This window comes from Populus nigra, chromosome 18, assembly GCF_951802175.1.
Source record: "Populus nigra chromosome 18, ddPopNigr1.1, whole genome shotgun sequence".
In the NCBI taxonomy this organism is placed as follows: Eukaryota; Viridiplantae; Streptophyta; class Magnoliopsida; order Malpighiales; family Salicaceae; genus Populus; species Populus nigra.
Genome location: NC_084869.1, coordinates 8,644,960 through 8,716,148, shown reverse-complemented (window position 1 = coordinate 8,716,148; position 71,189 = coordinate 8,644,960). Strand labels below are relative to the sequence as shown.

The 71,189-nt window shown below is 32.9% G+C and overlaps 6 protein-coding genes and 1 pseudogene across 8 annotated transcripts; 5 read left to right on the top strand and 2 right to left on the bottom strand.

The window, feature by feature from the left end:
* The first annotated feature begins 6,711 nt into the window (after positions 1-6,711).
* Positions 6,712-7,771, top strand: LOC133678471 (L10-interacting MYB domain-containing protein-like). Its single transcript, XM_062100768.1, has 2 exons — positions 6,712-7,032; positions 7,133-7,771. Exons 1-2 carry the CDS (start codon positions 6,712-6,714, stop codon positions 7,769-7,771), a joined length of 960 nt encoding a protein of 319 aa, XP_061956752.1.
* Positions 7,772-13,547: 5,776 nt separating this feature from the next.
* Positions 13,548-23,169, top strand: LOC133678644 (phosphatidylinositol 3-kinase, root isoform). Its single transcript, XM_062101046.1, has 17 exons — positions 13,548-13,824; positions 13,929-14,007; positions 14,105-14,201; positions 14,732-14,890; positions 14,971-15,180; positions 16,569-16,747; positions 17,155-17,302; positions 17,711-17,806; positions 18,165-18,300; positions 18,463-18,581; positions 19,567-19,761; positions 19,919-20,089; positions 20,296-20,433; positions 21,117-21,271; positions 21,967-22,110; positions 22,425-22,572; positions 22,673-23,169. Exons 1-17 carry the CDS (start codon positions 13,707-13,709, stop codon positions 22,808-22,810), a joined length of 2,430 nt encoding a protein of 809 aa, XP_061957030.1. The 5' UTR covers positions 13,548-13,706; the 3' UTR covers positions 22,811-23,169.
* Positions 23,170-28,797: 5,628 nt separating this feature from the next.
* Positions 28,798-32,102, top strand: LOC133678978 (anaphase-promoting complex subunit 8). 2 transcript variants are annotated; one of them, XM_062101519.1, is made up of 4 exons: positions 28,798-29,004; positions 29,141-29,447; positions 30,298-31,548; positions 31,667-32,102. In XM_062101519.1, exons 1-4 carry the CDS (start codon positions 28,919-28,921, stop codon positions 31,751-31,753), a joined length of 1,731 nt encoding a protein of 576 aa, XP_061957503.1. In that variant the 5' UTR covers positions 28,798-28,918; the 3' UTR covers positions 31,754-32,102. The 2 variants fall into 2 exon arrangements, with proteins under 2 accessions (XP_061957503.1, XP_061957504.1); XM_062101520.1 differs by having other exon boundaries at positions 28,866-29,004; positions 29,146-29,447.
* A 4,192-nt stretch (positions 32,103-36,294) lies between these two features.
* LOC133678908 (uncharacterized) lies at positions 36,295-37,800 on the bottom strand. Its single transcript, XM_062101422.1, has 3 exons — positions 37,556-37,800; positions 37,289-37,377; positions 36,295-36,665 (listed from the first exon to the last, which is right to left on the bottom strand). The coding sequence occupies exons 1-3, from the start codon at positions 37,583-37,585 to the stop codon at positions 36,512-36,514; spliced, it is 273 nt and encodes a 90-aa protein (XP_061957406.1). The 5' UTR covers positions 37,586-37,800; the 3' UTR covers positions 36,295-36,511.
* Positions 37,801-44,686: 6,886 nt separating this feature from the next.
* Positions 44,687-49,986, bottom strand: LOC133678516 (coatomer subunit alpha-1-like). 2 transcript variants are annotated; one of them, XM_062100830.1, is made up of 4 exons: positions 49,771-49,986; positions 49,255-49,490; positions 48,255-48,749; positions 44,687-48,021 (listed from the first exon to the last, which is right to left on the bottom strand). In XM_062100830.1, exons 2-4 carry the CDS (start codon positions 49,460-49,462, stop codon positions 45,062-45,064), a joined length of 3,663 nt encoding a protein of 1,220 aa, XP_061956814.1. In that variant the 5' UTR covers positions 49,463-49,490; positions 49,771-49,986; the 3' UTR covers positions 44,687-45,061. The 2 variants fall into 2 exon arrangements, with proteins under 2 accessions (XP_061956814.1, XP_061956815.1); XM_062100831.1 differs by having other exon boundaries at positions 49,255-49,487.
* A 9,036-nt stretch (positions 49,987-59,022) lies between these two features.
* LOC133678635 (protein EDS1L-like) lies at positions 59,023-61,826 on the top strand. The gene is made up of 3 exons (XM_062101026.1): positions 59,023-59,580; positions 59,947-60,726; positions 60,955-61,826. Exons 1-3 carry the CDS (start codon positions 59,251-59,253, stop codon positions 61,672-61,674), a joined length of 1,830 nt encoding a protein of 609 aa, XP_061957010.1. The 5' UTR covers positions 59,023-59,250; the 3' UTR covers positions 61,675-61,826.
* A 1,149-nt stretch (positions 61,827-62,975) lies between these two features.
* LOC133677862 (protein EDS1L-like) lies at positions 62,976-65,540 on the top strand (annotated as a pseudogene).
* Positions 65,541-71,189: the final 5,649 nt, after the last annotated feature.

The window sequence follows — 71,189 nt, the reverse complement described above, 5'->3', positions numbered from 1 at the left end:
ACACAATCTCGAAGATTTCATTACATTGTTGTCTACAGTTATACTATTTGTTGATTGCTGCAAATGTAATTACTTTTTATTTTAGTTTTTTATTTTAGCCTTTGTCAGCATTCAATATGTTATTTATATAGTTAATTATTTGTTTCATTGTTATTGCATTGTTAACCATTAAGCAATGGATGGGTCTGATACACATGATAAAACTTGTTGGACCAAGGAAATGTTACACATGTTTTGTGACATTTGCATTAAAGCTATTGAGAGAGGCATGAGACCAAACACCCATTTCGATAAAACTGGTTGGAAATTTGCCATACAGTCATTCAAAGAGCAAACATGACTTTCATTAATAAAAGCTCAGTTTTAAAACAAATAGGATGGGATTAAAAAGGACTGAAGGGTGTGGAAAAAATTAATAAATAAAATTGGAGTTGGTTAGAGTACTAAACTTGGGACCATCTCCACAACTGATGAATAGTGGAAAGAAAAAATTCAGGTTAGTTTTCCTTATCAATAGCCTCATAAAATTTTTAGTTGTCTTGTTGTATTATTTATTAATCTACTTGGTAGCATTGCTAACTACATCCAACTTTTATTACGCAGGAAATGAGAGGAGCAAAGAAGTTCAGACATGTTGGCATAGAGCCCTCATTGTGTGCCAAGTACGACATCATATTTAATAACATAGTGGCCACGAGATAATATGCTTAGACTCCCTCACAATGACTGCTATCAGATGAAGATAATGGGGCTGTTAGAATGAGAAATACAACTAATGAGGAAGCTAATATAGAAGAAGGACATGGCAACTTTGAAGAGGATGCAATCCTTGATTTCTTATATGATGTTAGTAATATGGTTGGTGGAAGCCATGTCGCTAACAATAGCAGCAACCACAGTAGTGCAAAAAGAAAGGGTGTACATCATACTACACCTCAATGAAAGAAGAAGAAGAGAGGAGCTGGAATAGGAGCATAATTATTTGCATGGCTGGATCAACTTGTTTAGTCTGTCTCCATGGCCAAAGAGAGCACAACAACTTGTAGAGATAAAAAAGGATGTAGCATTGAAGAGGCAATGGAAGAACTGCATTTAATTGATAGAGTTAACTTTGGTAGTGCATTGCATACCTTTGCCACATAATTTTTTTATGCGAGAAACAAGAAGGAGATGTGAGCTGCAATTGGTTTGATTGATAGAAAAATATCATAACTGAAAATAATATTTGAACAAGGAAGAAAACCTTAGATGAACAAGATAAGGTGTTAACTTATTAACATATTCATGTCATTTTATTTATGTTGAATACTATAATCCAATAGCATTTTCAATTGAACTTATCTTTTCCTTCTTTTTTTTTTTGCAAACTTCCTGTGCTATAATTGTTGCTAGAATTATGTGAAGTTAGCTACTAATTCATGTATTTCTGTTACCAAGTAGTTGGAACACCATTACCATGTATATTTTCACTTTATGTTTCACTGAATATTATTATGTTGGAATTTTATGAGCACTAAACTCGGGACTTTAAATGTTTGGTTACTTTTTAGAAAATTTTGGTTTCATACATGGAAACCAAAATTTTAGATAGTATTATTGAAATTTGAATGTATGGATACCTAAACTTTTAATGTTAGGTTCAGGTTATTAAAATCAAAGTTTTTAGTTGGTGTGAGACTTTGAATGTTTGGTTACTTACTTTTGAATGATTGGTTTCATACTTGAAAATCAAAATTTCAGTTGGTGTGAGACTGTTTTAGAATGTTAGTTACCTATTATTTTGAATGTTATATGCACTGGTGTTATTGGTATATAAAGAACCAAAATTTCACAAGGTAAACCCAAATTTCAGTTGGTGTTTCAACTGTTTGAAATTTTAGTTAAGATCATATTTTGAATGTTAGTTACATTCTTGTTATTGGTATATAAATAACCAAAATTTCAGAATGCAAACTTCATGTCATATTGTATCCTACTAAAAAAGAAATCAAAAGCTATAGCATTGATAACAGGTGTCCTGGTTTCTCAAACTGAAAGTTATGGCATTGATAATAAGTGTGCTGGTTTCTCATTGCTGGTATTTGTCATTGCTGGGATTTATAATATGTAAGTTTCATTTCATTTAGTATGATTGTAGCATATTACTTTCAATGTGATAAACTTTATTATAAACAAAATGCATTCTTTAGTATTGGCATAGTCTCTTTGGCATAATTAATTCCATTTGGATTGTTCCAGTTTGAGCTCCTGTTTATGCATTTGCATTCAAATTCTCACTTTCTTCATGTAATTCCAAACATTATACTACGCAAAGTATGATTAAGAAATCACTTTATTTTATACTTTTAACAAATAAGTGCTCAATAAGTTACTACTTGAACATAATTTTAGTACTGTAGTGTCATGAGATAAGTGAATTGGTACATGCATAAATTATTGTGTGTGAATCTCAAGAAAAAAATTTAAAAGAAATTGATATTAATGCTTTCTTTGATTAGTTTGTTTGAGGAAATGTTAGTTGGAGCAGTTGTTTCAGGGTTTTCATAGCTTCGTAAACGTCTGTTCATTTGCATAATTGTGAGTACAATGTTTTGTATTTGTAAGGAACAAGTTAATAACAGGTTTATATAACCAAAATTTTATATTAGTATATAAAAGTTGTTTCAATTTAAATACCTTTAAGATAATACAAATGCATGTTTCATAGAACATCTTTAATTTATGTAATGATTACTTTGAATGCATATTCCCATTAAATATAAAAAATTAAATGTCATAATACTTATGGATTCACAATGGTTTGAAACACTTTTTGAAGGGGGTATGATGATGTAATGAATAATGTAGCCTACTACGTTAATTTTGGTGATTCTGCTGATAACGATGGAAATTCTAGTGGCAATGACAGTTCTGATAATGATGACAACGACGATAATGATTCAAACAAAGAAGGTGGGTTGTTTTAGAAAAGGGTGTTTGATCGTCAGAAATTGGTTCTATGCATGGCAAGTGCTCTCGCATTATACTATAATACTTATATATACAAGGAATCTTGTATGGATTTGTACAACACTAGAATGCGATGGTTGACTGAAATATTACATGGACATTGAACATGTTGCGTAAACATGTTTAGGATAGATGCGGCAACATTTCAAAGTCTTTGCTTTCAACTTGAAAACCAATATGGGTTAAAAACATCTAGAAGAATATATGTTTTTAAAAAAGTTGGAATGTTTCTTTATACAATAGCATTGGGTGCTTCCAACAGGAAAGTTCAGGAGAGATTTCAACATTCAGGAGAAACTATTAGTCGGTACTTTAATGAAGTTCTTAAATCAATTTGTTCGCCCGCCACTGATTTAATACAACCTGCAGATCCCAAGTCTGTAAGCATACCGCGTGAAATTCTGAACAATCCAAGGTATATGCCTCATTTCAAGGTAATGAAATTATTGGTATTGACTGCTGATCCTTTGAATTAAATAAAATTGAAAAAAATTATTTTGTAGTCAACTAACATTGATACTAGTTGCTAGTTTCTCTTATGTTAGAATTGTATAGGAGTTATTGATGGTGCACATGTGTGCGCATGCATTTCTTTAGAAAATCAAATTTCATTTATCGGGAAAAAAGGTGTGTCGACTCAAAATGTTATGGCTGTATGTAGCCTTGATGTGCAATTCACATTTGTCTTGGCGGGCTGGAAAAGTAGTGCACACTATACATGAATTTTTCTCGAGGCAATTGACAATCCACATATAAAATTCCCTAAGCCACCAGAAGGTAGTAACGTGTGTGTGTGTGTGTGTGTGTTAATGTTAATTTTCTGTAAACACAATTTTAATTTTTATCCCATTGTATGTATTTACAAGGAAATATTACTTTGTTGATTCAGGATATCCTAATGAATATGGATTTTTAGATCCATATAGAGGTCAGAGATATCATTTGCAAGAATTTTGGAGGCGAGGAGAACCACAAACTCGTGAAGAAATTTTCAATTGTGTCCACTCTTCATTACGTTGTGTGATAGATCGTACATTTAGAGTTTGGAAAAAAAGATGATGAATCTTACAGAATATGTCATCGTTCAATTACAGGGCGCAAGTTCAAATTATTGTTGCGTTCATGACAATTCATAATTACATTAGAAGAACTTCACTCCAAGATGTGATATTTATGGAGTTTGATCATCATCCCGATTATGTTCCCGATAATTTTTTCACTAATATGGCTCCACATTCACAAGTTCAAAAAAACCACAGGCCTTCGCATATGAATTACGTACATGATAAGATTGCAGCTAGTTTAATGACACAATTATAAAATATCGTTCTTTACCATGTTTGATTGATTGTAAATTTAATTTTTATGTTATTGAAAATTAAAATTATGAATGAAATCCTCTTAAGTAACTATACCATAATATGAAATTGAACCATAAATTTTTACCAAACACTTTTAATATTTTTTCATAATTATAAAGATCAACCACACTTAAAACTAAACATATATTTTAACCTCATCAACAACAATAAAACATACTTTTTAAAAAATTATTTTTATTATGACGGTGTTTGGATATGCTGGTGCGGCTGTGGTTGAAAAAAAAGCAGTGTCATATATGTTTGGTTAACCACGAACCACAGGTTATTTGTATGTGGGTCCCAGTGAAAACTACGGTTCAATTGTAAAAAGTGAAAAGCAATTACACATTGCTTTTCATGCGTTTCTCCTCTCTCTCATCACCGATAATTTTACAATTACTTTCAAGAACAACCCCTTGCTTTCCCAACTATCCTCTGTCCCTCTTTCTCAATTTCCCAACGGTCACAAAAAAAAACCCAACAAATTGATGGTGGAAGGTTGTTGTAGATCAATAACGCCCAGTTTCAACATTTCCCTAAACTGGTCCTCCGTGCGTTTCACCTTTCTCTCACCACCGAAACTTTGCCCAGTAACCACTGTCAATTACGATCCTCACAACCTCACAAATTTTTTTCTTGTTTCGGTTGCAAATCTATGTAATTGATGAACTAAAACCCCAATTTCCTTCCCCAAACTGTTCTCCTCTCTTTTCTCTTACCACAGCCCCATTTCTATTTTGCCCTAAAAAACCACCAACACCGGAGCAAGCTTCTTCCCCTCTGTCCATTCTTTCCCAACGAAGATCGAAAACACAAACCTTCACCGATCTGTCCCTCCTTTGTTATAATTACAGAAAACCCCCAAGAGATTTGTGCTGGGAAAGTTCCACGAGTGAGATACCAGTAAGTACTGTGCGTTCTCTTTGTCAATTTTGTTTCACATATTGCTCAAAATCTAATTTCTGTAATGGGTCTCTATTGTTTTTGTTTTTGCAGAACAAAGCTGCAGCACCGTGGTGGTTTGCAGAACAAAGACAGAGACTGAGGTCAGTTCCTGCCTTATCTCCATCTTCATTTTCGTTTTTTGTATATGAAACATTGCATGTCTGTGATGCTGCATGCTCTATTACTATTAACACTGCAATTGTTGAATTGATCTACAAATTTCATTGTTGCTGCTGCTTGTGTTCTATTTACTGTTCCTTCATCAAATTTTTTTAATTTATAGCAAATTTCATTGCTTCTTCTGCTTGTCCTCTACTTTGCATGTGTTTTTAATTTTTTTCTACTTGAAAACCTGCATTTCTGTGATGCTTCTGTGTACTGTGTTACCCATGTTAATTTTATAGTAATTGTAGCTCAAAATCTATTTTATCTTCTGGGTCGCCATTGTATCTGTTTGCAGGACAAAGCTGCAGAACCGTGCTGGTTTGGACACCTAAAGAGATAGACTGAGGTAAGTTCCTGCCTTATCTCCATCTGCCTTTTCAAATTTTTAGATGAAAAATTGCATGTCTGTGTACCTGTATGATCAATTACTGTGTGTTCTGCAATTGACAAATTCCATAGCTGTTGCTGATTGTCTTCTGTTTACTGTGCCTTTGTCATTTGTTTTGAATTTAAAAGAGTTTAATTGCTTCCATATACTGCTTGTCTGCTGTTCTTTGTTCTGGTTTCGTTTTTTATGTCTACTTCCAGCTGACAGTGCTGCTGCTGGATTATTTGCTTACTGGAAACAATGTCATACTTTAAAATTTCATTTATGTGTTGTTCTGCATGGTTTGATATGTTTGCTATGCACATTGATAGTGTTTTTGTTTGAGCAACTGTTGATGCCTTTACTGTGCGTGTGTTTATTATAATCGTAATGAGTGCCCTGTTAGCATGTCGTGTAGGATTATGTTTATTTCTACTTGTGTAGTCAAAATCAGAATTTTGAGTTTCTTTTTTTGTGTTTGCATGCTGCGAAAGAAAGCTGGGTTTCTTTGAATGTAGAAATAGATTCTGTTCTGTTTGTTTTTTCCCCTCTGTTTTTAGCTTCCAAACAGTATGATGGCAATGAAGTGTTGCTTGATAATTGAAAAATTATCTCATGGCTGAAACTTAGTTTTCTGAACAGTTGAAATTAATGGGTTGCATTTAGTTTTCATTACAAATTAACATGAACATTCTCATTCAAATACATGCATGGTTAATGTTTGTTGCTAACCACACAGCTTTTGTAAATGCTGAACATTGAGTGTTTTATTAGTGTTTAAGTCCACGGTTTACTGTTGCTGTTTTTTTGTAATTCATATCAGTTATTGATTTCAAACTTTTGTTAAATGTGTTAAAAGATATCATGGAAGGTCTTGAATCTTTTGATAAGGCTGCTTGGACAAAGGAAATGTTGCATATATTTTGTGATATATGCATTAAGGCAATTGATATGGGAATGAGACCTAATACTCATTTCGATAAAACGGGGTGGAAATTTCTTATAACATCATTCAAAGAACAAACTGGTCATGCATTCACTAAAACACAGTTGAAAAACAAATGGGATGGATGCAAAAAGGATTGGAGGATATGGAATAAGCTGGTTTCTGAAACTGGTGTTGGCTGGAATAGTGAGTTAGGCACAATTGCAGCTAGCGATGAGTGGTGGAAACAACAAATTCAGGTACATTCCTTGTTATCCTAACAATTTCTTTTATTGTCAAATTCCAACCCCAAAATTTTAGTAGTTTGATCCTTCATTACTTGATTTAATTTATATGCAGGAAATTAGAGGAGCTAAAAAATTCAGACATGTCGGTATTGAGCCGTCTTTGAAGAATAAATTTGACCGAATGTATTCCAACATTGTCGCAACTGGAGCGTATGCATGGGCTCCTTCATCAGGTGTACCTGCTGATAGTGATGTCGATCCTGGTACAAGCAATGCCGACATTGCTCATGATGGTTTGGAAGAGGGTAGTGGTGATTCGGAGGAAGATGTGATTCCAGATTTCCAGACTGACATGACTCGAATGGTTGGAGGGATAAATATGTCTAACAGCAGCAACACAACAAGCGGTGGCAAAAGAAAAGAACGAGACCATTATGATGTGCGAGGTAGAAAGAAGAAAACAGCTGGAATTGGTGTTCAGCTGCTGTCAAGGTGCAATCATCTACTCGAGAGTATGTCGACTAAGAGTGATTCGACTTCTTTGAATATGGATCGCGAAGGTTGTAGTATTCGCGAGGTGATGGATGAGCTGCACTCAATTCCTGGAGTTTCAATTGAAGATGAGTTTCATGACTTCGCTACGGAGTATCTCAGTTTAAGAAGGAAAAGAGAAATGTGGGCCAGTATGGGTGATAAGCAACAGAAGTTGAGATGGTTGCAACGAATGTATGCACGAACTAAACGTGCTTAGCTGACATGGTATGATTTAAGTTTCTTAACTGTTAATCAATTAACTATGTTCAAGTGCTTTGGATCTTTATACATGTTTATTTTTTTGTTGCAGAGTAATGGGATGCCGGTTTTTAAAAGAGTAGTTTCCATTTGCCGAAGTTTGTCCGAGACATTATATTATTCCACATTTCATGTAACGACATATGAGCATATCCATTTGCGGTAATTTATGTACTGTTATATTTATTAAACTGCTTTTCGGGAGTTAACAGACTTGTATGAGAAATTGCTGGTTGTAATGTTGTATTTTATCTAGGAATTACAATGTTCAATGGTTAATGTTAAATGGTTGACCCTTTAATGGAATTGGTTGTTAATTTACCTTCACTGTTTTGTTCCCTGTATTTTTTTCTTTGCTGCCGTGAGGTTTGATGGGAATAATAATACATACTGCTGTTGTTTCTTTCTTTGGCTGCATTTTTTTCATTGGGTAGCTACTGTGAGCTTGTGATGTCTGAAAAGAAACCCCTTTTACAGTTTACTGTTGCTGTTTTTTTCTTTGCTGCCGTGAGGTCTGATGGGACTAAAGTGTTTCTTTCCTTAGCTGTAATTTGTTCCATTGGATTAGCTACTGTGAGATTGACATGCTGCTGGTGATTCTTTCCTTGGCTGTAATTTTTTCCATTGGATTAGCTACTGTGACATTGACATGCTGCTGGTGATTCTTTACTTGACAGTATTTTTTTCCATTGGGGTAGCTACTGTGAGCTTGTGATGTCTGAAAAGAAACCCCTTTTGCAGTTACTGTTGATGTTTTTTTCTTTGTTGCCGTGAGGTCTGATGGGACTAATGTTGTTGGTGTTTCTTCCTTTTCTGAAAGCTTGGTCTTGCTGCTGGTTTTTAACTTTTAACTCTGTTTTTATTCCTTTTAACTCTGGTGTGAAAGACTACATGTTAGGATGGTCTACATATATGAGCTGTAAAAGTAACATTATATGCTACTTTTACAGCATATACATGCATGTGAATGTACTTATGTTGAAAGCTAAAAAATTGTAAAATAGACGTAAAGAGCATTGAAATTTTTCTATATAAAGAGGAATGTTTGCATCATATTTTTCACTAAAGTAGCTTTCTTCATAACAAGCTTCTCAAACCTCTCAGCTGTATTTTATACAAGCAAGTAGAATACTCCTTTTTTGTTGGCTTTACAGGTATGGAAAAAACTTATGTCGCACCAACTCTTTAATAGTTTTTTTATTGAATGATATTTAATTATTGAAAGTTATTTATTAACAATATATAATTTTTTTTCTTGTTTACATGTAATTGAAGTTATGGATGATCCACAATTTAATGACATATTTAATGAAGATTTCGATGGTAATTATGATAATGTAATGAATCGCATTGTAGACCAAATTAATTATCCTAGTTGTGAAGGTAGTGGTGCTTCAGTTGATGGTGCCGGAGATGATAGTAATGGAAACGACTCCGACGACAGTAATGACAATGACGACGACGACGACGTTGATGATGACAGTGATGGTGACGAAGCATTTATTATAAGGAGGCATTTTGATAGGAAAAAATTAATTATATGCACAGCTGGAGCTATAAACACGTATTATATTAATTATATGTATAAAAAACCATGTATGGTTTCCTATAACACAGGGATGCGTTGGTTGTCGGAGGTTTTAAGAGGTCATTGGAAACGAAGTGTTAACATGTTTAGGATGGACGCAACCACTTTGTTGAGTTTGTGCACCGAATTAGAAACGCACCATGGCTTAAAACCGTCAAGAAGAATGAGCGTTATTGAAAAGGTGGCAATGTTTCTATTTACAATAGCAGTTGGGGCGTCAAATAGACAAGTGCAGGAAAGATTCCAGCATTCAGGTGAAACTATTAGTAGATGTTTTAAAGAAGTGCTTAAATCATTACGTTTGTTTGTTGTGGAAGTCATAAAACCAGTAGATCCACAATTTACGAGCACACCAAGAGAAATTGCTATGAATCCAAGATTTATGCCACATTTCAAGGTAAGATGAATTTTTTTTATAATTAACTAGTTTAATTAAGTTGTTCAGAGGAGTATGAAATATGTTATAAATGTTTATGAGTATTATAAATGTTTTTGTGGCATGTAGAATTGTGTCGGTGCAATTGATGGAACACATGTGCGTGCCTGCATACCATCTGCAAATCAAATTCCATTTATTGGACGAAAAGGTGTACCAACACAAAATGTCATGGCTGCTTGTAGTTTCGACATGCAATTCATGTTCGTGTGGGCAGGATGGGAAGGCAGTGCACATGATACGCGTATTTTTCTTGAGGCTATTGACAGTAGCAATATCAAATTTCCAAAACCTCCAGAAGGTTGTGATTTTGACTAAATAGAAGATTTGGTAATTGAAGGAATATAATTTTTTTCCAGTTTTGTTTAAAATTACATGTTATTTTTTACAGACAAATACTATTTGGTTGATGTTGGATATCCAAACGAGTATGGGTATTTGGGTCCCTATAAAGGCGAGAGGTATCACTTCCAAGAATTTAGGCGTCGTGGACAACCAAGTGGTCGGAAAGAAGTGTTTAATCGTGCACACTCGTCACTACGTAACGTGATCGAACGTTCTTTTGGGGTATGGAAACAGAGGTGGAAAATTTTACAAAACATGCCTGCTTATCCATACAAGACACAAGTTGAGATTGTAGTTACATCAATGGCACTACATAACTATATTAGAAGGAGTTCGCAAGATGATGCAGTTTTTTCCGAGTATGATCACAACCCCAATTTAATTCCAGATGACTTTTTACCTGATATTGTTCAGGCTTCGGCCGTTCAAGGCTCACAGAGGCCTTCACGTATGGATTTTGTACGCGATGGAATTGCAAATAGTTTAATGGAACAATAAAGGAGTACATTAATGTATGAGGATTTTTTATTTTGTTATGTAATCATAATTACAAAACACCTATGTTTTGGAATTATATATATGCTTTTATCTATGTCCTTTTAATTAATTCAAATCAAATATAAAATACAAAGCATATTAACAAAAAACAAGAACATATTTTTTTTAAACCACAGTTTTACCAAACACAAAATTGCTTTTTTTTCGACCACAATTTCAACCACAATATTTTAACCAAACACAAGAAACTGCTTTTTTTAAAATCACAACTTCAACCACAGTTTTAACCAAACACCAGGTTTTTTTTAAATCAACCTCACAAAAAGCACTTTTTATTAAACTGTTTTTTTTACACCACAACCACAAAAGCTACCGCAATACCAAACACGCTCTATACCTCAATCACAAAAATTACCACCCTAATATACTTAGGATGTTTATTAATTATATATATGTGCAATTTTCTTTCCTTTGAGTTTTTAATATAAATACTTTTACAGTAAAGGATGGGGAGTGCAGATAGAAGGGGACGGAGACAGGCGACAAGGAAAGTTGATGGCCGGCGAATGCAACCATGCTAATATTGCATTTCTTTCAAATTATCTCATAATGCCTACAATTAATATTAATTAACAAGTTATTGCGGCTGGTGTTGAAGAGTTGATGGCCGGAGAATGTTGATATTGAGAGAGAAAAGGGGAAATGGTCGTATATGATGGATAGGCTGGTTTCAGGAGCAAAGGAAAAGGTGGAAATAGAGGAGCAGCTCAGTCAGTGCTTGCTCTTGGATGTGAAGGGTAAGAGTTGGGGCAAGCGACTGTGTGGTGGCTGCTGGAAGGAGGTTCAGTGGTTGGTGACTAGGGGGTTGGCAGCCGTGGGCTGCTGAAGAAGATGAGAGATGAATAGTCCCGGGCTTGTATTGAAACAAAATAGGGAGGTGCTTTATTTCAAGTGGTGCTGACTGCTGAGTGAAAAGAAAGATGGCAAGTTGGTGTAGGCTATGGCCTAAGGTTGAAGATGATGGTGGCGTGTGGGTGTAGGCAGGTTAGGTGGGGAGGAAAGTAGCTGGCAAGCTAGTGGCTGAGTGGTTGACGAGCTGGTGGCTGGGTGGTTGTTGGAGGTGGGTTTCGGTGCTGGTATTTTTAGGTGGTTTCAGTATAGAAGATGGAGGGACATGAGTGAGGGTGGCTGGTGATGGGGGCTTCTGGGACAAAGGGCTGGTCTGGTTCACGGTGGGGTAGAAGGCTGTGGGTGTAGCCGGCGATGGTAAAGAAAAAAATGAGAGTGAGCAGCAGGTTTTTTTGGTCTCCCTCCATGGAGGCTAGTTTTTAGTTTTAAGTACTGGGCTAGGCTTTTATATATATATAGTGGGAGATGTAAAAAAAAGAGTGAGAATTTTTTTATATTGTTTCTAGTTCCCTTAAATCTTTTCCTCTGTTGTGTGTACCAATAAATAAATAAATAAATAAAATTTTAGGTTTGAAGATAAAATAAATGAATATTAATTATTGAATTGTTTACTATTTAGAGATAAAGTAAAGAAATAAATTATTAAATTAAAAAAATTGATTAATCATTAAATTTCAAAATAAATCACAACCTTTTATTTGCTATTTCAAAACAAAACAAAAAAAATAAACTTTTAGATTAAGAGAATTAATTATAAATCATTTAATTTTAGGATTTTTAATTTTCAAATTGGTCATCTCCTTTCTATAATTATAATTGGATCATTAAAAAATTAAATATATATTTTTTTCATTTTTATTTTAAATTATTTGGGAAAGACTGCAATCGATGCAAATATGTTAAAAATATATTTTTAAAATTTTTATTATTTTTAGTTTTTATTAAAAAATTTATCAAAAATTAGATAACAACAAACATTATCTCTTTATTATATTTTGAATTTATTTGGTCCCTCAACTTAAAAAAATCCATTAATATAGCTTTTTTATTTCATCACTATCTAGTTTATTGCTAACTTTTGCCAGATTGATAAATATGTTATCTAAATTTGAATATTGTATTTGTTTTTTTTGCAAAGTGCCCAACATTCAAAAATAAAAATAATTGAAAGTTTTCATATTAAAAACAAGTTATTTTAAAAATCTTAAATTCATTAAAATCTCTAGAAATCTAAAAATAAAAACTTGAAAACAACAAAAAGCAAAATAAAATGTATATTTTGAAAAACATTTGTTAGAAATTCGAAAATAAAAAAATAATATAAAACTTGAAAAATTAATAAAGTATTTTGAAAAAATACCCAAAAATTAGATATCCAGATTTCAAAAGATAATAAAAAATTTAAAATTCTGGAAAAAGGCCTAGAAATTTGTAAAAAAATTTTTCATGTTTAAATAACTTTCTTCTTCTTCTTTTTTTTTTCTTCCTTCAGAATTTAAATTATTTTTATATTCATAGTTAAACAAGTTAATTTTATCTAAGATGTCAATATGGGTGGTAGAGATTGAATAAAAAATTAATGAAAGGACCACATTGACAAATAGTTTTTTTTAATAAGAGGACAAAATTTGTGATTAATCCAAGAAGAAAGATAGTTCATCTAATAATTTTGTTTTACTGTCTTTAATATTTATTGAATTTATGACTTTATAAAACGACACCCTTTTTCAATTAGTGGAAAAAAGGAAATACTTGATCCTGTGCATTTAATTTAATTTCTTTAACATATGAATTATTTATAATTTGAGTTTTTATTTTTATTTTTTTTATTGCAGTTATTTTTATTTAACACGTGGCATCCGATCTAACGGAATCGGGATATATAAAAAAATTGCAAAACGTGCCATTGAAGGCATCATAGAAGAACTAATAATGTAAGCTTTCGACTGTGGTGGGCCTTTTCTTTCTGAACCCGGCTCTCTCTTCTTCTTGTAGACTTGGTTTTTAATTTCATCTCACTTGCCTTTGAAATATATCTTATGTATTCCTTGATATTTATATTTATATATTATGAATGAAATTAAAATCAGGAAGAAGAAGAAGAAATAAAATTAAGGGATGAGTGGAAAGGAATTTCGATTCTTCTTGTCCTGCGACATCAATCTCCCCGTCACTTTTCGTGTCGAGAGACTCCTCGGACCTTTGCCTTCTTCTCCTACGAAGTCACCCAATTCAGGTCAGTCAGTCGCGCGCGCGCGCGCCCTCCCTCCCTTTCTCTATTCAATTTACCTATCTATACTGAAATCTGATAATTGAAATGAATTCATTCCATAATCACAGAAGAGATAAATGCAGAGCTGTACGTTGAGTGTGCCTTGTACATTGATGGCGCTCCATTCGGCCTTCCCATCAGAACTAGGTTTTTTCCCCCCTTTTTCTTGAGAGCTTTTTTATTTTATTTTTAATCTTAGGTTTTATTTTATTATTTTATTTTTTTTGGGTGTTTTGGGTGCTAGATTGGAATCTGGTGGAGCATCATATTGCTGGAATGAGCTGATCACCATGAGCACTAAATATCGCGACTTAACTGCCCACTCACAGGTCGCTTTCACGGTAATTTTCTTTTTAGGAGAGTTGCTTCCAAAATCTTTTTTTTTAATTAATGTCCTCGAACAGTAACTGTTTCAGTAGGAGAGCATTGTACGCTATATTTTATTATATAGTTCAGTTATTTCAATTAAATTATTTGAAAATATCAATGGTTTGAGATTTCCATCCCAGTATCAATCAACCTTCCCTTTTCTGCATGGTTATTGCTGCGAGTAATCCTTCACATAAAGTATATTATGATCCATTTTCTTTGCAATACTCTAGTTTTTCTTGCACCGGATTATGTCATGCCTTGTTTCACTATTACTGTAATGTGTGTTAAAACTGCAGTCTTGCTGAAATTGAGCACGCTTTTGTTGATATGTTGACAAACTTCCTTTGACTCCTGTTGTTCTGCTCGCTTTTGTTGATTCAAAATAGGGAGCATATATAGAGAAAAGTCGTTTTGGGGTTAATGGTTAGGTGTTTGCCGCTTCTCTCTACTGTTTTAGGACCTCTTCTTTTGTTAATGCTCAACCTGCTTTCACATGTAGGTTTGGGATGTTTCGTGTGGGAAAGATGAGGGATTGATTGGAGGAGCAACCATTCTTCTTTTTAACAACAAGATGCAACTCAAAACAGGGAAGCAAAAGCTTAGGCTTTGGCCAGGGAAGGAAGCTGATGGATCATTTCCGACAAGTACTCCTGGAAAGGTTACTGATACCACTTGATTTGCAACTTGCATCTGATACATATCCAGCCACATTTTCTAATCAGTATTCTGTGGTTGTAGGTCCCCAAGCATGAGCGTGGGGAGGTGGAGCGTTTAGAGAAGCTTGTTAATAAATATGAGAGAGGACAAATTCAATGTGTTGATTGGCTTGACCGTCTCACTTTCAAAGCTATGGAGAAAATCAAGGAACGTGAAAACTGTAAAAATGGAAATTCTTCCTTATACTTGGTTGTTGATTTTTGCAGTCTTGAACATCGAGTTGTTTTTCAGGTATGATCCACATGCAATCATCTACTTTTGTTTGAAATTGAACTTGCTCTGGTACAATTACAGTAATAATGTTTATAAATTGTTTATTTCCTCTATTGATTTTCTATTTTTGTTTCTAACATCGAATATCAATATTTGGTTATTCACTAGTTAAAATTGGTTATGACAATCTTAGTTATTCATTCTCTTGCCTGATTTGGAAGATTTAAACCTAGGACCTATCTATAACACACCTAATTCCTGTAAGATAAGATAAGAAAATGAAAATTTGAAGGCTTGAATTAATTTAATTGATCAAGGCCTGTCATTTATATATAGCTTTATAGTGCTCTATACTTGGTAAACACAAATCATCAGCGACTTTAATATACAAAGCATGCCTTTAGGAAACAGTAGAGTGGACACCTTTTGTCATTGTGGCATTGATCCAACTCAGAAGGTCAATTCTTCTTAGTCCAGAGAACAAAATCTAGGTTGATCTTGGGTGTGGCTTCAAAGGTGGAGTCAGGGTGTTTGGGTGGGCAAGGATTTTAGTTATTGACAATACCCAAAAGATCATGGGTATGCAAGACAGGCAAGGACTATGACACTCACAGTAAATAGTTGTTGTGATCCAACTTGATTGGTATGAACTGGGTAATATTGGGGATGAGAAAGGACATGCTTTGGGAAGTAGTTGAATCAGGCATTTTGGATAGTGGTGTTAGCTGTGTTGGCCCTGAAACCATGTAAGACAAGAGAATGAAAATGCGAAGGCTTGAATTAATTTTCTCGATCAAGGTCTGTCATTTATGTATCTTTACAATGTTATATATTTGGTAAATTCAAATAATCAGCAGCATTAATATACAAAGCATGTATTCAGGAAACGAAAGATAGGATGACATTATATGATCCTTGATATATGTTGTGGTTGTCAATCCCTTGATTCTTGCTGATTGAGTGATGTATGAGATCAACCAGAGATGTGACTAGCAGATATATCATGATCGATATGGGATATGAGGCATGAGGTCAACCATGATCGACCAGGAGATAGATCATGATCGATCAAGGATATCATCCTTAACAATTCCTTCATCATTGACTCTATGACAATTTTGCAGAAGGTGCCTTTAATGGATGGGGCAATGGCTTGGTCATGGATGCCATAATGAGCATGGGAATTTGATAGCTTTTATACTCATACTATACTAAATATAGAAGTCCAATAAATACTGATTAAGTATGCTGGCCTTGGGCTCGTTGTAGACACCTGACTTTTCTAGGACGACTTCTTGAACCATATCAAATTACATTTCTGCTCATTCAAGCATGGGGCAAATGATGTGGATAATATTGTAGCCCAAATTCTATACATATTTTAAAACTTTTTGTCTGACGTGTAGGAGTCAGGAGCAAATTTCTTATTACCATCTCCTATAGCTTCAACGAATGAGCTTGTTACTGTGTGGGATCCAGAAATTGGAAAGATAAATCCCTCTGAGCACAAGCAACTAAAGCTGGCAAGAAGTCTGACACGAGGTATAATTGACAGGGATCTGAAGCCAAGCTCTAATGAACGGAAGTAAGCTCTAAACCCTTTACATGAGTGATTCAATTTCTTACAAAAATAAACTTCCCTTGGAAATTGTAAGTTCATATGTGTGCTCAGCTCAATTTTTTCTGTTGAGATATATTGAGAGATTCGCTTGTGAATTGACATGGCTAGTCTGTCAGAATTTGCAGCTTCAGTCTTGAATGTTGAATCTTGTTAAAACAAGCTGAACTTGTACAAAGTGTGAGCTTTGGTATAATAGTGCAGCTGGGTCTGATATTCATTAACACTGGGCAATCAATAACTGTCAAATGTTAATTTATCTCATCTCTGTCATGGATTGATTATGTCATTTCAGCACTATTTTTTAAACTTATTTATTGAGTGGTTTTATCTTGCATGTGTTGAGTTATATCATTTGCCTACTTGTTTTTAAGGTCAATTCAAAGGATTCTGAAGTATCCGCCAACAAGGATTTTGAATGGAGATGAAAGACAGCTTCTGTGGAAATTCCGTTTCTCATTGATGTCAGAGAAGAGGGCTCTTACAAAGTTCCTACGATGTGTTGAATGGAGTGATGTTCAGGTCAACATTTGATTATTTTCCCTTTGAAATTTTACTCTCTGTAATTTACTGCATGGGTAAAGTGACTGAAACATTGATTCACCTCTCTTCTTTCTCACGTTCCCTTTCTCCTTCCAATATCTCAAATTACTTTTTGGATCTTCACCTTGTGGAAATCATGGTGTTTTTATCATTTGGGGAAGGGAGGTGTAGACTTTATTTGCTAGCTATTGGTTGCATCACATGGTTGTGTTAATAAATATTGTTTGCTTGACTATTTCACCATTTTCTGATTTTAATTATTCAAATTCAGCATCTGTTTTTATTGCTTTTCTTCAAATGCTTTTACTACCTTTTTTTTATTTGCTTTATTATCACTAACCAAAATATAGATAATTTCTAAATGTTTTTATGCTGATGCATTTTCAGGAAGCAAAGCAGGCATTAGAATTGATGAATAGGTGGGAAATGATTGATGTATGTGATGCATTGGAGCTTCTATCTCCTGTATTTGAGAGGGAAGAGGTGGGTTTGCAAGAATGATCTGGTGTCTTGCTCTTACCATTCTTTGACTAATCAGAAGTCCTGCCTTTTTTATTTTTTTATGCCTTTTGTTTGGAAGAGCTGTCTTATGAGTTAATATTATTCCAAAGTCCAAACTATCCAAGTTTTCTTTTCGGAGATCTTAGGTGGGACGATGCTTGGGATAATGACCTATAAAGCATTCATAAGAATCCAATGAGTATTTTTGAAAGAAAGAACATATTATAGAGGCCTGAATGCTGATGCATAATATCCTCAACAAGAAAAATGCCTGTAAAATGGAGAATTTTACACATCTTTTCCAGAGTGAATGATGCCTGATTGTAATTCCTCTTAACAGGTTCGTGCATATGCTGTCAGTGTTCTTGAAAGAGCTGATGATGAAGAACTTCAGTGTTACTTACTTCAACTGGTTCAGGCTCTTAGATTTGAGCGCTCTGATAAATCTCGCCTTTCTCAATTCCTCGTAAAACGCTGTATGCTTTGTACTCTTAAGTGTTATAGAATGTCTGTATATGTGTGCATACAGGTTATTGGGTGTGTATGTTCTATCCATGCACGCATGTATACTATCCATCCATCCATGTTTATGCAGTTAGCTTCTTTATTGCATCTGAGACTATTGTTGTGTTTGGCAGCATTAAACAACATCGAGTTGGGTAGCTTTCTTCGTTGGTATGTTGCTGTGGAACTTTATGATCCTGCATATGCAAAACGGTTTTATTCTACGTATGAGATACTGGAGGAGAATATGAAGGTGTGCATTATGAAATTTCTGTAGCCCATCATATCTGTGTTCTATTTTCCTAAAAATTAGTTCTTTTGATCCCATGAGTGGCAGTGCAAGTTCCTCACATCCATTTAAATTATATTAACTGCAGCTTCTGGCAATATTTCACGATTTTAATCTGTTTCTAGTTTCAATGTCTAACAATACTATTATATAACTTTTGCCCTAAAGATTTAAAAAAGAGCAGCATATGATTGTGGCTGTAAGCACTTCATTGGCCTGCCTTTTGTTTTGTGCTCGAGTGAAATGTGGTTTCTGTGTCAGCAAGAGCCTCTGTTCCATTTGTTTGGTATGATGCTCTAAAAAGATAATGAGCAATGTAAGAAAGGGTTTGGTAAGTTTATCATGCCATCTCATATACAAGCTGACAGTGTTAAGTCCTCTCCTAACAGAGGATCATACGTGACAACTAAATGCAAAAGGATAAACCCTTGTTGTGGAAGAGCATAGTGCTTGATCAAAATTATATGGTGCTCTGTTGCATTTTGACCCAGAGATGAACAAGTCAACAATTCAACATCCTAATTTCTGTTGTTCTCCATGTAACATTGTGGAATATATATTCATGTTCCTTCACTTGTGAAAGAGGGATAGAAGTAGCAAAATATCCTTATCTTCATTTCAGTTCTCTCTGTGTAACCTCTACGTGTAAAAGACAATTAGAAGTAGCAAAATATCATTTCAGACTCTTGTGTATGGTTGGTATTCTAAATATAAGCGGAGAAGACATAGGTGAATCCAAGTTTACTCTGTAACTTCCAAAATGTAATTTTCACTGCATGGAACATGTATCTTTTATGATGAAAAAAAAGAAGCAACTTGAGGTATCAAATGGTGCTAGACTATTATAATTGGCTGTGTTTAGCTTTTAAACAAAATTCCTTTCCTCTCAGTAAAATATGGATTGCAAAGTTGTTTATGCAGTTGAGTAATTACATCCTCTTCATAACAGTTGGCAGCTGGTCCAAGTGGAGAAGAAGATGGATTTAAGTTGTGGCAGAGTTTGGTGCGCCAGACAGAATTGACAGCCCAGTTATGTTCTATAACAAAAGATTTAAGAAATGTGCGGGGCAATACTCAGAAGAAAACTGAAAAGCTTAGACAACTTCTCTCAGGTCTTCTTAGTGAACTTACCTATTTTGAAGAGGTAGTTCAACAACCAGAGGTTCCTTTTCCATTGAGCATTTCATTTTATAAGCTCATAAAATGGCATGCTTTACATTTCACTGACCTATTCTATCTAAATTATTATTGAAGCCTGCTAAGACTTTGAAAATTGTTTTAAATACTGTGTTGGATTTCAGCCAATAAGATCACCGCTTGCTCCAGGTGTCCTTATCACTGGGATAGTGCCATCAGAGTCTACGATATTCAAAAGTGCACTGCATCCTTTGCGCCTGACTTTTCGAACACACAATGGTGGAACTTGCAAGGTCATATTTAAGAAGGGGGATGATCTTCGGCAAGACCAATTGGTAAATGGTTGACAGTTCCTAAGAAATTATAATTGGACATGCAAAAAAAATCTTCTAATGTGCCTCCCCCCTCTCTGTCACACGCGTGCGACGCATGCACCTACACAAAGACATGCATTTGTGCTGCATACTATGTTGGAGTTTGGTGGGAAGGATGTTTGGGATAGACCTTGACATCTGTGATGTTTTGATATATGTTCCTGTAGGTTGTCCAAATGGTATCTCTAATGGACCGATTGCTTAAGTTGGAAAATCTTGATCTGCACTTAACTCCATATAAGGTGCTTGCTACTGGACAGGATGAAGGCATGCTAGAATTCATACCATCACGTTCATTGGCTCAGGTATTTCATCCTCCAAAAGTTGATCCTTTGAAGGGATGAGTTTAATCACCTATGTGTATCAACTATGTAACGAAGTTATTGCATTGGAACTCAATGGAGATGTGTCCATTGTCTCAATATTTATACTTCATTTTTTTTCTTTAGAAATGCTCAAAGGTTCATATAAGAAAATTTCTACTAAAATTTGCAAGTTTCAAGAAAAGATTTTACATGAGACAAGTAGACAATGTCTTTCTAAGGATAGTTGAAAAAGTAAAATCAATGCAATCTGAAAATTTTGCATGAAGTAATTTGTTGCAACCTTTGTACCTAGCCTTTCAAATGACTTCCTTCATGATCAGCAAGGCACTGTGCTCTGTTAATTTGTGCTCTGTTAATTTCTATGATGATGGAATTTTTTTTGTGGACAATGGTGAAGATCTTCTCTATGATTCTTAGAACTTGGAGGGAAATAAAGGGATAAAAAATGGCTTACTATACCTGAACATGGTTTACAAACTGATTCACTGGTTATTGTGCCCTTTCCATACTATCTGAGAATTAAAAGGGACCTCAATTATTTATTCTTTATTGCAGAGTAGTTGTTAGAATTATGTTCATGAAGATTTATTCAAGAAATTCATATCATATGGAACACATATTATGTTATGATTGGTTGCTAACAATCATGTTTCCAAATCCAGATTCTCCAAGAGCATCGTAGCATTATCAACTATTTGCAGAAGTTTCATCCTGATGAACATGGACCATTTGGGATCACAGCCTCCTGTCTTGAGACATTCATAAAAAGTTGTGCTGGCTACTCTGTAATCACATATATATTGGGTGTTGGAGACAGGTAATGTCTAATCATGCACACATTAAAATGCGTGTGCATGTACCTTGCAAATTATGTTAGCAATTCATCTTTCACACTAGAGCCCCAGAAATGATAGTGGCTGGGAAGGTTTACAGCCTAGTTCTTGAAATGTGCAAATGCTGCTGGCTTGGTGTTAAGCTGTTGTAGGTGTTTTGAGTAGGAACATGATCTCATTCCCAGGCTATTGAAAAGTTCACGTAAATTAAAAATTTCTTCAGATGATTTTATGTTCCTTATACTTGGAAGTAGCTTACATGCTACAGTTCATGATCCAGGAGAACTGGAGTTTAAATTATAACCTAGAGTAATTGAACAGTGATTCATCTGATTGCCAGAGAAACAGCATTTTCCCATTGGCCCATCCCCACTAAGCCCCCAAAGATTCATTTACCTTTGCTTATGTAAAAGTGGAGTTTGCCCTTTTCCCGTTGTGGCTTTGATTTTCAATATGTGGAATCTGAAATTTTATGCAAATTGTCTCATTATGCTTTCATATATATGTGTGTGTGTGTGTACACTCCCACATTTTTATCTGCTTTGTTGAGTGTCGGCTGTCAATCTCTAAAAGACCTTTCATCTTTGCACAGGCATCTTAATTTCTGTACTTCCTAGTGCTGCTGTAGGTATTTAAAGTAGAACGTATTTCTTAAGATATCTATTTTTCTTGGTCCCAGGCACCTAGACAACCTTCTCCTCACGGAAGATGGGCGTCTTTTCCATGTTGATTTTGGTTTTATTCTTGGCCGAGATCCAAAGCATTTTCCACCACCAATGAAACTCTGCAAAGAAATGGTTGAGGCCATGGGGGGTGCAGAAAGGTGTTCTTTGTTTTATTTAATCTTTCTCTTACATTTTTTCCCTTTTCTTGTGCTGCCGTTTTATGTCCTTGCTGGATAAGTAGATTTAGGATTCACTAGGGTACAAATAGGTACCTTATCAAACTCTGCAAAAAAATAATTAAGGCCATAGGTGGTATAGAAAGTTTTTCTTTTCTCTTTACTGGTTTTCTGTTTCTATTTTTGTGCGTAGCTTCCTTAAAAAGACCGGTAGATTTTGAAACAATTTAAGATGCTCTTAAAATGCACGGAAGCAAATGTGTAAATAAGCTTTGTTTATTATTATTGTCTTGCAGCCCATACTATACCAGGTTTAAATCCTACTGCTGTGAAGCATACAACATCATTAGGAAGTCCAGTAACCTAATTTTGAATCTTTTCTATCTGATGGCGGGTTCCAACATTCCTGACATAGCTTCTGATCCTGAAAAAGGCATTCTCAAGGTAACACTTTATTTTTCTTGCGACTATTTTCTTACATCTATTTTCTTTTCCTTTTCCTTTCTGTCTGGTTTTATGATTTAGTCTATGGTGATGTTTACAGCTTCAGGAGAAGTTTCGGTTGGACATGGATGATGAGGCCTGCATACACTTTTTCCAGGATCTTATAAATGAGAGTGTTAGTGCATTGTTCCCTCAAATGGTTGAGACCATTCATCGGTGGGCTCAGTACTGGCGTTAATTATGTAGAAATCGGCTGGTGGTTGTTTCGTGCCTTTGTAAATAGCCAGGTAGATGTCTGGGTTGTGCCTTACCTTTCGTGTTTGTTTACCCGTTTCATTTTGCGGGTTTAGATTGTTTTTTAATAATCTAAGTTTCTAGGAAAATTTGAGTTAGGTTGCAGTTTGAATCATGAACTGGCCTCCAACTCTCTCCCCCCCCCCCCCCCCCCTCGCTATCTCCCCCTCCCTCACTGCAATTTGCATTGTATAAAATTATTTACAAAACACTAAAATAGCTAATACTGTTTCATCAATTGTACACCCACACATAACTACACTTTGGATTCCCACAGCGCAATGTTTTTTGTTTTTTGTTTTATTTTTTCTTGTATTTTTATTTTTAATTTGATTCATGTTGATTTTATTTGAGATTGGCCCTAGTAATTTGTTTTGATGGGCTGATGTAGGGTTCTCACAAAGTTAAAAAAAAAAAAAAAAAACAGCTTGTCATTGGGTTGTCGCCTGATTTTCCAAAAAATTGTTTGGATATTTTGTTTTCCAAACAATTGAGACTATTGGACTACAATTGAAGTTTTAAAAAAAATTCTATTTCTTTTTGTTCTTGAAGGGAAGGAAAAATAATCAGGTGTGAAAATTAAGGAGAGGAGAGAGAAAAAAACAAAAAGAAAGATAATGAATTACAATTGAACTTTTTACTCTTTTCTCTCCTTCACATCTTATGATTATTACAAGGTTGTTGAAAACTTAAAAAGGTTAAGTTCTCCCCAAAATTAAAGGATAGATTTAATGGTATGAGATTTTAGGTTTGTACACATGGAGTACTTGTAAAACAAGTTTTTTATTAGGATTAAGAGAGTTTGATGTTTAAGTTAATACTAAAAAAAAAAAAAGGAGTTTTGGAGGGTTATGTTGTGTGTGTTTTCAAAGAGCAAAGCTTAAATATAGAAAATACAATTTTCTAACAAAGAATATGATAATGATAGGAGAGAAGAAAAGCATATTGATCATCTTATCCTAACATGGAGACATCACATCAATAAATTTTCTATTACGTTTAGACATCACATGAATAAAAATGATAACTCTTTTTTTAAAAAAAAATGTGTTAACGCCTTTTATCCTTAAGAATTGTTAATAAAATATTTTTGATCCTTTTAGTTTAATAATTATACGTTTTAATCTAAAATTTTATTTTGTTTACATTTCAATTTTTAAATTTGAATGAAGAGATAAGGTCACCAAAAGCAACAAGTGAGATAGAAAGAAATTGGTTGGTCAGATTTTATTGATAAAAATAGCCAAAATTAATGTCAAAGTGTTTATCTTAATGAAAAATATAATCAAGGTGTTTTTGGGCTTCCATGTTACTAAAAAAGGTATATTAGGGTTGGAAAAAGTTTTTTCCCCCTATTTACTAATTATAGGTTTTTTTTTAGTATGAGGATTGATTTTTTGAGGTTATAAGGGTGTTTTTTAAAAAACAATTAGGAGAAAATAGATTAAAATTTGGGTTTTTAGATAAAAAAAATTACCCAACCTAATTTTCCAGCAATCTCTATGATAGTTGAAAATTGAGTATGTAAAAGACATGTCGTCTACACCAATAAACGATGCGTCGTTTGCCTTTATTTTTTTCAAAAAAGGTTAGGGTAGATGACCTTGATAAGGATTAAAAACAAGGTCATACTTGTGCTCACAGTTCTTTTACCTCACAGTTCTTTTACAAGGCCAAGCTCGCTAGACCACCAAGACCCAAATATTTGAACCCTTTTCTTTAACTTTTATTTTTTTAATATCTTTTTATTTGATTTAAATTTAAATTAATTAAAATATAATTGTTAAATATATGTACAGCATGTCCATCCGATCTGATATTCAATTTTAATTAATTAAAATAAAATGATTAAAAGTATTTTTGGGATATTATTTATAATAAAAAACTATTTAATTTTTGTTTGGTTTTTTAATAGGTTAAAACATCTTTTCTGATACTAGCAAGTTTTCTTTTGGTGCAAAGTTACGTAATATTCTTTTTCTTTGAATTTTATTATGTCACTTCCTTAATGTTATTTATTTTTATTATCATTTAATCAAATAAAGAATTGGTTTTTAAAAAAATAGAGTTATTAAATCCAACTAGGTCCATGGATTGTGATATGAGATTAAATATCTTTATTTACATCTATCTATTAACTTTTCAGTCTAATTTTTAGTTAGCATTCACAACTCTTTTTTGTACCTATCAGTGCATATGATTCTTCATTTATTTAATTAAATATATGCATCGACTTTTATGTCAAAAGACATATTAGAAATGCCTGCACATTTATTATTTTACATTTAAAAATTTATGATCCACTAGCGGCAAGCATATGTTAACTAACTAGTTATAAACTAATCTCAAACCTCAAATCATATCTCTCTTCTTTTACAACCATAACAAGCTATTATAAACATTTAAAAGAAAACAATAAGGACAATAGAAAGGAAAAATGAAAGAATAATGATGGGTTCGGGGTCTCCATCCCTAATTATATGATATATGTCACAAAACTTAAGGTAAGACTCGCATGAGAGATTAACTCAAAGCCATAATAGATGATGAAGCTCATTGGAGCACCCAAGGTCTAAATGGATCTCGTATTGTTTTGGGTCCAAGTGTATCATAAGGCCCACTATTCCACTGAGCTTGAGATCATCAATTTATGCCCTAAAGAGGGTTGATATCCTAACATGCCCATAACATTCATTATCAAAATGGTTTCGAGGCGTTCATAGAGCACAATAAGACAACACTACTGAACAAAAAACACGTTGAGATCCTATGTAAGCCCAACCCAGTATCAAGCGGATACACCTTGAAGATAACTAGTACTCTTCAAATGCATTACCCTTGGTCAATTTGGTTTATCCACCATCAACTATAGGTATAGGACGTACAAGCATTAAATGAAGGCACACCTCTTATCTATATGTCTGCAGAGATTGATCATGTTTCATCTATTTATTAAACTCATCTTGGCATGATAGGTTGACTCGAGAAACCCATGACTTGGGTTGGATTTTAACTTGAACTAAAAAAAGATATTGACTAGCCAAACCCTATTAACCCGGTAGGTTTACCCATTACCCAACCAAACCTAGTCCAAACCTAGCAAGGTTAACATCAAGGAATTTTTATTATAAAGAATAAAACGATATCATTTTAACAAAATGATTGGCTTGACAATCTAATGACCCAAACCTTTTTCTAGATCAAACCTTAGATCAAGTCTAACAACTATGTTGTATTGTCATCAATAATACATCTCCCACAAAACCTATAATGAACGTAAATTTTGTAGATGCTTGTTGTTACTCTAGACCTTTATCTCTATGAAGTCTAAAATGGTAGGTGACAAACACATTGATCATCCTACCCTAGCATGGAGACATCACATGGGTTCAAGGCTATATAAACAACCTTGAGCTTAAGGTATGACATGATCTTCTTCTCTCTTATAATCATCACATTCTTTGTCAACTAAAACTATTTTTCTTCAGTGTCCTACTTATTTAGGTCATAAACTTGTGCATGGACTACAAGTGTTTCTAATATGGCTTAGATTCATTGAAAAATTAGAGTTCATACTATACAAAGATTCTAAGTTCAACAAGGATTTGATGTGGAGGCATATAAAGGGATGCTTCTCTTGGGTTTCTTTTCTTTATTTTATAGGTATTCCTAAAACATCAAGGAGACTAAGAGGAGGCAATATAATAAAATTCTAACAATCAAAATAAAGTTTTCTAGTTGAATTCCTATACTAAATGTTTCGGTCAAAATACCACCCAGAAGAGCTTAGAGATTTCGACTACATGGAAAAATTCTAACATGAAAACTTTGTTTTTATCATCCTATTTTACTTATTTGATGTTGACAATTATTTTTAATTTGGGTCTGTTCTGACCCATTATATATTGTATAGGGGTTTATTTCATTACTAGAATTTTGTTAATTGATTTCTAGTTTGAGCCCATTAACTTGTAACTTAAAAGAAATCTATTCGAGTTATTTATAGGAAACTATATAATGTTTTTGGAGTTGTAAATTTTAGCATCTTGGTGATAATAAATGTGAGTTTCTTTCTTTTTATTATTTGTGGTAAAATATCTTTTCTTTGCAAGGACAAAAATCATACATCCAACTTATCAAAGATTAACTGGTTTCATTATGTCATTCGTATACTTCAGATTGTTATGTACATGTTTATCTTTTGGTCCAAGTTTATTTCAGTACTTTTGATTTTTAGGTGCAGGGTTATATGTGGGTCGAAGTTCTATCATACCTAATTTTTGACTTTCAGGATTGTATTTCAACTTCATTAGGGATTGCTTGATCATGTGATCCCGAGGTCCGCATTAGTTTTTTTCCTGTTAATTTCATCATTTCTTCTTAATTTTTTTCTCATAATAATTTTTTATTAATCGACTAGATTGCTTTTAAACCGGCCAAATTAACTGTCATGTCAGGGCAACTCCTATATAATTTAATTTTAAACCTATTGGCTAAGCAAGAAGTTGGGTTAGTAAATTTTTTATGTCACTTTTATCAATTTTATCCTTAACTTTTTTTGTTGGTTGTTCAAGATGCCTTTAGACTGACCAAATTGATTGGATCTTATTGAGATAATTTCCACATAGTTTAATTTTAAACTTAGGTTAGGCAAGAAGTTAGATCAGGAGGTTTTAAGGTTAATTCTTTGGGCCAGGTTTAATAGAATACCAAATAGTTCTCTACAAATTGAATATTTTTTGTTAAATTTTTTAAAAAATTGAATATGTATGCATGTGCACATTTCCATTAATACCTATACAAAAGAAAAAGAAACGCAAAAAAATGGTGGAACTAGTGAATACTAAGAAATGACACGTTGAAAATAAAAAAAAATAAAAGACGGTTAACTTTCCAAACTTTTTTTAAAATTACTTTTTATATTTTCTCATGTTATTTAACTTTTAAAAAGGTTGGTCAATGAAAAGTGATTTATAGTTAAAGAAAAAAACTTAAGCCTTTCCAAAAAAAGTTTTATCTTTCTCCCAACTCTAGAAAACACTTTTTGGATCTTTAACAAAAAAATAAAGTGAAATGACTAAATTGTCCTTAAAATCAAAATTTATTAAACTAGGGTTTTATGGGCTTTTTTGTATTTTTATATTTTTTATAATAATAAAGTTGATTGGGGGACAATTTGGTATTTTGATAAATATAAAAATAAAAAGTAGATTGGATCCGCCACTATATTTAAGCGTCATGTGAGTCCGTTTATAGTGTTTGAAGACAACCTTCCTTGATATGCTTAGAAGCTTCTTGGTAGCCCCTCCCTCTTTCCCTAGATAACGTGTGTGGCGTACTAATTTTTAATTTGGTGATGACAACCTTTTCTTTTTATTTTTTATTTTATTTTCTCTCTCTCTTAGATTTTCATGTTTGACCTTTTAAGTTTTCTAAACAGCTCTTTAATTTATTTTTTCTTCAAATTTGATCCTGTTTTTTAATTATTATTTATTTTATTTGAAATAATTTATAAAATAAAAAAAATTTCTCAATCTCATCATCCTTCAACTTCTTCATCTATCATATTTGGTCATCATTTTTTAGATAACTTTAAAAAATATTAAAATATTTAAAAGTGATTTTTTAATTTATTTTTCATGACATATCCAAATAATAAAAAATATTTTCAATTCATTCATAATATTTCCAAATAATGCACTTTTCATAAATTTACTTTTCATAAAATTTAATTAAAAAAAAAACTAATTTCCTGGAAAACAGCCACAAGTTTTGATTCTAGTTTCAAAATTAAAAAGAAGAAGAAGAAGAAAACATTAGTCACATAATGGGCTGGGCTGACATGATTGTTGTCTCCTCCAACAACAATATAATGTTTTTTACTAGGAGGCCTTGAAAGAACTGACCCAATCATCATCTATGGAGTTGAGTCTCCTGAGAAATAAAATAAAAAATAAAAAATAAAAAATAAATCCTCCAAAAACCTCTCAATTTGAAATCAGCATCAGCGATATGGAAAGTCATTTTTAGTTCAAAAATAGATCAGAGATCGATGAACTCGAAAGAGACTTGCCGGAGCGAGCTTCGCATTGCCCTTCGCCAACTAAGCGATCGCTGCCTTTACTCTGCTTCCAAATGGTAACCTCTACTTTTCTCCTCTCCAAAACCCTAATTATACAAAAACAAATAGAAAAGCCCTTTTCCATTTTGCTTTTATGTTGTTGTTGTTTCCGATTTGGCTTTGTATTTATGTCTGCCCGTGTTTTTATTCTAGGGCAGGGGAGCAGCTGGTAGGAATCGAGCAAGACCCTGCAAAGTTCACTCCTACAAACACCAGATTCCAGCGTGGAAGTTCTAGCATTCGTCGAAGATTCCGAACCAATGACATTACCTCTACGCCTGTTACTGGCATGTCTTATGTATCTACTCCTGTATTGGAGGAAGATGAGGTCATAGATGGTGACTTCTACCTTCTGGCTAAGTCCTACTTTGACTGTCGAGAGTATAAAAGGGCTGCTCATGTGCTTCGCGATCAAAATGCAAAGAAATCAGTTTTCTTGCGCTGTTATGCTCTTTATCTGGTGCGTTCATATCTCCATTTTTCGTTATTCTTGTTTTGTTGCAATTATGATTAAGACGTGATTTTTAGGAACTATGTTCTGCTTTTCATTCTTACGTGTCTATTTCACTTTATAGAATTATTCTATACCTTAATTAGTATACAGCTACTGTTTTGAGAATTTCCTGTGTGATTTTGGTGGAGAGAGTATGATGTGATGTTTTCAGTGACTAATTCGGACTATTTATGTTTTTTCTCAACAAAGTACTGAGATTAAGCTAAGTGTTGGACTTGGTGGTGAAAGAAGCCCCAGCTGCGGAGGGAAAACAATTTTGACGTGGATTTGTATTCAAGTCCTTGATTTTTGTATCTTGCGGGTTTTAGCTGGTTTTTTTTTTCTTTTTGTGAAGTTTTCTTGCTTTGATTTTGAAACAAGATTTTATGTCTCTGTTTTTTTCTCTCTTTCGATATTCTAATTGTTTAATTTAGAAAATATTAAACAAGTGAACTGATGCAGAAATGTGATGAACTTCTATCATGACCACCCATATTCCTCATCAACTCTATTTTAAAAGAAGATGAAAAAGGAAGTCTTCAACATGGATGGCTTTGAATCAAAGTTAACCCTTTTGTCTGTCTCAGAGGTTGCAAGTAGCTGTAAACTCCTCTAAAGATGGAGATTTAGACTTGTATTTATCTTCAGAGTCCCATCAACGGTACCTGGAGTTCTCGAAAGAGTTCATGCACGTTTGTTGGGCATTTATCCAGTATTATAATTCACATGACGTCAAACCGTTGTCAAGTATATTTCATCTTATAAAGTTCTAAAGAATTTAAGGGTCTGTTTTTCACCTTCATTGTTGGTTTTGAAGGCTGGAGAAAAGAGGAAAGAAGAAGAGATGATAGAACTTGAGGGGCCCCTTGGTAAGAGTGATGCTGTTAACCGTGAGCTGGTTTCTCTGGAGAGGGAGTTGTCAACTCTTCGCAAGAATGGCACAATTGATCCCTTTGGGTTATACTTATATGGTCTTGTGCTTAAAAACAGAGGCAATCAAAATCTTGCTCGGACAGTCCTTGTGGAGTCTGTGAATAGCTACCCTTGGAACTGGAATGCCTGGACAGAGCTGCAGTCTTTATGTACCACAATTGAGATGCTGAACAGCCTTAACCTAAGCAACCATTGGATGAAGGACTTCTTTCTTGCCAGTGCTTACCAAGAGCTCCGGATGCACAATGAATCCCTTGCCAAATATGAATATCTTCAAGGTACATTCAGTTTTAGTAATTACATACAGGCTCAGATTGCCAAAGCTCAATATTGTTTGAGGGAATTTGATCAAGTCGAGGTAATATTTGAAGAACTTTTGAGAAATGACCCCTATCGAGTGGAAGACATGGATATGTATTCCAATGTCCTCTATGCAAAGGAGTGTTTCTCTGCTCTTAGTTACCTTGCCCACAGGGTATTTATGACTGATAAATACAGGCCTGAATCTTGCTGCATCATTGGAAATTATTACAGTTTAAAGGGCCAGCATGAGAAGTCTGTTATGTATTTTAGGAGGGCACTCAAGCTGGACAAAAAATATTTGTCTGCTTGGACACTTATGGGTCATGAGTATGTTGAAATGAAAAACACTCCTGCTGCTGTTGATGCTTATCGACGGGCTGTGGATATCAATCCTTGTGATTATCGAGCTTGGTATGGGTTAGGACAAGCTTATGAGATGATGGGGATGCCCTTCTATGCACTACACTATTTTAAGAAGTCGGTGTTCTTGCAGCCAAGTGATTCTCGATTGTGGATTGCCATGGCCCAGTGCTATGAAACTGATCAGCTTCACTTGCTTGAGGATGCAATCAAGTGTTACAGAAGGGCTGCAAATTGTAATGACAAGGAAGCGATAGCCCTGCATCAGTTAGCAAAACTGCACTTTGAGCTTGGGCGTCCAGAAGAGGCAGCATTTTACTACAAAAAGGACTTGGAGAGGATGGAAGATGAAGAGAGGGAAGGACCAAACATGGTTGAAGCCTTGCTCTTTCTTGCCCAACACTGCAGAACTCATAAGAGATTAGAAGAAGCAGAGGTGTATTGCACCCGTCTTCTGGATTACACTGGCCCAGTACGTTTTCTGATACCTTTTCTTTTGTAATCTTCAATTAAGAGATCTTCTAATTTAAAAAAGTACAAACATGTGGATTAAGTAAGTTTCTTTTTGGTCTTTCCGTTCATGGTTGCAGGAGAAGGAAATGGCAAAGAATATGCTTCGTGGAATGAGATCAGAATCTAGTTTTCCTTCAATGGATGTCGAGAATTTTCCTCCCTGATTCTGTACTTCTCGACAGAGTTATTGAAAGACTCCCCAATGTAGCACGTCATCTGTTCCTCAGTTTGCTGCTTATTGGGGTCAACGTATATGGAATTGTTGGGATATATCAAATTATCTCAACTTGGATAACCTTGGAGGTTACTGTCAGACCATTGATGCATTTTCCTCCTTTCACATCGAGAATAGGAGATTTCAGTCTGAATATGGCACCGTGAGATGTTTGTAGTATTAGTCTTTTGAGGTCCCTTTCGACACTCAACGCTGTACTGTATTTTTTGGCCATGTTGATGCTTTACTGTAAACAAACGTTGCATGAAATTTTCCAGGTTACTGAAAATTTTCAGTCTCGTTCTGTGTCTGTGGAGAAGAAGATGGATGGCATAACTTCGGGGGAGCTATCGCAAACCAATTTCCTTAGAACATGCTTAGAGCACTTCTTCCTCCTCAATGTTTTCCAAAACTGCAGGAGCACTGCTCTGATTGGTCATCTTGTTTTTAGAGATCAAAAACAAAATAAACATGTTATTTAGCAGAAAAATTAACGCCCAAATTGCTGCATTCCAATTCATTGAACACTATCTTCAAAACATATATCAACAAAGACAAGAAAATTTTTTTCCAAACCAGCCCTCTTAAAATCAAATATGAAGCTTATTTACGACTGCTATATATGTTTTTCATGGCTGTTAAATTTCAGCAGCTTTTTATTTATTGAATCATTTGTATTTTTTTGAGGTCTTGTTTGTTTGGTGGAAAATAATTTTGTTTTGGAAAATAGTTTTCTTAAAAAGTGAATTCCTGTAAAGTGAATTATTTTTCAATGTTTGGTAGTATTATGAAAAATAAGTTGGAAAATAATTTTCAGTGTTTGATTATGTCATGGAAAATGAGCTATATAAAATAACTTATTAATTTTTTTTTCAAGTTTATTAAAATAACGAGGAACAAATCTTGCAATTTAAAAAAGTTGAATGAGAATGAAATTGAAAAAAAAAATCTAATTTCATAAATTATCTCAAATAAAAAAAATAACAATCAAAATAATGGAGATCAAATCTAACAGATAAAAAAATTAAAAGATGATGAAATTAAAATAATTATAATTATAATTTCAAAAATTATTTCAAATAAAATAAGTAACAATCAAAAGAATGAGAACCAAATTTGATAGATAAAAAATTTCAATTAAAAAAATAAAAAAAAAATAACAATCATGAAAATGAGAACCAAAATTAATATAAAAATCAAATTAAATCAAATTATAAGAGATAAAATTAAAAAAAAAAGATGCAAAACAAAATATATAGCAATCAAAAGTTTGAGGACCAAATTTGATATAATCAACAAATAATATGATATTTCTAAATTTTTCACAACTTCTGAAAAGTGTTTTCCGCCCAAAATAAAAGAAAAATACTTTCCTGCAAACCAAGCCAAATTTTTCTTTGACTGAAAAGTGTTTTCCGTTGATTAATTTTCGTAATGACAAACAAACACGAGAAAGTTGGGAAAGTGATTTCCAGAAAACTATTTTCCGTGAAACAAACGGGGCTTTAGTGTAAAATCACGTTTATTATAATAAAGATTAACAACTAACTTATTAAGATATAATCGACCTCATGATATCCTCGTATATTTTAAGTTCTTGTTTCACTATAAATAACATGTTCAAGTTTTTTTCTAGTATTTTTTATTTTTAGATACAAGGTTATCCAAGTGAGTCAAGGTTTTTATCCAAGCTTGAATTTCAGTTTTCTTGGGTTATTTATCTATTTTGTTATGGGTTTCGAGATTTTTATCATTAGGGCTCGCATCGGTTGGTATCAGAATCAAGCTCTAAAAATTAAATTATATCCTCTTTGTTTTTGTTGTTTAAATATGTTTCCTTGTATATTTTCTTCTTGTTTTTTTCTTTATGTCTTGTTTGCGGGCTTGATTTGGTTAAAGTTCTATTTTGTTAATTTTGTTTTCTCTTCTTATGTTAGTTTCACATTAAAAGTCCTTTGACAAAAAAAATGATGGGGGGAATGTTAAAAAACAAAAAGATTTAGTTTTGCCATGAAAATACTAATTCAAAAGAAATTAAATTAAACCTCGTTGGAATCACTTTAAAATTCATATTCCAGGGTTTCTGGGTACAATAACATCAAATACTAAATTTGGAGTTATTTGGACTTTATTTGGGTTGCGTTATAAATTCGGATATCAAATTATATAAACACGTCTGATTTGCATTGTCTTTTAAAATGTATTTTTCTACTTTTAAAATTGATCTAATCAGTACATTAAAATTATATTTGAGATATATGGGTGTTATTAAAGTCATTTTCATTAGTTTTCCTTTTGATTTATTTCGCGTCTTAAAATTGATCTAATCAGTACATTAAAATTATATTTAAGATATATGGGTGTTATTAAAGTCATATTCATTAGTTTTCCTTTTGATTTATTTCGCGTCTTAATAAATACCCATATTTCTTACGAATTTGTTTTCTACTTGTGAAATCATAATTGAAGTTTTGTTTTTGTATATTTCTTGCTTCAAATGAAAAAAAATAAAAGAGTTATTAAATAATCAATAAAAAAACTATTTAATCAAGACCAAATAAAAAAAAAAAAAATAGTGCGTACAACGAAAGTACTAGTACGTGAGAAAGCTCATAACAGTTGAGCAGCATGTGTGGCTTCCTCTAATATTTTGTGTGTTTCAAGAGCAATTTAAATGTTCTTCTTGATGAGTTACCATGGCAAATTTTTTGGATCAAAACTAGTAGTTTATATGCTAGTATTACGCTGCGAAATGGGGCAAAAGTTTTTTGAATCTAAAAAAATATTTAGGTCTCAATGAATTTTTTGACAATATTATTAAACTTGAAAATACATCTATTTTGAATTTTTTTCCATCAAGATAATTTTTCTTATTAATATATTTGTTGTTTATCATAGCGAACACAAGATATATAACTGAAACCATTGTTTCTATTAAAAAAAACATGTTATAATTGTTAAAGCAAATTAACAACAAATATCAAAATAGTATGTTCATATTTTATACGTGATTAAAAGCTAAAAATATCATAATAATGATAAAATCATATTTAAAATCTATTTAAAAATTTTAAGAACAAAAAATGATTTAAATTAATTTTTCATGAACCATTTATTATTAGTACTATTATTTTCATATAAGATAAATAATATTTAGAAAAATATTAAAATTCAAATAAACATTTATAATATTATCTTAGAACCAATTCAAAACATTCAAAACTAAAGACTAAATGAATTTGTTTTCGAGTACAAAAAAAAAAGGGTCAAACCGAGCACACGGGCCTCCAGTAACTTGCAAAGTGCATGTGGGTCTGGACACTTGGCCTTGCTATTTTTTTATTATTATTAACTACCTCCTATTTTTTGAAAAAAAATTAAAGCAAATGACGCATTTTCTGTTATGGAAAACAATGCAGCATCTGTTTATCTGGTTTAAGATAGCCAAAGTGACCAGAAATTAGGTAGAAAAATGATTTTGAATTTTTGACCAATCAACTTATTTTTCATCTAAAAACACTTGAGAAACACCGCACAAACCTCATTAAACCCATTTGTGCCCTTAAAGTAGAAAAATATTGGTTGAAAACCAAAAAACCTAAGCAAGACTACAAAAATTTCCAAACCCTCGATCAAACCCCCGATCTACTTTTTCCTGCAAGATGAGGACTAAAAACCACTAGCATAAAATACTTCTTGTTAAATGTAACTTTTTGACACCAAACTTGTCTATTTGATTATCAGAATCACTACAACCAAATACTTTCTTTATTGTTATTTTTCGGCGAGTCATTCTATCATTCATGAACTGAAAAACAACAAAAATAAATTTTAGGATCAAAATGAAAATTACAAGAATTTAGAATTAAATATATATTATATTTGTGTCTTACATTTCAGTTATTTATCTTCTAATTTTATATATCTACCAAAATTTCAAGACTAATTTCATCCAATTAAGCTAGAGAGAGATTGAATTAAACTTTTTAATTTTCATTTACAAACATCCTCCGGTATCAGACTTGAGAAGGCCGATGAGGTATCAGACTTCCAAACTACAATGAACTCTGGGGGGTGGAACTTTTAAAACAGTTCACGGATTATTGAAAGTTTCAATCATGAAGCAAGCATAGGGTAGATTAAAAAAAGCAACGAGAATCCTTTCTATTTCCGGGGCAATCAAAGGGGATAGAGGGATGCGGTTGTTTTCTCCGTTACCTTGCCGGGTGATACAGCTATTCATAACAACATCGGACTGACCATAGCAACACACAATACATTATTACACAAATCATAGGATTTTCTCAGCTCAGCTGTGGCCTGTGGGACTCCAAAATAAAATAATGAAATGCCTAGGGTTGCAATGCCCTTCACACTGAATGATCAGATTTTATGGCATTTGGAAGATAACAATCAGCACCCTTTTACACGAATGAAAATTCGTTGGCGATAAAGAAAAAAAAAAAAAAGGTTATCTTCCATTGACATCAATTCACAAAAGGGTACTTCAACTCATTTTCCAAAGATGCCACAGTCCAATTCCTTTCAGGTTTAATCAGGCTTATTACAGCAAATCCATCCAGAGGTTGTTTCAGGGTCAAAGACATACATTCAATAGGTTCAAAACACAACATAAACTTCTATCACAAACTGCGACACTGATACGCTGACTTAACTGCGTACCCAACAACAACATAGAACACATTATTCAGTTCAGTTTTGGGTCTGTGAAGAAGTTGTTGATGGATGGCATGATTTCAGGAGACCTGTTGCGCACAAGTTTCCTTAGACCATGCTCAGAATACTTTTCTCCCTCTGAAAAGTTGTCCAAAACTCCAGCAGCTCTGTTCTGCTTCGTTACCCTGTTTTAAAATATCAATAAACAATCAGATTATTTGATTGATAAATTTCCTTAAAAATTAAGGAAAAAAATACATGAAAAATCTTTTTGTTCCCCATAGATTTGATTCCTCCATGGCTACGTTCTCATGTGTCATCATTAAAGCTGGTAGCCACGAAGTATCAAGCGTGCAGGTGCTCGACAGTTTTCCTTTTGACCTTCTCGGATAACGAACTAGACGAGATTGGTAGAGGAGAAGGAAAATTAACAATTCCCAGATATGCCACTACACAGAAAGGGGTGGCTGCTCCACACTCAAGTGGAAGGAATTAAAATGAAAGATTATATTTTTCTTTTAATTTAAGTCTATATAATAAACACAAACCTAAAACATTCCAAGACAATAGAATTGAATACAACTCTGTTAGGGTTATGTAGAGGCAGTTGAAGCAAACACATATTAATCCTGATAATTAGTATAACAAAACAGCATCAAAATCAAATAACAGCTGAAGGCATCAATACCATATAATCTAATCTACAGAAAAAAAGGAGCTAGCAAATACACAAGGAAATGCACACCATTCATCACACACACACACACAGACACACATAGAGATAGATAGAGTGGAGGAGGAGGAGTACCTGACTTCAGGGTTGATGCAGATGTTACGGGCCAACTGAAATCCACAGATCCCAACCGCTACTCCAACAGCAGCGAACAGAGGATACACCTGCATGCATCACAAATACACCAATCAATATGAAAAACACACGAGGATGAGGAGGCACTGTAGCTACAAGAAGCAAAACAAAGTCAACAAGGCACAGAATGATTAGATCTAGCCTAACTACAATACAAAAAGACTGAGGTCTGAATCAAAGAATTAGCTCTTGGCAGGAGTTACGTACCTCAGGCCTCAGCCATCGACTCCCACCCATTCGAACAGAACAACACAAGTCAAGCGAGAGAGAGAGAGAGAGAGACGGCTTTTTCCGATAAGAAAGAGGGCAAGAAAAATACAATTCCTATCAGATTCCCAACAACAACAAGGGGTTTGGTGGTGGTGGTGGTATTTATCTTTCCTCTCTCTCTAGGGCTACTCCTAGTTTGTTTCCTTTTTGTTTTTTTTTTTATTCGCAAGGAGGGCTCTTCCTTCCTCTGATTGGTTAGTTTTGTTTGCCACTCTCTCTCTCTCTTTTTCAATGTTTTTCGGGCAATATTGGCCATTCGGCTAATGACACGTCACTTTACCTGCCATGACAATAGCTATCTTGTCCTTTTCTTATTTTATCAACTGACTAAAAAATAAAAAAATAGACACAAAATATTCTCTCGTTTTTTTCCTTTTTTCCAACTGAACAACAGATTTTCACGCCCACTGTAAAATTGACTACAACTGGACACCAGATTCTTACCGCAATATTGAAAAAGGCTCATCTACTTGCTCTTTTTCTTCTTCTTTTTTTTCAGTTATACAGTTGCGATGATTATAGTTCTTACACCCCTCGGTTTAATTAGGACAAATCTTATAGATTAGATAAGTTAATTATAATTAATTTAAGTTAATTTATTTTTTTATTTTATAAAATAATAAAAATAAAATTATTTTGAATATTTTTTTAAAAAAAATTATAAGTTTTTACCATGTTTTAGATATTTATAAGGTTTATCAGGTTGCAAATCAAACAATGTTTTTGATATGTTCCATCATCCTTCTATTTTTATTGAAACTCAGTTTGGTCTTAACTACAAGTTACGGGTCAACACATCAAGTTGAGTTGAGTTTTAAGAAGTGACAATAATAATAAGGGAAAATCACGCTTAGCTTAACATCATGTAGTTTGGTTTATTTTTTACTTGTCTACTATATTTTAAAAAAATTATAATAAAAGCTAAATGATATGGAGAAATCACTGTAGATCAATAAAGCTTTTACTATGGATTGTAATAGTAGTTTCACTTTTAATTTCTTGTCTTTTCTCGAGCAGATAAACGTTTCTTTGGCTTTCTTCCACAAGGGTTTTCAGGTTTTTTCAATTTCTAAGTACAGTTAAATAATGCTTTTAGCCTAAGAAAAGATTAAAAAAAAAAAGAAGCTTTGCCTTTGGGGGTATTTTGGTATTTTTACATGGATATTTTGTGTGATAAAGAGGCTCATGAGGATGTTTTAGTATTTTCACAATGTATTTGTTATTTTTAATTGAAAAGCTGAATGGGCAACGCCTAGCCATTAAGAAAGAGAGTATGATGCTTTCCGGTGGTCAAATCTGGTCATCCATCATCTAACTGGATGTGCAATCGTGTCCTCTTCCACATGGTGTGGTGCGTGCAGACAGATGATTGTTGGATTGCCGCAATTGATCAATTATTTGTGTTTTTTCTTTTCTTTCTCTCTCATGGCAACTAAAGTGCATACTTATCCTCTTTGTTTGTTATTTGTCAAATTAGACATGTTTGTTATACTCAAGTACCTTAGATCTGGTATAGTTGCAAGACCAAAGCATCTTCGGTCTGGCATAGTTGTTCACGCACCTTGGGTCTGGCATGATTGTTAACCCCATGTCGCTTGGGTCGAGACCCACGTGCTTGGGTCTGGAAACCATGTCAACCCCAAGTGTTTGGGTCAAAAATTTTAAAAATTTTTAAAAGAACGATTGGACTGCAAAAACAAACATTGTCTCATTCAAGTAGGATTTTACATTCATATGTAGTAGAACTTAACTGCAAACTCTTTTTTGTTTGTACAACTTATTTTATAAATTTTATATTCAAAGAGGAAAGAATAGAAAAAAAATATTGAATTCTAAGTGATTTATTTCAAATCTTCAAAAATAAACTTTCTTTTTTTGTATGCATTGTAAATGGAAATATTGATTTTATGTTTGCATCCAAGTGCTGGACAATTTTTTAAATGGTTCATATTTTTTTAAATTTGAGATGTTGTATAATCTAACTATCAAAGTTTGTTAAAATGACAGTTTATTGTACATTATAACTATTAGTATATATGAAAATTTAAAATATATAATCATAAGAGAAATCTTTTAAACTTTTGAATTGATATATTATGTTGTAAGAAAAGAAAATATTGTATATGTAAAACACTTATTGTCCTTTTGACTATCTTAATTTGTGTATTTTTGTAGATGATTTCTTCACTAAAATTAGAGATTAATAAAAACAAATTGAGTGAATTTTAAGGCTGCGTGTGGTTAATGTCCAAAAATAGAAGAAAGAAATATAGAAAAGATAAAAATATATTTGGTTAAAAAGATAAAAATAAAAATAAAAAATAAATATGTTTTTAGAACATTATAAGTGAATTCTTATATTAAAAAAAAAACACATGGATCTGGCATGGTTGCCAAGTTCAAATGCCTAGGTCATGCCAGACTCAAGGCGCCTTGGGTTTGACGTGATTGCTAGACCAAAAGCGTTTGGGTCTGTGCTTGGATCTGGCATAGTTGTCAAATCAACGTTACTTGAGTCTGGCAAAGAGTTGAGTAAAGGTTTAAAAATTAACTTACTTGATTAGGTTTAATAGTACTATTAAAATATTCTCTATACTCTTGATATTTTTTTACATTTAAAAAAAATTAATATTAACCCGCTGCGAAACACATATTTATAATCTAGTTGTAATTTACATTCTAACTTATACTAAATTTTAAAATTTGATAAAAAAAAAAAACTAAATTATCACGGAAAATCAACCAGACTAGTTTATGCATATCTTCTTTTTCTCTAAACATCTTCTCTCCTCTTTTCTCTCTCTACAATAATCACCCTCTCTCATTCCTTTCCCTAAACATGTAATAATCATGTTTCCTTTTCTTTTTACTTCTCTCGCTTTCAAATTTTTCTTTTTGTGATACTTGTTTGGTTTGAACTAATCAATAGACCCCATGGCTTCTTGAATCAAAAGGTTTTTAATTTTTTTTTTTAGCATGATAAGAGAATATGAAAGAAATTAGAGGTTTTGGATTTCTTTTTAGAGAAGTAGAATTCCCCATGGTTTCTTTTTTAGTTTTCTAAGAGTGTGCACAAGATAAAGGTGAATTGCTCTTGCTTGGGTTTTGTATACTCTTTGTGATTTGTTGAAGAATCTATTCATGTGGTGGGATTTCGGTATTGAAATTTAGAATCTGTTTAGGATTGTAGTAATGGTAACAGTTTAAAATATTTTTTATTTAAAAATATATTAAAATAAAATTTTTTTATTTTTAAAAATTATTTTTGATATCAGCATATCAATACGATCTGAAATTATATATAAAAAATTCATTTTAAATAAAAAAAATAAAATATTTTAGAATATAGTTTATACTCTGTCCCAAACACTCCTTTAAAGATCTTGTTCTTCGGTGTCTTCGTGAAAAAACATGAAGAAAATCTGTTCTTGGATGGATAACAAGGATTGAATGAGATTAGAGACTTTGCGAAGTCTGACATGCTGGGATGAAGGGATGGTGTGAGGAGAGAATTATAAGGAAAAAGTATTAATGATCATCATTATTTAGTTAGGTGATTTTTTTTTATTGTTTTTATTCTTTAAATAAATATAATTTACATATTAAAATTTATAAAATCATCACATTTTACATCACGTAAAAAACAATCAATAAAAAAATCAGATTATTTCCATAATTTTCATTATATTTTAATCAATGACTAACTTTCATATAAATATTATAACTTTGCTATCAAACTTATTATTATTATTATTATTATTATTATTATTATTATTATTATTATTATTATTACACAAACTAATATAATTCCATAGGTAGGATTAGCTACCGAACCAAATAGAAATTCATTTTTAACAATGATGACTCATCTAATGATTTTTTTAAAAAAATATTAATAGGATGATATATTGGATTGATCTAAGTTAAGTTATTAAATTTTTTATTCAAATTATGAGATCATGATAATTCTATAAAAAAATTAAAATAAAGTATGAAGTTTAATTCCTAACCAACCCAATTTTAAAGGTAAAATTTTAAAAAAATTAAATTAAAAAAGGATAAAAAACTACTTGAATTAATCTAGGTAACCTACCAAACCCGCAACTCGGATCATGAGATTGAAATAACTCCATAAAAGTTTTAAAAAAAAAACTCATGATGTCCAATTTCCAATCAACTCAATGTTGAAAGATGAAATCGAAAAAAAAATCAATTAAAAATGGATAAAAAAAACAACTCAAGTCAACCTGGGTTAACCCATTCAACTTATAACTTGGGTCATGAGAACATGATAAATTTATAAAAAGCAAATAAAAAAATATGAAGCACTATTTCCAATAAATCTAATGTTGAATGTTGAAATCAGAAAAAATAAACTAAATCTATGGGACCAAGATAACTCCATAGAAAACAAATTAAAAAGCAAATATGAAGTCCAATTCCCAAACAACTTGAAATTGTACACTAAAATTGAAAAAAAAAAGTGTGAGTTGTTATAGGGTGAAAACTAAAGATGCACCCTATTAATTTGTTCCAAATCTTCACCATCAAAAGGGTGCATCATGACTTCATCATTCGCATCATGTAACTGATGCCATGTCATGTGCTCGGATATCTTCAGAGACCGATAATTTTTGCAACCTATAAGTGATTAGGAAGTATCTTAGTTTTTATGTATGCGACAAATATCATTCCCCTACCCATATTGGGTTTATACTAAGCATGCCCACAGGCTTTGCACTTGGTTATATTTACTTTTTTATTGTAGTACAACATGAACATGTAAAAATTTGAACGCATATCAATTTTTTAGTTTCTTAGCCAGGAGGTTTCATCATGGATTTTGCAGTGTAAAAGTTTTCTTTGAACCTATTTCCTTCATGTAAAATTCTTTTTACCCATTTGATTATGTTATCATAATCGGTCTCATTTATACCATAATCAAATTTGATGGTAAATAGTTTTGCAATGGCCAATAATTTATTGTGATTTGTGCGTTCATCTCATTATGGCTTATCATAATTTTTTAAAAGTTTAAAAAAACCTAATTGGATCTATATTTGATTCTTTATCAACACGTGAACCCTCGATTGAATAACTATGATTCAATCATGTTGTAGTCATCAGATTTATGACTATTACTGATACACAAACATTGTAATAAGATTTATTAGTCTTACAATTACAACACAATTAATATAATAGATCAATCAATTATGTATTTTCTGCATATTGATTTTAAAACCAAGGTCGATGCTATATTATATCAGAAGTATAGTGAGATTTGTTAACATATATCATGCAGGTCTCCACGTATTGAAGCTACAATTATCCCAAGTGAGGATTGGAAACTTGTATATACTGAATAATATTATATGGTTATTTATATAATGGTAAGGATGTGTGGAATTAAAAGAAACAAGCAAGTTTCTGGAACCAGCTCCAGAAAACGACACCATGTCTCTCTCTTCTCTCTTGTATTTCTCCAAACAGCTCCCTTTATCTCTAAGAGTAATAGTTTCTGGAAACACTTTAAATATTTGAAGAACCAAAATGAAAATCAAAGCAAATCGATGTTGTTTTGCACTCCAAAATAACGTCGATTTGCTCGGATGTTCATAAAATGAACTGTGAAATCAACCTTTATGGTTTAGCCATGTTAGTTGAATGTGCACTGTCACATAAATGTTTTTTACAATGTTTTTAAATTTAACTAAGCCCGGCCCGTTGATATAGCCTCCGGACTAGGTGCAGTTTCGAAGCTAATCAAATAAGGATCAGTGAACCTAGCCCAAAAAACCCTTATAAACATCTTGAAAGAGTGGTTTAAAAATCAGGATGGAAATTTTTTGGATCCTGAAATCATTTTTATCTTAAAAGAAATCTAATACATACCCTTAAAATTTTAATAAATCAATTTCTAAACTCTATAAATTAATCTAAAAACACACAAATTTTTTTTTAATATTAATCTACTTTTTCTATAAACACCTGAGTAACACTCCTCTCGTCAGGAAATGCATATTCACACCAAATTCAACCTTTTCTTGTTTCTCTCACCTCCATTATTTTTTAACGATCCTCTCTCCTCACACAATACATGACTAAAACATAAAAATAAAAAAAATTAAAGTGTAGGGCTAAACAGTTAGAACCTCAATAAATAGGGATAAAAAATAAAAATAAAAAACTTTGAGAAGTAGAACCTCAAAACCCACGCCTCATGAACAGTTAGAAAAGAAAAAACAAGACTGCTTTTCTGTTTATTTCAGTTTCAAATTTGGTTTTTTTAATTTCAATTTGTTTTAGATTATAAAATTAAAATCTATTTTGTCAAATCAAACATTAGTTTATTGTCGGAACTTCTTTTATACCACAAAAACCTCATAGCAATATAATCAAAACAAATTATTAGATGCAAATCCTAGATAACACAATGTTAAGAAAAATAAATGGAAGGATAAATAAAAGGGACAGCAGTTGAATAACGCTCTGTGTAGGAAGCTACAATGTTTTCCCGGTCTCTTTGTAATAAGTGTAACTATTCTAGAATCAACTAAGAAAAAGAAACGAAAAGGCTGAAAAACCCGCCTATCCACATGCTAGCTACCCTACTGCGGCATCATTAATAACCTACACACCACGGAGAGCACTATTTTGCAAAAGACATGAAAATGAAGGGGATGTCTTACAGGCTCTCTCTTTTTTTCACAGTAAGCCCTCACGTCTATCATCAAATCAGAAGTTGCTCCGACCAGACTAGATTCAAGTTCGAAGAAGCCCAAATTAAGATTCTCACCCAGATCATGAAAAAGAATTAATTCCGTAGCCAGCACAAATACGTTGGACTACATTTATCATGTGTCAGAGATGGTTTGTTCAAAACCAAGATTCCAACAAAGCTACCATGGTGACTGGTCATCATTACCTCTTTACATTCCAATCCAAGAAAGAAATTCATTTCTACAAACAACTCAGCCACCATGTAAAGTTATGGCAAAATTTCTGCAGCAACTACAGAATGAAGCAGAGATTTCACAGGGAATAATTTTAGACCGCCATATGGTGTACTGCCAAAACCAAATTCAACAATAGAAATAAGCAAATTTGCCAAATGGCATCTGACATGTAATTTGTCCTGCCTATACTAATTTAACAAAGGGCCCTTGACTATTCTTGTCTATGAACAACTAACAAGAATAGCCCAAGTCAAAATTTTCAAGTTGTTTATTACATTTAAAAGCATAATCAACTAAACAAAGAAAACCAAGAGATGGGCAGAAAAAAGTAGACAGCACAAGCAAATCATTCGAAGCTTAAACTCTTCTACAGTATCTCTTACCTTTTTACCTGCAACATGAAACAAAGGGAGATTATGTTTCCCGCTGCCAGTAGGATGAGGTGAAAAATGATTGAAAAAATGCTCCATTTTCAGCTTCTTGATCATCGTATCTGGGAAGGAGAACAGAGCAACCCTGAAGCATCTGCCCCAACTACTGCAAGATCACAAACAGTACACAGCTGCCCTTCATTGCTTGGTACAAATCGGGAACCACAATACGAGCAAGAGACATCCTTTTGTCCTCGATAAATTGGAACATATGTTGCACCACATACCACAAAAGGATTTCTAAAATCATAGTTCAGCTGAGCAGCATCTGTCATATTCCTCTCTGAAGCTGCCAACACTTGCCTGGCAGACCTTGCCTGGTTCTCGTTCGGGGGGTTTGTCTCCAATAGCCGTCTGGCAAAGTTAGCTGCCGTAGCAAGGTTCTTATTCTTGAAGCAGACAGTCATTGCATTTTGAAGCGCAAGCCTCAAGTGAGGAGCTTGCAGGTTGCAGTGTGTGAAGTAGGCAGCAAGCTCTTGTTGGCGTACTGGATTGTCTTTCATCTCCCTCCTCTTGAGCTCCATTTGCAGACCCAAAACATACTCTTTGACTATAATAATCAATTCCTTGACTTCATCAACTTCCCTCCTCGAGTCAACAACTATCAGAGGAATTGTGTGAAGAATGTTAAGAAAGAGTTTAAGTGCCTCCGTAAATTTCCCAGCTGTCGTGGCTTTGTAACCAGCCTTAAGCTTCTCTTCCAATTGAGAGAAGTTGAAAACCAGAGCTGGAGGGCCCCTAACATTGGGGCTAGCAGACTTGTTCCATCCCCGTTCAACAGCCAGTGAAATCACTGGGGTAGATGAAAATGCACGTAAATAGGTATGGCTGCCTGAGTGAAGATCAAGAAACATGGGTTTTAAAGGCACAAAGTTTTTAATTCCAAGTTGCCTGTTGAGTAGTCGCATGGCAGTGTCGAAATTGCCAGCCGCAGCGTGTTCAGCAGCAAGTGAAGATCTCTGAATCCAAATCTGGCTTACAGGCATACCAGGAGTTGGAGCAACAAAAACTGATGAGCGGGCACTCACAGAAGCCCTTGGTGTGTCTGCCTCGGGAGGTAGCTCCAGATCTTCAAGGTCCCATCCTCCCTCCTCCTCTTCATTTTCTTCAGCTGCTTCCCCATCCTCCAAAATTGCTGTGACATCCCCATTTTGCAAACCAACCGCATCGACCATGTCCAGTTCCTCGCCCCAATCACCATCAGCAGCTTCTTCTTCATCCTCATCAGCACCACCTCTGACCATATTATCCAGCCCACCTTCAAATATACCTTTCATGACTCTCAGAAGAGGCCAATCACCACCACACATAATAGGGGCTGGGGGCATCAGAAGGGATGGTTCTTTACCCTTGGGAAAAGATGGAATATCATCTCCCAACTCAGCTGCTAGACGTTCCACAACATCCTCCAGCCCATGGACCTTAGCTGCGGCATAAGCAAGTGGCAGATGGCCAGCATTCTCCAAGATCTTAACACGTTCTCTGACATCACCCAAGTACAAGGCATTGTGAAACTGACCCATGACATCATTCTTAACTTCAGCAATTCTAAGCATCTTGGACAGCTTTTCCAAATTACCAGTTATGAGATAAAGGAAAGATAACCTCTCAAAATTTTTTGTCCTCTGGTAGGCATATTCAACTATACCTGCATTCCCTTGGCGAAGAGCTTCAACCCCCAACCTATACCAGTGGTCTTTCTCATCAATTTCCTTTGCTGAAGCCACAGCAATCTGAATATTTCCACTCTCTAAAGCCAAATTAAACCTAGTTCTCTCATCTTTCACAAAATGCAGAGCGACTTCTGGGAACCCCTTCTGTTGCAAATAAGCAATCATTGCCTGACCACAAAGCTGTGAGTTCCTTATCATGCTCATAACATGATCATATCTCTTCTTCAGCAGAGACAATTTAAAGATGTATTCTGTAGCATCAATAGCAATAGCCTTATTCTTCCCATCCCGATCTAAGTAAAAGATAGTATTTCCAGAAATCTTAGTGATATATATTGGGACATCAAGGGTTCTAATTATACCACTATCTCCATTAGGCAGGCAGTATTTGATATGATTTAAAGTTGTGTAAATGAAAACACCATTATCATCCCAAGCTCCACTCTTTACACGGATTGTTTCATGGAGGGTGCATTGGTGGACAAGCTTCTTGCTAGCAATGATGATGGCATGTTTGCTTAGCAAGGCAACACTTTCCATGTCATTGGACCAAACAACATACTTGACAAAAGGTGTCTGCAACTCCCCAAGAACAAGCCTCTGCTGGAGATCAAATATGACCACCCTATCCTCTGCCCTGCAAAGCAAGTTACCTGTCCCAGCATAGAATATAGCATCACAACTGATAGGAAGACCACTCTTTTTGACAACTTCATTCTTGAGGTTCTTAACTAGGACTTGATTGCTGCTCTTATCAAGCACAGCAAACCTATTCCGAGCCACAAAGACAGCAGATCCACCAGCACCTCTCTTTGCCTCTGGCACAGCATCACCCCTAGCAATGCTGTCTTTAGGAATGACATATAACTCATAAGATCCTCCATCCACATCCGAGCAGATAAGAACAGCATTTTCTGTAGGACTGTATGAAAGAGTTCTTGGACTTTGATTCAGGCTTGTGGTGCCAGGTCGTCGGATGGGAATTACTTGTGTATCTCTTTGAGTTGAAAACTCAAAAAACCGTAAAAAGCGATCTTTAGTATAGAACAAAGAATCACCACTTAAAGCAAAAGCAGGCCTTTCTCTCTCTAACTTAAAGACAATCATGCCACTGTCATGACCTGCAGCCAGAAGATTCATCTCAGGATGAGATGCAAGGATCCAGAATCGATCATGTTCTCGACGGAAAGTTTGAACACCAGTTCGTTTAGTTACATCCCAGACACGAATGCTTTTATCCTCTGAATTTGATACAATTATATCCTGCTTGGCATGGAACATAACACATGACACATTGTTCATGTGTCCTCTTAACGTGTCCACTTCCCAGGCCTTTGTGTCTGAAAACAAGACAAACAAAACATCTAATTTCATGAGTTTATCCCAAGCAATGCACAGAAAGAAATAGAAGGTGCTAGGTGGTAACAATTTCAGCTATCAAAATAGAATTTAACTACAAATCCTCTAACCACAGCAAACTGCTTAGTAGATTGATATGGATGTCTAATAAGAATGGAAGAGATATAAATCCTGATGCAAGTAAAAAAGCAGTAATTGATAGTTGATAACTTACCATTCATGCGCCACAACTTTACTTGGCGATCATCTGCTCCTGAGACAATCAAAGGTAGTGTTGGGTGGAATGCAGCCCAGTTGACTCCTCTGTCATGGCCCTCCAAAACATACTTAACAACAGCATCAACACCACCAAAAAGATCAGTGTTCATCTGTGTAAGCCTCATGATGTCATCAGCAGGGGACACCGTCTTTTTTCTCAAAGCACCAATATCCCAAACACGAACAGTCTGATCCAGAGATGCAGAAACAACAAGGTCTTCTTTAGGGTGGAATGAGGCACACATCACATAATGATTGTGTCCTGTCAACACAGAAATGCAAGTACGAGACTGCCAGTTCCAAATGCGGATGGTCTGATCATCACTGGCACTCACGATCCATGGGTATTCATGATGAAACTGCACGGTACGAATGTAATCAAGATGTCCAAGAAGTGTAAACAGACACCTATGCAATTTGTAGTTCCAGACTTTAATCTTGTAATCATCACCTGGTCATCAATTTATAGACATAAGCATCCTTTTCACAGAAGCAAAAGGAAGAACAGCAATGTCTCTCAGTCGTTCTAACACAGGACTAGGCGTTAATCCTACTTGAATCTCTAATGATAGGTTTTAAGCATATGATATCTACCCACTTTAATATAATCAACATATATCATTGTGAGGTGGGGGGAAGGGAAGGAAACCTGAATATAAATACCAATGCCCATTTCAGAAGGATGGAAAATCACAACTGTTTTAATCTAAGATACAGCATTATACTCTATCAGTACAGAAAAATTACATCTTTCATCCAATCACAATCCTAAATCCAGTATCTGGATCTTACTTCCACCTTACAGGGGGAGTATAATAATTCCATAAAATCACAAGCAGATCTATTGTAATTTAAAATAAATTAAAAAAAAACAAACATAATTGAACCAATCATTATGATAATCAATCAAAAAACACCAAGACATTGCATAAAATGAGAGAAAACGAGTTCATTACCTCCAGAGACAAAAAGAGGTTGAGATTTATGGAAATGAACACCACGAACAGGGCCATCATGCTCATCAAAGCGATCGATGAGAGTGCCCATACGATAGTCCCATAGCTGGATCACACCACTGTGGAGACTAGCAAGGATCCATGGTCTCTTACTGTGGAAACTCAGCCCCTTCACTCTATTACTCTTGGTCTCAAACTTGGTCAACATCTTCTTCAAACCACCGAAAAAACTACTACTATACACATCATCAAATCAATCAAATAAGTAACAAGCCAATGTCCATACTCACTAAAACAATAAAAAGGGAAAAAGGGAAAAACCTAATTCCAAAGCATATTTCATCAAACCAAATCAAAACAGATCTAAAGAAGAAATGAGTTTCCAATGGTACGATAGAGAAATTGAGTTAGATCTGATTGCGAAGTTAGAGATCACATTAAGAAATCGAATTCGAATCGAATAAAATAGAGACCTGAATGAATCGGATTAGTAAATGAGATTGAAGGGATATTTACCTTTAGATCTGATCAAGAGAAACGGAATCGCATCTGCAATTTGCAAAATTTAAGTGAGAGAGTATAGATTTCTTTTGTTTCACAGGGAGAGGGAGAGGGAGAGGGAGGTAGATCGAGAGAGAGGGTTTCTGTTTTGTCTTGCTTTGTTTTGGAGCTCTCTCTTTATTATTAGAAGGGAATTTTAGATCTGATGAGTCTCGTCGAATAGTGAGTGTGTGTTAAAGAGAAGAAGATATGGAGGGGATTTCCGTAATTTTGAATGGTGGAAATTTGTTGTAATATGATGATGATGCTGTTCAAGGGACTGTTCGCCGTCCGATTATACTCTGTTTGCTGTGATTTTTGAGACAAGGAAATGATAGCCGTTTGATTAGAAATTTGTGGGTTCTCTTTTACTTCTTTTTTTAATAAATATAGACCTGTATATTAAGCAAGATTTAAGACAACGTCAATTGGTGGTCTGGTTCTGTTATTCTTAGTGTTATAATAATCGATACACTGTGACTTTTTTTAATAAAAATTGTACATAATAATTATTTTTGGTTTCAAATATTATTATTAATATTAATATTAGTAAATGTTATGCATATAAATAATAATAATAACCAATAAAGCATACTAAAATCCCATGCAAAATGGCACTTGAGGGTCTGGCTCGGTGGTCAACCGTGTGACTTGTTCCGTCCCCGTTCCGAGTTTGATCCTCTATGTGCACGCTTGTCATACCCGCGGTGTCTTACCTGCTCACTGGGCTTGCAGGATGCTCAGTGAGCCGTGGAAAATAGTCGTGGTGCGCGCAAGCTGGCCCGGACACCCCACGATAATAAAAAAAAATCCCATGCAAAATGCATTTAACTAGTGATCAGCAAAAAAATGATTATTTGGCAATTCGGTAATTTTTTAAAATAATATATTTTTTAAATTATTTTTATATAAAAAAACATTAAAATAATATTTTTATATATTTTTAATGTGTTGATCAAAAATAAAATTCAAACCTTGTTAGCCTCTTAGGGCTTAGAGTAATATTATAATATTCAGCTTGGCTTGTCAAGTAAATTCAATGATTCATTAACTTGAGATCTAATCTAAAATGGGTAAGTGTTTTTTTTTAATTAAAATAATATTATTTTATGGATTTAAAAAAAATAAAAAATTATATTACCTTAGGTTTTAGATTAGATCAAGCTCTGAGTTGATTTTATATCTATGATTAGAGGGAGAGAAAAATAAATTTTATTTTGTTGGAATTTGTTATTAATTACCTAAAGACTCTAAAAAAAACTGGGGTTTCTTATAATATTTTACTATTTATATCAATAATGAAGCACTCGAATATATTTCTTTAATTGTTTTATAACAATTCCACATCATAGTTCGGTCGATTGAGGCACACATGGCAATAGTGCAAGTCACATGATCAAATCTTGTTGGGAGCAGTATTTCCTTCATGGAGATAATGGGCAGACAATGCATTGTTCGCTAGTTATAAGAAAAGAAAAGAAAAAACAGGCTTAGATGAGCGAGCCCTATTTTAATGGACCGTGCAAGTTAGGCCACCCAAGTTTGCCAAGCGCATGACCTGCTTTCACCTTTTTGTTTTTTTTTTTTTTAATTTATATTTAATTACTTTAAAATTAATTAATTTAAAATATATTTTTTTATTAAATTCTTAAATTAGTTAAGAATATATTTGAGATATTATTTAATTCATTCCTTTCAAATTTAGTGAATAACATCAGAAAAGTCTTCTATAATACTAGCAAATGCTTTTATTTTTTTTTGTCCAACATATCATAATCTTTTTTTTTTATTTCATTGGTTAGGTTTCCCGGAAGCTTCTGTTTTTTTATTATATAATTAAGTAAAAAATAATATTTTTTTAAAAAAATGTAGGTTTATGATCCGAGTCGCGGATTTGGCAAGTTAATATAATTTAATCCATGTCAATCCAAAATATTGTCATCTCAATGTTAAAAAAAAAATGACATCTATTTGAAATATTTTTCTTAAGTCAAACCAAGTTTTTACTAGATATTATCAAAGAAATATCATAATGTTTTTTATATGATAATGTCAGATAGTTCCTCATGGTAACACGCGAGTGTTATATTATTTTTATGTTTTTTAATATACTTGTGAAACAATTATTAGAATTTTTTTATATAATTTAATTTTTTTTTAGGATAATAATAAGATGTTATCTAAAAAAATATTTTGGTAAAAAAATATTGGAAAGAAATTGAGCATGTTAATTGGATAAAAAAGTTTTAATTAGAGAGATTACTTTTTATATTTATTTTAAAGCATTCAAATTTTTTAAAGGATGTGTTCTGATTGCTTTTAAGTTTTAGCAAATGAATGATATAGAAAAAAAATTGATTTTTTTATGAGATTAAATATACTAGTAAGAAAAGGAAGAATTTTACTAGCAAATTAGCTTGTTTCAATAAAATTTAAATTATTACTCTTTTTATATAAAATAATTATTTCCATATAATTAAATAAAAATATTGAATGCCTCCTCAAAATATAATATCAGATATCTTAATTTGCATATATTTATTAACTTTGCGACTTAATCTTTAGATAGCAATAACAATTTTTTTAACATTTATTTACATATATAATACTTGATCTATTCTATTAAAATATACATCAAATTTTGAGTTCGCAATAAAAAAAATTATTGTTAGAAAACACAATAAATATATATATATATATATATATATATATATATATAAATTGATCCAAACCAAACAAATCACAAGCTAATGATCTAGTTTTCTTACTAATTATAATCACTTTCTTCTAAACAATCAGTAATCATAATTACAAGTCAAATGAAATTGCACAACTTTTTCATCCCTTGAAGGGGTATATTAAGGTTTTTTTTTTATCATCCACTCTAGTTGGACAATGTTTTATGATGGAGTAATGCACCCATCCAAGAAAGAAAAAACATTCTAAAAAAAAGAAAAAGAAAATAAATGTTAATAGTATACAAGATGAATAATATTGTGCATACTATGGCTTTTTTTTTAATGTTTTCAATAGTTGCTTGCAAAATACTTGTGACATTTTTTATATATAATGGATAGCGATTTATTACATTTCTATGTTTAGTTGTGCAATTTTTTAAATTATAATGTACAAGTACAGTATAAAAAAAAGTTGATGTAATGAATCATTACATGATTAGGAGTAATAAGGATTTAATTACATGAAAAAATTATAATAAGGGATAAACTGTAATTTTCATAAAATACAAGGATCAAAAAAATAAAATAAGGACCAATTTATACATAAAAATAAAATACAAGGACTAGAATAATTTTTAAGGTATAGGGACTAAAATAAAACTTTGTCAAAGCCTTTGATGCACTACTAGAAGTCTAAAAGTTATGGAACCTAACGAGTCTTCTCATTACATAACATTACATATTTAATTACATTTTGTTACGCTAAACATCCTATTAATGTCGGGATTGAGGATATGGTTACCAATGATGAACATGACATTCTTTGTGCATGCTTATGTCCATTGGGGGCAATAATGATTTATTTCATGAAATTTTAGACTAATAAATTCTTTTATTCTGTTTATACAATGTACTATGATGCGGTTTGTATTTTATCTCAATTATAAATTTAAAAATATTTGATTAATCAACATATATCATAGTTTTATACGAATCTCACTTAAAACTCTCTCTTAATTAAGATAAAGCTATAATTTATATCTTTTTAAAAAACTTATTTTTTTTTAAATTAAAACTATACAAACTATTATAATGTCAAACCAAGAGTTATAGCCCTTGGTAATCCGTCCATGTAACCATAAACATTTGAATTCTTTATCAATTAGAAGTGAATTCATAGTTGTATTATTGGAGGGGCAAAATATATAATTTTAATTTTGAGAGGGCTATTTTGTAAAAACACCCTCAAAATATTAACTAGTTTAGAGTGGGAAAGCTTTCAAACTCGTGATATGCCGGGGAGGATGTCAAATTAAGTTTTAAAATAAGAATTTACCAATATATTATGGATGAGTTTTATTGTATTATTTTTTAATTGAGAAATACGAATATGCTATTTATATTTAAAAAAATAAATGTTAAAAAAAAAGATAAATCGATCAATCATGAAAGAGTTATTCATGCTAACATTGAATTGTTAAGCCAATATTGTTTTAAATGCATGCAAATATTTAACAACTATTTTTCTTTTGAATTTATGCAATTTTTTTTTATCCTAGAGGTTATTTTTTTATCAAGAATAAATTATTATTTTTAAATACATTATACATATATAGTTTATTTATATTAAATAAAAAAATTAATTACAATAATCTCTTTGAAACATTATAAAAATACCAAATAATTAAAAAACAACTACTATTTAAAAAAGTTGAACAAAACAATTTAAAAAAAATTAGAGAGAGAAGATATTAATTTAAATTAAAATAAAAGTTAATGTAAACTAAAAAAATACATACAAAAAAGAAGGATATTAATTAAAAGTTTTGTGAAGAAATAGTAACAAAAAAGGAGAGGCTACGTGTTGTTGCCTTGGCATACAAGGCCGTGCGCATGGCTAATTACACGAGTCAAGGCATGCTTAAGTCTAGAAACCTAGGCCCACGTATACATATTTTTCTGTAATCATGTTGTCTAACTCTTTTTATTTTAAAAAATAAATAAATAAAGAAAATAATGTGTCACCTGCTTCTTAGTTTCTAACCACTTGAAGTGGTGGAAACTTGTTAAAAAGTCGAGGTTTTTTTATTTTTTGACTGAAAAGATCTCATTTTCAACCATTCATTTTAAATACCTAAAAACCACTCTAAAAATCTCAACAAACTTATTTATAGTTTTAAAATAGTGAAAACAAAATAAGTTGAAAATCACAAAAATAACTAAAAAACATAAAACTTTCCAAGCATCAATCTATTTTTCCTAGAAAAATGAAAACCAAAACAACCATTACTAAACTCCTCTCATCAAATGAAATTTTTTGACACCTAAATTGGTTATTATGGTTGCTGGAATCACGACAACCAATAGCTTTCTCTCTCTTCCATTATGTTTTAGTAACTTTGTCTTTCATTTCTCAAATCTAGTGATGAAAAATAAATTTTTAAATCAAAATAAAAAATTATCGTGAATTTAAAAGTTGCCGTATATTTATTTTTGTGTTTTACATTTCACTCCACTGTTTTTAATTTAATATTTCTACCACAATTTTAAATTTAATATCATCTGATTAAGCAATAAAAAAAGACAAAAGAAAAGAAAAATATAAAAAAATATAGAGTTACTTCATGAATAATAAAGTATCATGAAAAAAAGACCTAGTTTTTTTAGTAGTTTTATTAATAACAAAAACCAAAACAACTTCATAAACCTAGTTATTTTGTTAATAATAATATTTGTAATTTGTAATATCAGAAAACTTTTTTTTTAAAAGGTGGTGGGCCCAATCACCCTTATATTCGTTGATTTTCATTAGCATTTGCTTCTTTAAATACTACTTTACAGCCCTGGCCTTCCTTCCGGCTATTATATGATTCTGTATTTTTTTTAAACTTCAATGGTTTATATTTTGTAAACCATTATTTCATAATTCTTATATTTTTAATATATATTCTAAAGATAAATGTAACAATATGATTAATAAGTGAGATTGTTTGGATAATTGATAAGTGCAAAAAAATAAATCATTAATCATCACATTTCTAGTATTGATTAATTTATATATGATTGCGATAAGTTAATTAATGAATTGAATTTGAAATTATATTTTTAAGGGTAAGCCCGTTTTACATAATGTGTTCACCGGTAAGGGCGAGTCTATTTATTTTTTTCAATGTTAAGACAAGAGTGCAAGAAGTTTCTATATAATTTCAAATTCATTAAATGATATATTGGCTCACTTTTTAATTTTATTTTACGAGTGTTTGAGATTATTATATTATCATACAATTTTCTAGTAAAAAAGAGTTTATGATTACTCTAAAAAATATTAAAAAAACCTAGACACATGGAATTCTTTTTTTATCTTTTGATTTTTTTATTTGTTATTTCTTTTTAGTTTTAACATTTAACATTGGATTTTATTGATTTTTTTTCAATTTTTTTCTTCTGATTGATTTTGAATTACTATTTATATTTTATTTGAGTTTACTTTCTAAGAAGTTAGTTATCCTGATTATCTCAAATAAATATCTCAATATTTGATTTATGCTCGGTTTTTTCCTTTTCTTTTGGTTTTATATTTAAATGCACTATAAAAAACTTATTGTTGAATTTTGTCATATTTCTCAAATAATATTTAAGGTTTTTTAATAGGAATTTTAACACTTTATTTTTTAATTTTTATGTGCCTATTATGAAAAAATAATGAATATTTAATTAACATAAAATTTATGTTTTTTAAGAATTTTAATATATGTTTATATAGTTTTATCGAATTTATTAATATTTTTTCTTCTATCATATACAAAATACTAATACTTTGTTTGAATATCTCATTTTAAATTTCATGTCAAGACTATAATGGATTTGTTTTTATAAAATAGTGCTTGCAATATGTAAAATATTCATATATTGTGCTGATCATTGGTTTTGTAAATATATTTTTTTCATGTTATTAAATAAAATATAATTTAAAAAAACACAATATCATGTAAGGAGATTTTAAATTTGACCAGTTAGATTTAGTTTCATACAATGCTAAAGAGTTTTTTTTGTGATCAAATACTTTTTATATTAATTTTTTTTAATATAACCCGTAGCATGGGAAGTAACCTAGAAAAAACATAAACTAATAATTTAAATTCAACCGTTTCAAAAAAAGGAAATATATTAATTTCTAAAAATTATGTAGTAACCAAATGAAAATATTATAAAGTAAGAGCATTGAAAAACATAAAATAATAAATTAAATTCAACAACCAAAAGAAGAGAAAGAAATATATTAATTGCTGAAAATTGTGTTTTTTTTTTAATTTAAAAAAAAAACATGTGGACTACTTGATGAATAAGGATATAATGTATATGATGAACATAATAAAATATATAAAAAAAAGATGAAAAAATCATAAAAATAAAAAATTTAAATCCACAAAATAAAAAAATAAATATATTGATGGTCAAAAGATTGATGTTGTATGGTTAATATAAACTTGTGCAACAGCACGCCATTGGCTAATGATCTAGGAGAAAAGGAAAATTAAAGATAAATTATATACTCTCGACATACAGTATTTGTTTTTAACCAAATTCTGTTGATAAAAATATTAACATTTAATTATAAAATCAAATATTAGAATTCTAAAAACTATCAATCACCATCGGGTGAACATACTGGTTTTATTTTAATTATAAAAAATGAATTAATGCATAACCTAAAGAAGTAACACTTCATGTTTCTAAATAATAATGAGATTGCACAAACATATGGTATATGCAAAATAGAAAGAAGAAACAAAAATATAACGTTCAGATAAAATGAAAATTAGTTTTATTTAAATTTTATTTTATAAGAAAAATTAAGTGTATAAAATAATGATGGGTGACCTAGAATAAAAAAAAGAAAAGAAAAAGAAAAGTAAACTCTGAGAGGTATAATTCAACTGATCAGGCTTTAAATTTGCTTTCGAGAAGTCACCAGTTCGAGTTTCACAAATCTCAAGATCACTGAAAGTTTACATGGTTGTGAGCTTTAGGGCCCGTGAGATTAGTCGAGATACATATAAACTGGCCAAAACATCCACGTTAATAATAAAAAAAATACAATGTTAAAAAAAATGTCAATTTATTTTTAATTGTATTTAAAGAAAACTACAATACCATTGAAAAAAGTGAAAAAATAGAAAAAAGAATAAGCATTTTTAAAGTGTGTTTAAAGTAAATATAACACTCTTAAAAAAAGAGAGAGATTATTATTTAAAAGAACTAAAATGTTATTTGATATTTTATTGTTCATATAATAATAAATCATTTTACTATATTTTTTAATTAATTTCATGCCAGGTGTACAATGCTATGCACATTAACAATTTTTTTTTTTTTCAAAATCCAGATGACATATTGTCTGGATATTTTTTTTAAAAAAAATAGAAGGGTAGAAATCATTTCGCTTGCTTCCTTAATTAATAATAAAAAAGGGCTAGGGACGTACATGTCGGCATGCTATGGTAGGCCAAGTGCAATGCTTGACCCTTTCATGTCTTTTTTTTTTTTTTTTAATTTTGGTTCTTGTTTAGTACTCCGAGAAAAACTCACAAAAAAATACTTACTTTTTTACTTTTGATATGATTCTAAAATACCATTATATATTTTATTTGAATTTTACTAAATTGTTCTGGCAATTATTATGTATATATTTAAAAATAATAGTTCAAGAAAATTCAATTCACATTATTTATTATTCGTAAAATTTTTAAATATATTTTTAACGTAATTTTATCCCATTTATAATATTTTTAACTTTCAATCATTCATAAAATATGAACATAGTATTTTGATAAATATTTTTAAAATTACTTTAATAATTATAAAATATTTGATTTTTTAATCAAATAATGAATGTGTTATATATATTGAGTTTTTTTTTCTTTCCTGCATATATAAATTCTAGGATCATATTCATTATGCATTGCATAGAAGCGAAAGGAATACAAGTGGGACTAGAAAGTGTCAAAGCAAGAGTTGATCCACTGAGGCACTTGAGGTTCTAGCTAAGCGGTAGGGTTTAAGTTTTATTATACATGCTTGTCATTCTCGTAATATTTTATATATTTATTGGATTTGCAGGATATTTAATAGATTTGGAAATTAGTTGTGGGGCGTGTAAGCTGACCCGGATATCTCGGGTTACCAACAAAAATAAAAAAAAAAGTTGATCAACTGAGTCTTTTTTTATGCAAATTATTTATCATCAATAATTTCTTCCCTATATTCGAGTGGTAGTTATGGCTGCTGATTATTTAAATTAAAATAAATGGCAGTTATTTTATAATGTTCGGAGCAATTATGCTAAGAGTTTATATATATATATATATATATATATATATATATATATATATATATATTATTTTTTATATTTTCAAATTATTTTAATATATTAATATTAAAAATAAATTTTAAAAAATAAAAAAAATATCATTTCTATTTATTTTTAAATAAAAATCATTTTAAAAGATAACCACACTAGCTTACTTTAAACGTGGAAACAGAATTGAACTCAAGTGGAAGATTACAATTGCAAGTTGATGACAATATGGATGGGTGAGAGTGCTCGTAAGCTTCCTTCCAGCATGCTTCACTATTAAAAGAAAGACTTACGCTGGTCAACGACGACGAAGCCGACCATTTCTGCCTATAGTTTAACGCGTGTTTCATTCTTTCATGCCTGAAAGATAACAAGAAAGAATCCAGAGCTGCAAATTCCCGAAAAAATCGAAAGCCAGTGATGGGTACTGTCAAGCTTGGAGAGAACATGGAGATCAAAGAAGTGGTTATCCAGAAAGCATGCTCAATGGCCATGAATGCTCACAAATCTCCAGAGAAGCAATATCTTTCTAAAAAGATTAAAACTTCATCATCTGAAGTTGTCTTTAGCTTTCCTGGATCTTGGTCTGTAAATGATTGGTTTACTGGAACTTCCTTTGGAGAAACGAAGATGGATCCTCAGCTCTTTCCTTCTCTCAAATATGTTGGTCTTGATGTAACTGCTACTGTAAACGAAGTCTTTCTCAATAGATTCAAAGCAGTTTTGGCTAATCCACAGTTCCAAATTGAGGTATCTGAATCCACTTTCTTGTCATTTATGTTATTATAATCAGTTGTGGATTTTCTTTTTTTAGGGAATATATTTCTTTCTTTCTTTCTTTCCCTTTTTTTGTGTGTTTGTTCATCAATTTTTCCTTGTGGATATGATGCTAATGTGTGAAGAATTTTTAGGTTCTACAACTGCATCTGTATTCTTGATTGAAAACCTTCTGAGAAGCTAATTGAATTCCATGAGAAGAAGTACAAATTGATAAGATTTACATGTGTTAAATGGAAACTGATGGAAATTAGAATATAATTAACGAGAAAAAATTAAAATAATTGCTGAATCGTAAGAAATTAACTTCGATCTGATGCTGGTTTTCAATTTTCTTAGGTGGAAAAAGCTGCGACAGACAGGAGGCAAATTGTATTTACAGGCCACTCTTCAGGAGGGGCAATTGCCATACTGGCAACAATTTGGTTCTTGGAAGAGCAAATTAGAAAAAGCTCCAACTGGATTGCGCCACTCTGTCTGACTTTTGGATCTCCACTTGTTGGTGATCGCATTATAAACCTTGCACTTAGGCGTGAAAACTGGTCTCGCTACTTTGTGAATTTCGTTATGAGATGCGACATTGTTCCTCAGATTTCACTCAGTCCACTCTCTTCCATTAATCAAAAACTGCAGCAAGTTCTTGATTACTTTAATCAAAAAGCGCAACAACCTCCTAATGAAGCTCCAGCTTTCTATGAAACTGTGGTGAAAAATGCATCGTCTGTTGCTAATTATGCTGCCTGTAAGATCATGGGGAGCACGAATCCTTTATTGGAGACTATATCAAGTTTCATTGAACTGAGTCCTTACAGACCCTTAGGGACCTATGTTTTCTGCACAGGAAATGGGAAACTTGTTGTCTCAAGTAACCCAGATGCTGTGCTGCAAGTACTGTACTATGCCTCCCAGTTGAGCACTGGAGAAGCAAGAGAAAAAGTGAAAGTTGCCCAAACAAGCCTAAGAGATCATTTGAACTACGGAAATGACTTGCAAGAATACTTAAAAATGTCAATTGTAACATGTTTATATCAGCATCATCCAGAAGCACTTCCGTTATCTTCGAATGTTGGAAATGTTGAGCGGGGGAGAGTTGATGTGGCCTTGAATGACCTAGGCCTGGTAAGTTCTTTCAATCCCTGCTAAGTTTGTACTCAATTTCATATATATGTTCACTCCTCACAGCTTGGTTTGATTTATCCTAGCAAATTTTAGCTGGTTATAAGTTTCAGTACATAGGAAATAACAATACCAAACTTGGAATGCTTAAATTTCTGCTGAAACTGGACATAAAATTGCGGTTAGTTGATGCCCACAAATTTTATAAATGCTAAGTGTTTGGGATTCCAGAGTGAAAGAGCCAGACTGTGCATTCATGCTGCTGAAGCGTTAGAGAAGCAGAAGTTGAGGAACCAGGCATCAATTGAAGAAAAGCAGAAAGATATTGAGAAATGTTTAGATAAGCTAGAAGCGTACAAAAAGAAGTGTGCACTCAAAGTTGGCTATTATGATGCCTTCAAGAGTTCAGAACAAAAGGAGGATTTCCATGCTAATGTAGAGAGGCTTGAGCTAGCAGGTATATGGGATGAAATAATAGAAATGCTGAAAAGGAATGAACTCCCCGATGAGTTTGAGGGCCGGAAGACATGGATAGATCTTGGTACCAGGTATCGTCGCATTGTTGAACCCTTGGATATTGCTAATTACTATCGACACCTCAAGAATGAAGACACAGGGCCCTATATGGGAAAGGGCAGGCCGAGACGGTATAAATGCACCCAAAGATGGCGTGAGCATGCTGAGCGATTGCCGCATGAAGTTCCAGGATCCTGTTTTTGGGCCGAGGTAGAGGAACTGTGCATTAAAACAAGCTGCCAGGGAATTAAAGAAAGCATTTCTCACCTAAATACCAAAGTCAAAAAGTGGATTAAAGATGGGGAACTGGGTGTTGATGTTCTGTTGGAGAATTCAACCTTTAAGAAATTGCTGAAACAACATTTCCTGACAAACTTTTCTCAGGATCTTGACCTAAGGAAGGAGTTGCATGTGCAGGGATTTGCAGATGCGTAACTAATGTTATTCCGAGCCTTGTACACACCTGAGCAAGAACTTTATCTGTATTAGATATTTTATTGTTATCTGTTCCACCCTGCAAAATAGTGTGAAATAAAATGCTTTTTTGATCAATAATAAAGGCAGAAATGAAATTTCAGCTCTTAAAAGCCTGCTTAAACAAGTTCATTTACCAGTTCTGAGATACAGGCCATCACCTGCAATTACTTATTTTGTTCTAATCCTTCAGTAGTAGCCCTTCTGCCGACAGGAGAGAAGTGCAAAACATCTCGACCAGACGAGGAACTGAATTACACTCCTATTCAAAGGGAAAATGACATCCTTGATCGAGTGATCATGGTAGATTAGCTTCGGAACCAAGAAATTCAAATCGACAACAGAGTATAAATCAATTTGTATCGATTAGTTCTGCGTGGACTTACAAGTCCTGCATGGGAGGAATTCGCTTCCTCCCCTAGTCCCCTGCCAACCTCGTTTGACTTCTACTCGGCAGAAACCAAACACAACATCATGGAGAGTTGTATCCCACTCAATGAAATAAAATAAAAACATAGCAAATGTCAAATATTAGAGGATAAGAAATTTGTGACTGCAAAGAAGAAATCTGGTGAAATTTGCTTGATTGCCTGCCTAATAGATGCCGATCCGTCATCATGAATATTTTTACATGCTGGATTTCATGAAAACAATGTCTGGTCAGCGGTGCAAGGAATAAAAGTAATCAAGTAAAAGCATCAACATTACAGAAATCATATTCCTATCATCAGATCATCCACCCACTTCCAATTTGGCTAATTCAATATGGTTGTGAAGATGTGAAATTCCTAGTGGGGGATGCTAGGATGTTCGAGCTGTATGGATATTAGTCTCCAAAAACCAGGCATATTTTTGTTCCCTTATCCTCACTCAAGCTTCTAACCTCCAATTGGAATGCCTTAATTGGATCAAACTCCAACTATTTAACTTGTTGCAACCCAGTCGCCTCAAGGACCTGAAGAATTCCGGTAGATAATGTTTCAATTTCATATGCATTTAGTTTATTTTTACGTTTTAAAAATATTTTTTAAAAAATTGAATTTTTTTAATTTTTTATTAATATTTTTTGGTGTTTTTATATTGTTTTGAAGTGTTACTGATATTAAAAATAATTTTTAAAAAATAAATAAAATATATTTTTAATATATTTTCAAGTTAAATATACTTTCAAAAAATAAGTATTTTACACTTTCAAATATCGTATTACTTGCATACCGTATCAAATAAGTTCAAAAAAGTAAAAGAGGAGAAGGAGAAGGCGTTGTAGAAGGCATGTGTTCCAAAACCAAAACAAGAAGAAAAGAATCTAAGGTCTAAATTTCTGAAGCTTCAAGTTCTTTGTAAACCTCAAAAGCTGCAAATTTGACTAGAATAAAAAGAGCTCATGGGCACCCTTAAGATTGGAGAGGTCTTGGAGATCAACAAACAAGTCATCAAGACAGCGTGTTGATGTTCATGAAGGCTCACAAATCTCCAGAGAAACATTATCTCTCTAAAAAGATTAACGAATCATCGTTTATTTTTAGCTTTCCTGGTTCTTGGACCTTCCAGCTATTCCCTTCCCTCAAATATACAGGTCTTGATGAAACTGCTACATGCGATGAAGCTTTTCTCAAAAGATCCAAAGCAGTTTTGGCTAATCAAACACTTCAAAAATGATGTATCTGAGTCCACTATATTCTGGCCATTTGATTTCCGTTTTGTTACTATCAGTTGTGATTTTCCTTTAGATATCCTAAATCTTTCCATGTAAATGTATATGTATTTTATTATTTATTATTATTTTTTGGTAATTTCCATGCATATATGTTTTGTTATTTTCATCCAATCTCATAATTGTTTGATGGTTATGGTTATTGGCTTTGAAATTCATTTCACTTTCCTTGTGGTGATGGCATGTAAAATGTAAGATGCTAGTTGAGTTCTTCTATGGGAAAAATAGTTGCTGATACGATTGACAACAGTGTTATTTGGGAAACTGATCAACGTAGGAAAATGTAGAATTACGGACAGCACATAGCTATCAACATGAAAAACCAACTCCAGGGTGTTGTTGGTTTTCCAATCTTCTCAGGTAGAAAAAGCTGTGACTCGCAGGAAGCAAGTTGTGTTTGCAGGCCACACTTCAGGAGGGGGCTATTGCCATCCTGGCAACAATTTGGTTCTTGGAACTGTACGTTCAACAAGGCTCTAAAGATACATCTCCTCTCTGTTTTACTTTTGGTTCTCCCCTTGCTGGCGATCGCACCATGAGCCATGCGCTTAGGCGTGAAAAATGGTCTCGCTAATTTTCTGAATTTTGTTACAAGATATGACATTGGCCCTCCCTCGGATTTCACTCACTCTTCTCTCAGCTATTGAGCAACAGCTGCAGCAGGTTCTTGATTTTTTCAATCCAAAATCCAAATTTTACAAGCAAGAGCATGCGGATCAAGTTCCAGGTTTCTTTGTTATTGTGATGGAAAATGCATCGTCTGTTGCTAGCTATGCTGCCTGTAAAACCATGGGGAGCACAAACCTGCTTTTAGAGACTCTATCAAGCTTCATTAAATTAAGTCCCTACACAGCCTTAGGGACCTATGTCTTCTGTAATAGGAAACTTGTTGTCGAAAGTAATCCAGATGCCATTTTGCAAATACTGTTCAATTCTTCTCAGTTAAGCACCGTAGAAGAAAAGGTGACAGTTGCCAGCGGAAGTCTAAGAGATCACTTGAACTACAAAAGCAAATTGTATCTGGTTTTGATCATGGTCATCTAGAAGCACTTGTATTGTCTTTAAGTTGATAATGCCTCAGGTGGGCTAGGCCAGGTAAGTTTTGCTTCTTTGCTCCTCACATGATCGGTCGTCAAAAAGATGGTTAATTATCACGCTTAATTTATCTGGATACACAGGAAGTAACAGTGAGTTGGAATCCACAAAATTTGCTGAAATTGGACATATAAGTTTCAATAGCAATCATGACTGACTGATGACCGCAGCTTGTAATGGTGTCTTTTATTTGGTATGCCAGAGCGACAGGGCCAGACTCTGTATTAGCGCCGCTAAAGAACTAGAGAAGCAGAAGCTGAGGAACCAGGCTGTAATCGACGAAAAGAAGAGAGATATTGAGGAAAAAATACAGAAGCTAGAAGCATACAAAAGCAACTGCGAACTTAGCAAAAGCTGCTATGATGAAGAAGATTTCCATGCTAATCTAGAGAGGCTTGAGCTAGCAGGTATATGGGGCGAGATAATTGAAATACTGAAGCGATGTAAACTCCCCGATGAGTTTGAGTGCCAGGAGGCATGGATAGATCTTGGTACCAGGTATCGCCGCGTTGTTGAACCCTTGGTTATCGCTACTTACTATCGACACCTCAAGAATGAAGACACGGGACCCTATATGCTTAAGGGAAGACCAAAACGGTATAAATGCACACAGAATCCTGTTTTTTGGAAGAGGTAGAGGAGCTCTGCATTAAAAATGGCAGCCAAGGAATCAAAGAAAGCATCACGACACTCAGATACAAAGTTGAAAAGTGGATTCAATATGGGGAACTAGGTGAGGATTTTCGGTTTGAGAATTCGACCTTCAAGAAATTGCTAGGTGAACATTCCTTACCAATATAGATCAGGACATTACGGGGCCAAGGAAAGACGTGAACATGCAGGAACGACTTTCAGGTGTGTAACTTGTCTTGTTGGGAGCCTCGTGCATTCTTGAGCTTAGACTCTTGGTATGTGTCTTACATCTGGTGGATTTCTGTTCCACATTGCAATATTGTCTGTAATAATTTGCTTTAGGTCAAATATGCGAAAAGAAATCAGTTGTCAGCACCTCCTTAAACATGTGCAATTGCTTTCTCTGATCCACCATACATGACCAGCAACCACTTGCATATAAAAGAAACAGAAAACTGGAAATGCCTAATTGCCTATGGAGGGCTAATCCTTCCGGTATAGCCCTCCTTCTGACTGGCGAGAACTGACAACTGCAAACAATCTGACAATAAACCCCATTGAAAAGCAGAATTACACTCCTATCTGAAGGGAAACCATCATACCGAATCAATTCAGAATAGTTTGCTGGGAACTGGGAGGGATTCCAGTCCTGTGATAGTTGAGCATGCCACTATCCTGTTCCTGCCTGCCACACCATTATTTCCTACTTCGGTCAAACTCCTCTCCCCCTTTCCTCGTTTCCTCTACCTTCAATATTTGCCAAAAAACAAACGCAACAGCTGGAGTGTTCCTTTCCAAATCAATGTAGACAAAATCTAGAAAAAGCTGGATAGCGAGGACAAAGCGAACTCAGTGGTTCAAAAGCTGAAACCCTCTGAATATGAAATCAAACACAAGTAGATATTAAGAAGGAGAACTCTAAAATACAAGATAATGGAAAAACTAATCAGAATTGTACTACAAATGTTTCCATCTACTTCTGTGGTTTGTACCATATATTTTTTCGTAGGGAGACTTGAAGATGTTAAAAATTGATTGTTTCTGATGCCAGAACAAGAGTTAGTTCACAACTTAAGACACAGGCATCGTTCAACAGAATAAACACATTTGCATGGCAGGTATGGGGAAAATAGAACTGTATTAGGACGCTCTCTTGACATGGCTGTAGAGTGAATAAAAACCGTCAGCTGAAACCAGCTCTATTTGGTAAAATCAGCTTTAAAACCTTATCGCGCATAAGACCATATCAAGTAAATTCAAGAATGTTGAAGGAGATTAGGTTCCTCACTGTTCTGTTTTTACTCTCAAACAATCGCAGATTATCATTTACAGTTCATCTTCTGCTCAGCCTTCTTTGGCCTGACCTGGTTCATCCTGTTGATTATAGTTTTTAATAAGATAATTTCCATCTTTAAGACAGTACTGATCCATCATCATGAATTTAAACACAGTCGGATTTTGCAGAAACTATGATGCTGATCGGATGCTGACGACTAGAAGATTATGAATATGCTAATAGCAGGATTAGAGCAATTATTTTTTTTTACAGTTCTGTCATCTGTTCACATTCAACCTGGCTAATTCAACAAGGTAAAAAATACAGTAGGTAGTTTTCTAATTGGACGTTATTTATGGATTCTTCAGTTTCTATAAACCCAATGGGACACTCTTGTCGGCTACCCTTTTTTCTCTATAATAAAATGTTGATCACATGTATCCAAAAAATCCAAAAAACACACACACACACACACAAAGGGACACGTTTTGTAATCTATTCCTCGTTCAAGCTTTCCTGTCACTGGACAAAGCCAAACAATAAGACCACGCAGAAAATGGTTTTCTTGCATAGGATTACTTGGAGGGTGTTTGCCGCGTGGTTGAATTATAGTTTTGCAAATTTTTGAAAACGTTTTTTGCTTTAATTTTTTTTAATGTTTTTTTATTGTTTTAACATGTTGCATTTTAAAGGCTTAATTAATTTTATTGAGGACTTAATTGCAAGAAAAATTGATATTTAAAGTCAGTTTAGGCTTTAATTAGAAGAAATTAAAGTCTGCAGGTTGATTTGCAATTTTAAAGAGTAATTTGGTCAAATTGGGGGCTTAATTGCATAAATATTGAAGTTTGATGGGCAATTATGGACTTGATTGAAGAAATCCAAAACCAAAGATCAAACTGAAAAAAAACACGTAATTGTAGTAGGGGCTGAAATTGACAAAATCAATGGTTAAATTGAAAAAAATTGAAAGTTTGATGGCCAATTAAGGGTTCAAGTGCACAAATCAAAAATCAAGGACCAAGATAAAAATGACGTTAAGCTTTGGGGCTGGCGATTGAGTTTGGTAGGGGTGAAATTGCATGAAATTAAGAGTTTGGGAGGCAATTATGGGTGCAATTCAAAACAATTGGAAGAATAGGGATTAAAATAAAATTTGTCAGATCCCAAATTAAAAACTCTAATTTCTAGGTTTTAACCTAAATGACGTGTTGTTCAGTTACTGTTTAGCTTCTTCTTTGATAATTTTGACTGATTGAGTAACCATTTTTAAGCGAATAAAAGTGGCGTTTCCGACCACTTTAGAGACTGTAACCACCACCATTTAACTGAGAAACACCCCTTCTACAAAGATTAGTTACTCCCATCAAACACGTATATCTCATTTTCTTCAACGAACTCAACAACATCTTATCTTCAATTAGCCATCACTACATTTTTAATACATTTTTAAAATTTAGGCTAATCAAGTTGATACTTTCAAACGAATAAATGTGAAGTTACAGACTTTTAAATTGAGTAAAGATGGATCCAAATAAAAGGTGTGTACCCCCCTCTACCAAGATTAGGTAGTCTTCAACAACAATGACATTAGAGTTGCTTCAAAGAAGCCTCGAAACTGGTCAACTCAGTTATCGATGATTGTAATATCCATTTCACAAAATCACTAATTTTTTTTATGTGTTCAAACTTCAAGCTTTATCAATAGGTTCTTATGAAATGTTGTCTACATTTCTCTCAAGATCAAAAGGTTAGAAACAAGCTCTATAGTCTTCAAATTTGGAAAACCACCAAAACCTTCAAAAACCAAGTTTGTTGCAAAACAACTATTGAAAAACCAGCATGGGTATAGAACTCAAAGCTGTGAAATATACTCCAGAATCCTTTGATATCAAAGGACTAAGCTTTGATTAATCTCTGTTTGAACCCATCAAAAACCCTATAAATGCCCCCTGAAAAATCAGAACAAAAATAAAAGAAAGAGGTGAGGAAAAGATTGATAAAATATCTCCAAAGTGTGAAGGTTTAAGAGTCTAGCACAAGGATTTTCATAACTTTGAGAGAAAATGACAAACTTGAAAAAGAAGGAACTAATAAAAAGTAGCAACCATTGTTTGAGCTTGGAAGGTATACAACATTCATTTATCCTGGTAGATGATGTCCATGAGGCATTATATTACTTTTAGCTTTGATTTTAATTAATGTATAGAATGTTTATTTTTCTTTGATCCTGTTTGGAATTGTTTGTTAATGTTAGTAGATGTTTAGAATATGTTTGGATGTGTAGATTAAATGAAATAAATTGATTTGGAAATCTGGCAGTATGGTTATTGATTTTTTGGGTTTGTTAGTGTGTGTTCTTGGTTCCTAGGCATAATTTGAGTTCCAAGTGTTTAAAGAGTCAGTTTTGAAATAAAATTTGATATTTTTATAGGCTGTTTCAAGTTGGCAATTTTGAAGTTTAGAACATCTTGTATAATTTTGATGTTATTTGTTAGTTTTTTTTTATTCAAACATGTTTAGTTATGGTTGTGCAACTTGTTAGAATGAAGAAATTATGTTTTAGAAGTAAAAAAAAATGTCAGTTTTGGAGGCTTGATAGTGTGTTGAGTTTCTGGGTTATTTCTAAGCAGTATTCTTCATGTTCTTGGAAAGAATATTGCTTTAACTCCATAATTTGAACCAATTTTAGTCCAATTTTTTAAATAGAATCTTTCGTGCGACTTTATTAGTCAATAATCTAGGGTTTGTTTGCATCAATAACATGTTTTTAGTAAGTTTTAATTATAGGGTTTTGGTTTTGAACCAAAGCTCATTTTGACAAAATTATGGTTTTTAAGTAATAATCGAAGTACTGCATGGATACTAAATTATTGATCCTTGCATGATTTCCAACATGCATGTGTCTATGGTTAGTCCATATCTAGTCTGATTTGAAATCTATGTAGTTGGGTTCATGTTGAATGTTCTTTAGTGTTCTTTGTTTTTTTTAAGTTTTGATCCATTTTGATTAAAAAAAAATTGAGTTTGTGTTTTTTTAAGTTTGATTTCATTTTAGATTCTGGTTTAGGTTTTGATTTGTTTTTCGGGTCAAACCAATGGAGTTTGGTTCGGTTTATGGTCGAACAAAAAATTTCAGGTCAACTTGGTTGGGTCAAAATCAGGTCAAAAATTAATATCCTATTTGGCTGGCAATGTTTTTGCTAAAGGTTTTTTTGGGTTAAGGATGTGTTTGGCAAACACTCCTTAAGCCTATTTTAGCAGTTTTGGTTTTAGAAAAAATGAGTTTTTGTCAAATATAACCTTAAAAAAATCATGCTTGTAGCATACAACCTAATCTTTATAAAAAAAAAAATTGCATTTTTATTTATAAAAAGAAAAAACATTTTAGCATTGTTTTAGAAAATGTTTTGTATTTCTTTGCATTATTTGTGGAATTTACAACAAGTTTGTAAAATTCCTTAAGGATTTGGCTAATATTTCAATAACCCTAAGTTTCTTCTTCTTCTTTATTTTTGAAAATTAATAGTCAACATTCTGGTATAAATATTGAACCTACAAGTAGGCTAGCATTCAAAGATCAGGAGTTGACTAAGAAATTCTCAAAAATTCTTTAATATTCACCAATTTTAATTGAGTATTTTTTCACCACAATATACGAGTTGTGGGAAAACACTTTCGCCTTCCAGGATAAGTGAACCCTATCAGGGAATATAAATGGATTCGTCCTATAAGGATTTATCTGGATATAAGAGCTCATAATAAATTCAAAATTTCAGTTTTGTTCATGAGCATAAATCTTTATCCTGAGTCATAGATGAACCACCTGCTAGAAATACATCAACGACTTTAAACCATATTCAAACCACACAAAACAGTTTACCTCGGGTAAGGTGTACTAAGGGAACTAATATCTTTCTTGGTCGCAACCAATCCCTTACCTTGGAATTTCTGATGAGACTAGTCTACCCGAGTCTCATAGTGACCCTAAACTAAACAACTAGGTGGCGACTCCTTGACCTTAATGTACGACACATTAAATTGATTGAATAAAATAAAAATAAAAAACAATTATGCAAGACTACACATATTAGAAATATTATTTTAAAATAAACATCTTTTATTTTCAAAAAAATAGTTCATTTATATATAAGATAAAAAAAAATTATAAATGAATCAGAAAAAACCTTTTCGAAAATTAAACGCATAACTAAAAAATAATCATCATTTAAAAGAGGATCTCTAAACATAATAAAAGAGAGAAGGGGTTTATATCTAAATATAATTTTTTTTTCAAAAAAAAGCATTAATTGAAAAACAATTAGGAAAAAAAAAAGTCAGGCAATGCTCGACCTAACCCATTTTGTTAAGTCCCGCGCAACTGAGCTTTTTTTTTCCTGAAGCTGGGGCTTCGCCCTAATTTTCTTTGAAAAAAATAAGACGACGCGTAGTCTGATCTTGCTTAGGTTTCTGCCATTGTGGTGTTTGAAAAACTAGGGCCTAAGTTTTTTTACCTAAAAACTTGTTTTTGACCTAATACACCTATAAAACATCTTAATAACCATGATAAACTTATTTGTGGCCTAAACAAAACCAAAATATCTTTCTAAAAACCAAAATTAACCTGAAACCAAAAATCAACCCGAGCTCAGATATGTTTTTTCATGAACTTCAAAGGTAATAAAAACATTTAATATGAACTCTTCTCATAAACAAAACCATTTGACACAAATATTATCCGCTTTAATGGTCTAAATT

Excerpts from the sequence above, each read along its gene's own strand:
- LOC133678471 (XM_062100768.1), top strand. The coding sequence starts at position 6,712 with ATGGAAGGTCTTGAATCTTTTGATAAGGCTGCTTGGACAAAGGAAATG. Across the intron at positions 7,033-7,132 it reads GGTGGAAACAACAAATTCAG|GAAATTAGAGGAGCTAAAAA; the intron begins GTACATTCCTTG and ends ATTTATATGCAG.
- LOC133678644 (XM_062101046.1), top strand. The coding sequence starts at position 13,707 with ATGAGTGGAAAGGAATTTCGATTCTTCTTGTCCTGCGACATCAATCTC. Across the intron at positions 14,202-14,731 it reads ACTCACAGGTCGCTTTCACG|GTTTGGGATGTTTCGTGTGG; the intron begins GTAATTTTCTTT and ends TTTCACATGTAG. Across the intron at positions 22,111-22,424 it reads GCCATGGGGGGTGCAGAAAG|CCCATACTATACCAGGTTTA; the intron begins GTGTTCTTTGTT and ends ATTGTCTTGCAG.
- LOC133678978 (XM_062101519.1), top strand. The coding sequence starts at position 28,919 with ATGAACTCGAAAGAGACTTGCCGGAGCGAGCTTCGCATTGCCCTTCGC. Across the intron at positions 29,005-29,140 it reads CTTTACTCTGCTTCCAAATG|GGCAGGGGAGCAGCTGGTAG; the intron begins GTAACCTCTACT and ends TTTTTATTCTAG. Across the intron at positions 29,448-30,297 it reads GCTGTTATGCTCTTTATCTG|GCTGGAGAAAAGAGGAAAGA; the intron begins GTGCGTTCATAT and ends TTGGTTTTGAAG.
- LOC133678908 (XM_062101422.1), bottom strand. The coding sequence starts at position 37,585 with ATGGGTGGGAGTCGATGGCTGAGGCCTGAG. Across the intron at positions 37,378-37,555 it reads GTCGATGGCTGAGGCCTGAG|GTGTATCCTCTGTTCGCTGC; the intron begins GTACGTAACTCC and ends TGATGCATGCAG. Across the intron at positions 36,666-37,288 it reads TGCATCAACCCTGAAGTCAG|GGTAACGAAGCAGAACAGAG; the intron begins GTACTCCTCCTC and ends ATTTTAAAACAG.
- LOC133678516 (XM_062100830.1), bottom strand. The coding sequence starts at position 49,462 with ATGTTGACCAAGTTTGAGACCAAGAGTAATAGAGTGAAGGGGCTGAGT. Across the intron at positions 48,750-49,254 it reads ACCTCTTTTTGTCTCTGGAG|GTGATGATTACAAGATTAAA; the intron begins GTAATGAACTCG and ends ATTGATGACCAG. Across the intron at positions 48,022-48,254 it reads AAAGTTGTGGCGCATGAATG|ACACAAAGGCCTGGGAAGTG; the intron begins GTAAGTTATCAA and ends TCTTGTTTTCAG.
- LOC133678635 (XM_062101026.1), top strand. The coding sequence starts at position 59,251 with ATGGGTACTGTCAAGCTTGGAGAGAACATGGAGATCAAAGAAGTGGTT. Across the intron at positions 59,581-59,946 it reads ATCCACAGTTCCAAATTGAG|GTGGAAAAAGCTGCGACAGA; the intron begins GTATCTGAATCC and ends CAATTTTCTTAG. Across the intron at positions 60,727-60,954 it reads CCTTGAATGACCTAGGCCTG|AGTGAAAGAGCCAGACTGTG; the intron begins GTAAGTTCTTTC and ends TTGGGATTCCAG.